Raw genomic sequence first — 72,089 nt, 5'->3', positions numbered from 1 at the left:
TACTACCACTATGCTTATGTTGTTGCATCTTTGCAACTGCACAGGATCAGCGTTGCACGGAACGCATGAAACATGAGGGAGGAGGCATGTTGGAAAGATTGTGAGGTGACTGGCTCTCCCAGGCATTATGGACCATCTTGGCAGCATGGAAATTTCAGAGAAGCATGACTATTAATGACTCCACAGATTTCCAAAAAGCATCAAAATAATACAAATCACGTCTGCCATTTTTCTGGCTCCCTAACATTTTTCAAGAAACCGCAAGTTGTCAACTACTCCAAAAACAGCAGCGACAGCAAGAGCTACAATACCAGTAGCAGTAAGAATCAGTGCTGGCTGTGGATTGGCCTGTGCAAGAGTGCTGAAATACATAGCAAGCATTGGCCTAAAACCAAATCTACAGACTTTGATACAGCTTCTTGTTTCTGACAATCATTAATGTCGACAATGTCCCACGATGTTGGGATGTTGTTTCCTGCATCAACCCAAAGCTGGATGAGCATGTGTGCTCTGACAGGGATCAGCACTGGGGCCACAATTGTTTACAATAAAAATTAATGACTCGGATGAGGTAAGTGAATGTAGTACAGCCAAGTTTGTGGATGCCACAAAAATAATTGGAAAGAGAAGTGATGAGGTTGAAACAACAAGTCTGCCGAGGGATTTAGACAAGTTGAGCGAATGGGGAGAATCTTGGCAGATGAAATAAATGTGTGAAAATGTGAGGCTATGCATATTAGCATGCAGAATAGAGGATCTGAATAGTATTGAAATGGAGAAAGACTTCAGGAAACCACAGCGCAGGGGGATTTGGAGGTCCTCATTCGTAATCCTAGCTAGTATCCAAGGTCATTAAGTAATAGATAAGGCAAATCAAATGCAGCCTTTATTTCAAGTGGAATGGAGTATAGAAATAAGGAGGTTTTGCTCAAACTGTGCAGAGCACTATCAGACCACAGCTGGAATATAATGAACTTTTTACAGCCCATTATCTAAGAAAAGATATATTGTGATTGGAGACAGTCCTGAGAAGATTCAATAGGTTGATACAGCCATGGACAGTCTGTCTTATGAACAGACGTTAGATAGGTTGGGCCTGTACTCATTGGAGTTAACAATGAGAGGTGACCTTATAACATACCAGATTCTTAAATGCGGAAAGGTTGTTTTCCCGTGAGATAGTGTTATGAAGGCCTATGGGGTATTGTACCTCTAAGAGAGTTGAAAAGCTAGTAAGGACTTAGAGAAGCACACAGAAGACTGGAAAATTTAAAATGTAACATTTGGTTGAAAATCTAGCAGTACCTATGTTGCTATGAGACAAAACAAATCTAAATTCGGCCAATCAGTTTCAATTTTGCTCCTTTTTACCAAACTCCAATCAAGTTTGAATTCAGCATTTTGACATTATTAAAACTAATGAAAAAAATCTGATGTTTTGGGGGATAAAACTGGAAAAAATTGGACAGTTGAGAGTGAACTGCCAAAAGACCAACACATGCAGGCTGCTAGTAAGAACTCTCTGAGAGGTACCCGTCTAGAAAAGGAATTTGCACAGAAAAAAAAACCATCGACACTGACCTGGAGAGAAAATCTACAGGGGAAGATACAAAGAGAAGATTCGACAGCTGGCTGATTTTGGAATTTGAATTTTTTTTGGTAAATCTTAATCAGGGGTTTTATTGGACCAGTACTGTAGAGCAGAAGGTAACAGATAGATTTGGATAAATAAGTTGTAAATTGTTGTTAGTTAATATTCTGTTAGACTTAAAATAAAACAAAAAGTTGTTAATTTTTACTTTAAGTAGTGACTTTTGGGATAATGATTTGCCTTTGAATTTTCACAGATTACCACACGGGGGTAAATCTTTTCTGTGTTGCTGGGGGCGGTGGGTTACCCTGTGTGGTAACAATAGTCTAGGACATGAGAACACAATCTCAGAGTAAGGGGTCACATATTTAAAACAGAAATAAGGAGGGATTTCTTCTCTCAGCAGACAGTGGATCTGTGGTATTCTTTGTCACAGAGGGCTGCTGAAGATGGGTCATTTAATATATTCCAGCCTGTGATAGACCGATTTTTAAATCAGTGAAGGAATTGAAGAGTATAGGGAAAAAGGTACGAAACTGAAGTTGAGGATTATTAGATTGGCCATGATCTTGTTGAATGGTGGAAAACAATTGACGGGCTGAAGAGCCAACTTGTGCTCCTTACATCTTATGGAACACTCACAGGTCCTACCTCTTTAAGGACCATTCAGGCTATACACCAATGTTTGGTAGCAAAAATGGCTACCCCTAAAACCTTGGCTTATGAAGCTTGGCAGGCAATCTCTTTTGAGGAAAAAGAAGATATTTGGGAAACTGTGATGTACCAGAAAGGTCCTCACAGACATTAAATGACAGGGCTATTATCCAAAGAACCACAGAGGCAAGAGATAACCTCATAACCATCCAATTCCAAGTAGACTGAGCTACGTGAACATGTTTCTTCTATTGCTCAATTTGTTGTGGACCATTTGGCTGGGAGGCTGCTCTTCCCACTACTCTGAATACTTCATTGACTTTTTAATATTGCATTATTCCTAGGAAATTATGCAAAATTCTTCTTTTTGCATGCAATGTGATAACTGAGCTCTACATTAACTGAGTGCACCTGAAGCTGTAATATAGTAGGTACTCCCATGAACAGAGTCTTGTGGGCTAACCCTCCATTAAACAGAAAGCTGATCAGGGCGCACTCAACCTGTGGAAGTCTCTCAACCTCTGTGACATCCCACTTGATGCCATTCTTTTCACTCTCTTTCTACAGAATCTTATGATCCTACTACTACTCCAGTATCACAAGGTACATCAATACAATTATGCTAATAGAGGTCAGAGGGGCACAGGTTAAATGTGTCTCCAGTGGACATGGGATTCTTTCAAAAAAGACAGCATCAACCTGCTAATTAAGGGAGATTAGAGATTGTGAAATTTCTTACTAACACCATAACAAGTCTCAATAATATTTAGATTCCTATCTTTATTGAATGTGCCAAAACAAACCAGGCATTTTTCACCTTAGAAGTCAAAGCTGAAACCTGGTGACTTAATGTCTCTGCTTGCTGTAAAGAACCATCACGTTAAACAGCAGGCACAAACATCTCAGGGCACAGTCCATGGGCACCAACCACATACACCTCTTGCCAGGGACAAGACAGTTCTGAATCTGAACCCAAGCCTACCCCACCATTCAATGGCAGATTCATGGCTGATCTGCACTATGCCTCAACTCCTTTATCATGCTGGTTCATCGTAGACGTCAACTGCTCAATGTTTTAAGACTGTATATATCTCCTCTTTAAATATTTTCAGTAACCTAGGCTACAAAAGTCTCTGGGGTAGACAATTCCAGCCATTCACTACCCTCTGAATGAAGAAATTTCTTTGCATCTCATTTTACGTTTGTTCCTTTACTCTGTAATTGTGTCCATAGTTCAAGATTTCACCACGAGTGAAAGCATCATTTTTCTCATTTTTCGAAACTTTCACTGTTCTTGCTAAGTCAAACCCCTCCGCCCAGGAAACAGCTCAGTGAATCTCTTTCTAAATGAAAATGCTATGCGAGCCAATATAGACATTGTTATCATTTGATCATGGCTGTCACATGAATTTTCAAAGGTGTTGGCCATTTTGGAAAGACAGGAAGAAAGGAAAAGAAGGTGGGGTAGCACTGCTAATAAAGGATGAGATCAGTGTAATATTAAATAAATGGTCTTGTTTTGGAAAAGAAGGTAACGAATCAGTTTAGGTAAAGTTAAGAAATAGCTCTTCACTTCATTACAGTCTTTGTTGAATATGGACAAAAGCACTGAACTGAAGAGTTGAACTGAAAGTAACTGCCCTTGGCATCAGACAGTACTCAATGGACTACATCAAGGAACCCAGCACAGACAGTGTTTCTAGGAATTGGGATTAACTCTGCCAAGTTTGAGTCATAGGTAGCACAATGGAAGGTGGTTGTAATTGTTGAAGATCAGTCATCTATCTCAGGTCTTCACTGTAAAATTCTTCAGGTAGTGTCTTTGGCACAACCATTCAGAACTGCTTCTTCAATCATAAGCTCTGTATTGAAGATGCTTGCTGAGGATTATGCAACTCTTCATATACTGAAGTAGTCTGAGTCTATTTGCAGCAAGATAAACATAACATTAAGACTTTGGTTTCAAAAGCATATCCAAGGCCAGGAGTTCTGTATTGAGTACTTTGCCTTTTGACTACCCAAACCCTAAGAACCATCTGGAAAGCATAAGTCAGGCATGTGATAGAACACACTTTACTTATCTGGATGGGTGCAACTCCAACTAAAACAATTAAAAATCTGACATTCAGGGTAAATCAATTCACTTGATTGGTACCATATCCAGGGTCAAAAATTGTGCTGCTGGAAAAGACCGCATTCAAGGAGCAGGAGAATCAATATCATGGGCACATTCCTGTTGAAAGGGGGGCTTATGTCCGAAATGTCGATTCTCCTGTTCCTCGGACGCTGCCTGACATGCTATGTTTTTCCAGCACCACACTCCCGATTTTGATCTCCAGCATTTGCAGTCCTCACTTTCTCCATGGCACCATACCCACACAATACTCACTCTGTCCATCATCAGTACTCAGTAACATCAGTGTTTATCAGCAAGATATGCCACAGAAATTAATCAGAGCATCTTAAATAGCACATAGAAGGTATCAGCTGGAAAGACAATGGCAGCAGATACATGGGAACACCACCACCTACAAGTTTCGCTCCAAGCTATTCACCATCCTGACTTGAACAGAAATCATCATTCCTACAGAGGCACTAGATCAAAATCCTGGAACTCCCTCCCTCACAGTATTGATGGTTTACCTACACGAAATAAAATGTAGTGGTTCAACAATGGCCAATGAATGCTGGTCCAGTTAATTATGCCTACATTTCCATTAATGAATAAAAGACGTCCAAGGCAAATTCCACCTGATTTAATGGCAATCCATCCAAAACCTTAAATCTTCATTTCCTTTACCACTGATGCACAGTGGCAGCAGTGTGTCCCATTTACAAGATGCATCACAGCCTCTTTTCACAGTAGCTACTGTGTTCCGGACATCCGTTATTAAAGGCCAAGGCCAACAGAGGCATTGGAACACTGCCACCTACAAATGCCCTCCCAGCCATACATCCCATCCTGAGTTGGAATCATATTGCCATTTCTTCAGTGTTGCTCAGTTCAAATCCTGTAACTCTTTCCTTTATAGTATTGTGGGTATTTCTACACCGTACAGACTGCAATAGTTCAAAAGTTAGCACACGCCGTCTTCTTAGAACCAGCTAAGATAGATAGATAGATATACACACATATACACACATATTCTGGATCTCATTTTGATAATAAAATGTCACTTATAGCAAGAAGTTGGTTAGCTTAGTTGGCTGGAAAATTGGTTTGTGGTGCACAGTAATGTCAGCATAGGTTGAATTCCCACACTAAGCTGAGGTTGTCATGAAGGACACTCCTCAATTTCTCCCCTTACCTGAGGAGTGATAACCCTCAGTTTAAGCTACAAGCATTGTCTCAATTTCTGTCTCTAATGACAGGGCAGTCTGAAGGTCCAGTAGAACTATGCATACATTACTTAATTACAAGGAAAGTGTCGGCATGCCTAGGATTCTGTGCCATACTTCTTCTAAACTTTTCCTTCCTCAAAACAAAATCCATAGCTTGAAGCTGAGACTTGAGTTGCTGAACAGCTATTGATCATTTTTATGTATTCATTTTGTAACTTACTGTAACATTAAAAGCCTCTTTATAATGATAATTTATGAGATGCCTTTTCTCATTTTCTTATGAAAATCAATGAAGTGTTTTATCAATAACTAAATGTTAAACTTTGATCAGTTTGCTGCAAACAAAACCAAAATCACTGTTCAAGTAGTTTCACTCCATTTTGCAATTAAACTGAGATAGTAGACCAGTACCCAGATTATCTCCTGGGATATTGTACTGACTCTGTAAAGCAGAGCACTCACAATGTGTCATTTATGAGAACCACAATGATTTGTAAGCAATGGAATCAGAACTGTCAATCAAATTTGAAGCACTTATTTGTAATAACAAATATATCTAATTAGAGAGAGAGAACTTCACAGCCTTGGGTTGATTTTGGCCAGAAGCTGATGGAGGATTGTAACAAAGCTGGTTTCTTATAATGAAGTTTGACTGTAGCTCTTATTTGCACATCTAAAGATAATTCATCACTGCAAGTTATATGGAAATCTTACAGGACTATTACCAAAGGGGAACTACAGATTGTCAGTTCTTCAAGTTCAATATTTGATTTATTAATATGATATGCACGATGAAAGAAGCAATGAAATATTTTTCCATTGGTAACAAGTTGCAATGAATTGAAATTAAAACAATGGGAACGAGGAGAGTACATGCATGCAAGTGGAATCAAGAACTTAATTTTTCAAAAATCTGTTGAGACTAGGTTAATTGAATTTATTAAAAGTGAGATTTTTGTAGTTAGACTGTGTTTGGAACCAAAATGGATACATGAAGTTAAGATGCAGGTCAGTCATGATTTGTTTGAATGGCAGAGCAAAATCATGAAGCTGAATGGCCTACTGTATTTCCTATGTTTCACGTATGTGCACAATCTATGACATTTGTTAATAATTTAATCTTTTCCACTGCAAGTACTGTAACATGATAATATTATTATTTATAAAGTGGAATATTCAGCATAAAGAAATTGAATCTGGAATAAATTAATTGAATTGAATATTGCCTACCAGATGACAAACTGGCTGCAGTGGGACAGCTGCCCATTTTACAACCAATTTTTGTCTAAATTTATTCAAAGTTCTGTCTTAGACTTGGAGTGTTGTGTGGAGTTTAAATGCTGTTCAACCTAATTTACCTAGCCTCTTGGTGAAAGAACATGTTTTCAAAGCCAATGGAGTACGTATAGTCTTGTGTTTCATATTGTATTTATTCCATACCATTTTAGTGTTAATGTGAATGTATTTTCTAGTAACACATTCTATTGTGCTCTGTAATACTTTATAAAGAATGGCTAAAACATTCTCAATCTAAATAACAAGCAACTTCAATACAATACTATGGATAGGAAAATGTTAGGAATACAGTTTGATGGTCTTTGAAGGGTCTAAAGCAAATGGAGTTTTTGGATGTGTGGCCAGGACATTTAAATACAAAATAAGGTATCACAATAACCATTTATAAGGGAATTGTATGGAAATGTTAAGCTTATAATTTTATTATGATACAGTATAGTAGTAGGCCATTTAACCCATTTTGTTTGTGTTTGCTGTTTGAAAGAGTTAAACATTTGATCCTAATCCCCTGTCATGTTTCGCTACAGCAATGCAATAATTCTCCTTTCAAAATTTATCCCACTTTTTTTTTAAAGTTAGTGCTGAATCTTCATCTGTCACCTTTAAAGGCAGTGCATTCAAGATTTAAAAATTCCAGCGTTCAAGCAAAATTTCTAATCTGGGAATTTCAAATAGGATACAATTTGTTTTAGAAATGCATGAAACTATTTAACAGAACAGATCCTGCTAATATTTATGGCAATATCCCCAATGATGAAATGTCCTGAGGCTCTCATTGTTTTTAAAAAAAGTAGAAAGCAAATGGAGTTCAAAATAAACAATCAGCCCCCAGGAAAGAGTCATACATATACCATAATGTTTACAAATCTCATTCCATACTGGAAAATCCCATCTTGAAACCATGAAACCATGATTATCAGCAAACATTATAAAAAAGTAAAGGTGCAAGTTTCGTACAAATCACTCTAGTGTCAGAAGTACTTAGTCAATATGATGCTTAAGATACATTATAAGCTTCAGTGAGAAAAAGTGATGAGTTGCCATTAAAATTTGGAAATCTTTGATTATATTGTGCTTAAAATTGTCTGTATGACTTTGCAACCCATTCAAAATGGGGATAAATTCATGAAATGTTTATATAGGTGTAGACCTGTGTTCATGGTTTGTACAGGGTTTGCGGGATGTTTCAAAGAGATTCAAGGTGCATGGTAAAGGTTGGTGATGTAACACGCCCAGAGCAAAATAAAATTTTAAAACAATAGAAGAGTTAACTGGAACAGGGGTGAAGTGTTGAGATACTGTTACAAAAAGAAGATTGTGCACTGGAACATTAACAGAGTAAATAGCATGCTTTCACAGCATGCAAATAATCTGAAGACAACTTATCATTGGATTAATCTACAGAATTTATTCAAAATGTTTTTAATGTTAATAATGGTACATTTAAGAATTCCTGATGATCGATTAATATACTTTGAGCCATGTAATTTGTAAAAATTGAAAGTAAAAAAAGAAGCTGACACTCATTTCTATTTTTAATTGTATCAGAAAAATAGAGCAAGTTTTAAAAGATGCAAAGAATTGGAAATTGAAAGTAATGTTTTCTTGATGTCTGATTGCATAAGTTTATTTTTTTTTAATTATATGGCATGACTTAATGTTGATGGTGTTTGATAATGTTATTCCATTAATAACTTTAGTTTGTTTTTAATATGTCCATGAACATCACTGGCTGGATCAGCATTTATTGCCTGTTCCTACTTGCCCTAGAAAACGTGGTAATGAGCTGACTGCTTGAACCACTGTCAGCAATGTATTGTGGGTAGTCCCATGATGCCTTTAAGGAGAAAATTCTAGGATTTCAACCGAGGAATCCTGATATGGGCAAGAAGTGGCAGATTAGGACACTCCAACTGGATCTTGTCAAATCTGCCTGTCCCTCTTTTTCTTAGTGTATTTTTTTCTTCTTCTCAAGGCCTCCAATAATTGCCACTCACCGGTGATGATTCCTGACCTCTGGTGATGATTCTCGGTCTGGTGCAGTGGTGTCCTGATGTGACACAGCAACCTCCATGCCTGATACAGTTGTCTCCTCCCGTAGTGGCCTCCCAGCTGGGTGCAGCGACCTCCTCCCAACAGGGCACGGCAACCTCGTGGCCTAACAGAGCACCCTCCCACCTCTTGTCGCAGCCTCCCAAGATGGGGTCTTCAGTCCTGCATGGCAGTCTGAAGCAATCTCCTTGTCTCATGGTCCTCAAAGTGAAGCCTGGTATGGTCTGGAGTCGGGGCCTGGTGCGAATTGGAAGCTAGGTGCCAACGTTGTCTGTTGTTCAGTCTTTCTTCTTCTACAATGTTGACGTTTTATTTTTCTATTGTCTAAGATATTTTAACTAAAGAAGCTGTACCTAAGTGCTTTTCTATCTAAGTCATCAGTATAAGTGGCAACATCTAAACTCTTTGCTGTACTTATTGAGTAAATGTGACGATAAAGGCTAATTCCATTTTGAATTCTAACAGTGAAGAAATAGCAATATAATTCCAAGTCAGGATAGTGAATGTTTTAAACTGGGACTTGTAGGTAGTGGTGTTTCCATGCATCTAATGATTTTGTCAGGAGTTAGGCATAGGTATAAAAGGTGCTGTCGAAGGATCATTGCAAATTTCTGCAGTGCATCTTATCGATAGTGCACACTGCTGCTACTGATGTCACCAGTGGAGAGAGTGGATGTTTGTGGATATTGTACCAATCAAGCAGATTGCTTTTTTTGATGGTATCAAGCTTCTTGAATGTAGTTGGAGCCGCACTCATCCAGACAAAAGGGAAATATTCTATCACACTCCTGCCTTGTGCATTATAAGTGGAGGACTTTAGACATGTCCTCCTAAACTCTCGACTGATACAAGGTTGATCCCCTAACTTGATGGTAATGGCAGAGTAGAGATATGCTGTTCCATAAGGTTGAAGATTGCATTGGAGTATAATTCCAGTGATGCTGATGGCACACAGTGCCTCATTGGTGTACAGTTTTTAGTTGATAGATCTGTTGGAAGTTTGTCCCACTTTGTATGGTGATAGTACCACACAACCCAATGTCAGGTCTTGTTAATTTGAAGGTGGGACTTGGTTTCCAGACGGATTGTGCAGTGGGCATTCTTAACAATACTGTCATGGACATATGCATCAATAGCAAGCAGATTGGTGAAAATTAGGTCAAGTACATTTTCCCCTCTTGTTGGTTCCATCACCACCTGCCGCAGACCCAGTCTAGCAGAGATGTCCTTGGGACCCAACCAGCCTGATCAGTGCTGCTACATTGAAATCCTCCACCCAGAGTACCTACTGCACCCTCACCACCATCAGTGCTTTTTTCCAAGTGTTGTTCAATATGGGGGAGCACAGAGACATCAGCCAAAAGAGGATAGTACATAATGATCATTAGGACGTATCCCTGTCAGTTTTTGACCTGATGTCACGAGACTTCATGGTGTTCAGACTCTCAAGGCACCTCTCTCTCGACTGTATGTTACTGTGCAACCATCTCTGCTGGGTCTGTCCTTATGCTGGGACAGGTCATGTGCAGGGATGGTGATGATGGTGCCTGAGACATTATCTGGAAGGTAGAGTTTCATGAGTATGACAATGTCAGGCTGTTGTTTGACTAGTCATGGGACAGCTCTCCCACCTTTGGCTCTAGTCTCCAGATGTTAGTAAGGAGAAGGAATTTGCTGGGTTGACAGTCTTGTTTTTCCCATTTCCAGTTCTGGATTGATCCAGCTTGTACATCTAATTTCATTTCTTTGTTGAGACTTCATAGCAACAGATACAACTGAATGGTTTTCTAGGCTATTACAGAAGGCAGTTCAGAATCAACCTCACTCCTCTGGGTCTGCAGTGATATATATGCCAGACGAATAAAGGATGGAAGATTTCCTTCCCTGAAGGACAGTAGTGAACAAAATGGCTTTTTCCAACAATCAAGAGTGGTTTCAAAGTCAACATTAGACTCTTAATTCCAGAAACCTACTGAATTCAAATTCCACCCTGTGTGGGATTTGAACGCAAGACTCCCCCCTGCTTTCTAGCTTACTCCTAGCAAATGTACAATCTCTGGAGAACAAGATGGATGAACTCAGATCACGGCTCAGCTTCCAGCATGAACAGCAGGACTGGTGTGCACTCTGCTTCACAGAAACCTGGCTCAACTCATTCGTTCCTGACTGTGCATTTCAGGCTCATGGTTTTTCTATCCATTGTATGGACCATACAGGGTCCTCGGTTAAGCCAAAGGGTGAAGGGATTTGCTTTTTAATCAACGACTTGTGGTATATGGACATTGCTACCTTGGGCAGCCGTTGTTCCCCAAACCTTGAATTCCTCACCATCAAATACCGCCTCTTCTATCTACTACAGGAATTTACCGCTGCTTTATGAACTGCTGTGTACATATCACCACAAGCAAAGGTTGAGGAAGATCTGGATGTGCTGTACTCCACCACTAACACCCTAGTGACGGAACACCCTGAAGCTTTGTTTGTTGTGACTGGCGATTTCAACAAACCAATCTAAGGAAGGTGTTGCCCAAGTACCACCAGGGGCCCGAACATTTTAGACCACTGTTTCATCTCTGTGAAAGATGCCTACCGCTTCATCCTCCGCCCTTATTTCGGGAACGCCGACCACAATGCCATGTTTCTTCTCCTGGCAGACAGGGAAAAGCTCAAGCAGGAGACCCGCTCACGGATACAAGTCCAGTGCTGGCTGGAGGAGGCAGAGGATCGATTCTCGTGCTGTCTGGAATCAGCTGATTGGCCATGTTCAAACAGTCTGCAGGTACCTTGTACGTGTACGTCTCTACATCACAGAATATATCAGCCAGTCAGAGGACTGCATACCGAGGAATCAATCCGGGTGTTCCCCAAAAGGAGAACCTACTAAAAACCAGGCATGAGGCCTTCAGATCAGGAGACCCACTCAAATATAAGGAATCCAATTTTGACTTTCACAGAACCATAAAGACAGCCAAGGACCAATACCGATCCAAACTAGGAACCCAGGCAAACACCCGGCAACTGTGACAAGGACTGATTGACATCACAGTTTCTAAAAAGAAACAGTGCAAGGTAGCATTCAATGACACATCCCTCCCAGATCATCTCAACACCTTCTATGCTCACTTTGAGCAAACTTTTGGCGGAGAGGTAACACCTATTCTGACAAGCCCTGACGAACCTATCCCAACAGTCACTGCATCAGAGGTCAGATCAGTTTTCCTTCATGTGACTCCAAGGAAAGCAATGCGACCAGACGGAGTACCAGGTCATGCACTCAGAGCATGTGCAGATCAACTGGCAGAGGTCTTCTTGGACATCCTCAATCACTCCCTGCAGCAGGCCACTGTCCCTGCCAGTTTCAAGATGGCCAATATCATCCCTGTGCCTAAGAAGGCTCATGCAGCATGTTTCAGTGACTAACACCCACTAGCCCTAACATTGGTGGTCATGAAGTGCTTTGAAAAGCTGGTCATGGCATTAATCAACTCCAGCCTCCCCACTACTCTTAATCCACTCCAATTTGCCTATCGGACCAACAGATCCACGACAGATGCCATATCACTTGCTCTTCACTCCTCCCTAGAACATCTTGACACCAAGAACACGTACATAAGAATCCTACTCATTGACTACAGTTCAGTTTTAAACCCTATTACCCCCTTGAGACTGAATACTAAACTTAGTGATCTCAGACTAAGCCCCACTCTCTGCAACTGGATCCTCAGTTTCCTGACCCACAGGCCACAATCAGTGAAAATTGGGGGCAATATTTCATCCTCACTAACACTCAATACTGGAGCCCCCCCACGGGTGCCCCCTACTGTACTCACTATATACCCACGACTGCGTCACCAAATACCAGACTAATGCTATTTACAAGTTCGCTGATGACACCACCATAGTTAGTCGAATGTCAGATGGTGACAAAACAGACTACAAACAGGAGGTGGAAGACTTGGAACACACACCAGCTGGTTTCAAAACAGTTTCAAAACTGTTGTTAGAATACTGAATGGACTCACAAACTCTGAACATTCGTCTGTACTGTGTTTTTTTTTTGTTGCTGTTTACCTATTATTTACTTATCTATGCTACTTAACTCTGTGATCTGCCTGTATTGACCACAAGACAGAGCTTTTCGCTGTGCCTTGGTACACATGCAATAAATTCAATTCAATTCAATCTCCAAAACATTATCTGAGTTTCTGGATTAATAGTCTAGTGATAACACCATGAGGCCATTGCATCCCATAAATCAGCAAGCAACATTTTACTGTGTTTGTATATTGGACATTATCAAATTTAACTTTTTATTAGATGTGGCTATTTCCCATGATGCCATAAATTCATAAACTAATCCTTTGGTTTCATAAGCAAAATTTAAAGATCCCTTCTTGTTTTCGAAAGGCAAGCATGGCCTTTTTGGATTGTATGATGTTGATGGTCCAACACAAAGTATTAATGTTTTAAGGATTTAATAATTTATTGACATACATCAATCACCACAACATAGTGATGATTTGCACTAATGTTTATATTTTCCAAAAATTTGAACTTAACTCATTCAGGCTCAATTGTTATCTTCTGTACTGAGGACTCAAGATGGAGAATGTACCACCAAAATAATTTCATATCAGAAACAGAAGTGCATGTAATTATCATGTAAGGATAGCATTTGTTTCTGAAATTGTAATTTGTAAAATAAATTGATTTCGATCTTTTCTAAGCACTTAAGAAGGGAAAATGCCCCCAATGTTTTAATAGCTTTAAAAATATAAAGCAGAACTGCAGTCCAGACAATTTCCAAATATTAAAGAGGCACTCTATGGAGAAAGTCAGAGGGAAACAATAATTGAGCATTGGTAGGATAGGTCAGCCCAATAACACTATTGCTCATATTAGGGATAAATTTGAAATGACAAAATAGACACAAGCACAATATATATTAGGGTAGTTTTGGAAAATAAAAGACTGTCTAACTTTTTATTATTACTCATTCATGGAATAGGAACATCACTGGCTTGGCCAGCATTTATTACCCACCCCTAGACGCCCTTCAGAAAGTGGGGTTGAGCTGCCTTCTTAAGCAGCAGTAGCACATTTAGTGTAGGGACACCCTCAATGCTGTTAGAAAGGGAACTCAATGATTGTGACCCACTGACACTGAAGTGATGATGATACATTTTCAAGTCAGCATGATACATAGATTGGGTGGGTGGGGGGAGGGGGGAGCTTGTAAAGTTTTTCTATGTGTTTCTATGTATCTGTTGCCCTTACCCTTCCAAATGGTTATGATTATGTATTTAGAATGTACTGTCAGAGGAGCCTTAGTGATTCCTGCACTGCATCTTGTAAATGGTAAATACTGTTGTTACTGAGCATTGTTGATTGAGATAGTGTATGTTTTTGGGGATGGTGCCAATCAGGGGCGCTGCATTGACCTGTATGGTGGCAAGCTTCTTGAATATTCTTGGAGTTGCACTCATCCATGCAAGTGGAGAATATTGCATCCATCACACTCCTGCTTTGTGACTTGTACATGTTGGACAAGTATCAGGAGGCAGGTGCTGAATTGGTTTGGTGCAGAATTCCAAGTCTGTAATGTGCTTTGGTAGCTGCAGTATTGACATGATGAGTCCAGTATCTGGTCGATGATAACTACCGTCAGGATGTTGGTAGTGGGGAATCCATTGATAGTCATGCCATTGAAATTCAAGGGGTGATGGTGAAATTCTTCCTTATTGATGGCCATTGCCTGGTGTTTGTGTGGCTTGTATGTTGCTTGCCACATGTCAACAAAAATCTGAATGCTGTGAAGGTCTTGTTTAATTTGGACATGGACCATTTTTAGTGTCTGAGGAGTTACAAATGGCACTGAACATTGTGCGACCATCAGTGAACATTTCCATTTCTGACCTCATAATGGAGAGAAGTTCATTGATGAAATAGCTGAAGATGGTTGGGCAAGGGACAGTACTCTGAGGAGCTTCTGCAGTGGCATCCCATTTCTGAGGAAAAGGAGGGCTTCCAAAAATATAAAATAAAGAATTCATAATCAAAATCGACTGATCACAAACTTGATGTAAGGGAAACATTTGAGCAACATTTTAAGAATCATGAGAATATCATATTGGATAACTGAACTGAAAAGAATTTTTTTTGTTATGATGTGGAGGTGCTGGTGTTGGACTGCAGTGGACGATGTCAGAAGTCACACAACACCAGGTTATAGTCCAACAGGTTTATTTGAAGTCACAAGCTTTTGGAGTGCTGCTTCTTAGCAGGTGAAGTAATTGTTCAGGCTGAAGTAGGTGGCAGTTTTCAGTGGTGTCTCATCAGTGAATTGATGATATCCAACGTATTGTTTCTTGCTGAGGTTCATCACCAGGCAGAAGTGAATGTTGTTGAGAGCTCATCTCCATCACCTCCTTCCCCCTTGAGCTGTTCATTTCAGTGTTAAGCAGCAGGCTAAGGGAGATACAAATCGCAACAGCCATGTCATCCACTCTTGAAGTCAGAATCAAACAAATCTTAACTAACAAAAGCAAATGTTGCCAGAAAAGCTCTGGCAGTATTTGTGAAGAAAACTTAGAGTTAACATTTCAGTTCCAGTGACCCTTCCTCAGAATCTGATTTACAGCATCTGCAGCTCTTTGGTTTTATCAAGCTCTTGACTACATGCCCACTGGTCCTCGCCAGTCTTGTACCATTTTAAACTGCAGCACACACATTATAACACAGTTCTGCAAACTCAACAGGAATAAACAGAAATCAATCAGAAACAAACGTGAAAGTAGCAAATTATCCCTCTAAATAATGTCAGTGTAGAGTTGAGCTGTGTGAGGTTAAGAAAAGGAATTAGCTAGAGTATTCAGGTCAAAAAATAACCAGAGTTACACACGGTTTAATGTCACAATTTTCCTACTTCACATGAGTTCAATGTGCCCTGTATGCATTAAAATGGTGCCCAACTGATGTGTGCACCACAAATGCAATTTTGGAATCAAAATAGCAACTGCTCATCAAAAATACAACAGGAGTTACCAAATTTTGTTACCATGGTCTCTCAAAAGCAAGTGACACATTCAAAATTGTACAATCATAAGATTAAAAGAACTGTGCACGAATTAAGAAAGTATGAGTTGTGGAAAGTCATTTATAATACAGGAGAAACTCTCATATTTTTCGATTGTCATACAATTTTTCTTCAACCTTTTCTTGACTAATGGTCTGAATATTATGCTTTGCTTTTTACTTGATTGATGGAGAAGAAAAAAACCCATTAACAGTAAATTGAAATGATACAATTGCTGAAAAATTATAAATAAAGCGACAAGTTGTCCTGACACCATTTTATATAAAATACATGTAAATAATTGATACCACAAAAATGAGGAAATGCTTAGAGTTATTTTAGTCAAAATGTTCAGATGTGCTATAGCTCATCTCTAGAACAGGTGGGATTTGAACCTAGATCTTCTAGGCTGGAGTTCGGGATACTACAATTACACCACATGACCTTGGAGAATCTATCTATCCTGCAAAGTTAGTGATGAGGCCTTAATGCAATTGTTACATTCGGTGGTTAGTTAAGAGCTCCAATTGACTTAGACTGAGCAGTCCTCCTGCCACCTGAGCCTTCCGTGATGAAAAGTCAGCAGTGACAGAAATGCAGTTGATGCAGCAATCCCTACTGTACCACGTATATTACATAACACTCTCCTTCACCTGTTTGCTCCCTAGGACCCTGTAGCATAAGGCCCATATTATTGTTCATGGATGGTTCAACTTTAAATGTAAAGGCATGAATATAAGAAGTTATATTTCAAACACCAGCCTCATTTCCAACATGCTGAACTTCTTTTCCATTGGCACTTATCATCATCAACAAGTGAATGCAATAGTTAGGGACTAGAGTTGGAGCTAAACCTCAAAAAGATACATACCTGACAAAGAGTGTGTGGTTTATTAGAAGAGCAGAGAGTACAGCCACATTGAAAGCTGTGGAAATGGTCTTAGTGTAACTGACACGCAGGAGAAATTCAAAGGAATGGTGTGAGCAGCTCAGAAAAAAATAGAGACTAAAATTGTGGAAGATCTAATTTGCAGGGCGATTTGGGGACCGTTGTGAAATGGGAGTATATTGGGTTGCTCTTTGAAAAGTCTGGCAGAGGTTTGATGAGCTGAAAACCTTCTTCTAAGGTGCAATATTCTACAAATCTACAATAAGAAAGAGTTTATTTTATATTGCACTGAAATTTCTTTTCCATAGAGAAGCAAATCAGGAGTGATGGAAAGCAAGCAAGAGATTCTCAAATAACTAATTTTGAGCTAATACCAAATACTAATTTTGTCCCAGTGGAGACAACAGAGCAATCTCTTCGACTTGGAGATACAAAGAATACGTGAAAGCAGGATTCTGGAAATGCATCATTTATCTGGAAGAGACTGGAAAAAAAATGCCATTTGATAAAAGAAGCCATCAGTCATGAGGCAGATGAAAATGAATGAAAAAAAACCAGGAACAAAAGATAGAAATAATGACTACTGCTTCACTGTTGCAAAATTGATTAAAAATTCATACCTCCACAGTGGAAGTCTCTCTGAAAAAAGTAATAAGATTTCCTACATTTGTGTATCAGAGAATTGGCTTCTTTTGTAGGGAGGGACGGAGAAGTTTTGTGTATGAAAGCTTAAGAATGGAGAGAGGATTGGGATGTAGAGGGAAATATTGGGTAATGGCTATCTGTTCCTTTTAAGTTTGGTTTGGATTCAGTGATTATTTTCAAAGTTGCGTATGATTACAATTATATTACTGAACTTCAAAGCTGTTCTTGAAGTTTTACCATGGAATAGTTTTCAGTCAATTTCATGGATTTGTGTTCCAAACTATGTTATCTCCAGGGACATTTTAAAAGAACACCAGTGATCATTGTAGGGACAGAAGTTATAAATCTCTATTATAATATGATACCTTATCTATTTATGCAAAAGTAATTGAATGTGACAATACAACTTCTGGCTGTCAGTTTAAAGTCTTTTATCTCCTCTTTTTACTGTTATTTATTCATCCTCAATGCAATAGGAATCAATGGTAATTTTTTGATTTGGGAATGTATCCATAGCTTTGCAATGGCCAGTCATCCACTTGGGAGACTTATGGTCAGTAAAACTGTCCCAGTACAGTCGACAGGGCATTCGATGGTTATCGAAACCGGTCAGAAATCTAGGATGAATACACACCCGGAGGTCTGTTTGTCAATTCAACAGGCAGATCACTGGGGAAACCTGTAGGAGGAATAAGATATCACTGCCAGAAGTGGAAGGAGGAAAAGAAGTCAAGGCCTAAAGTGTTGCAAAGCAGAAGTATTTATATATATTTATAAAGGTGTGAGTAAAAAGGATGATGGGTGTGAAAATTCAAGGTGAATAGGGCAAAGGGCCTTGTAGTTTTCATAGGGGTGTTAATGGCAGTGACCACTACTATGGTCTCCACAGCTGGAATGCAGAGGAGCAGAGTGGGCATCATTGACGTACACTGCCAAGATTTAGAGACAGGAAAGACAATTGGAGGCAATGTTCAATATAGTGGACCTCAAATGAGTTACAATGGGCTGTTGGCATTGTGCAAGGTGAAAGGAACATGGAGGTTTTGGAGGAAGGGTACATAGGTAGGGCAGAAGCTGAAAATGTCCACTGTGAGCGGTGTTCTTTGTTATCACTTTCCTTCCTTCAGATGCAAGGTGCTCCGAAGTACAGTGCCCAGTGTGGTTGAAATAAGTTTCAGTTTGATGGGAGAAAGTGCAGGATCTGTGTTTACAGATACTACAACATTGTAGTAGCAAATATATGAAGCAACAGTTTGCAAAGTGCAGCTATGTTTAATCTGCAATCATTTCATTGTCTGTTTGCTATGCGTGCGGAGTGTGGATATGTAGGGATCAGATGATGGTCAACATGATTTGCACCATGTTACTGGTGCTTGCAGCTTGAACTTGGGCAACACAGCAATGTGAAAATCATCAGCAGTGTTGCTATAAAAGGTCAATATTGACTGATGGGGAACAATTATTTGTCCAACTTCGAAGGGTCATGTGTGAGTCACACAGCTTCACTTTGCCATTTATTATGTAAGTGTTACAGCGGTCAGTGCTGAATATGGTGAGAATTTGAGGGTTTGATGTTGGTCTGGGGTAAGAATGATATTGGAGTGCTGCAGGCACTCTCTTTGTGATGACATTGGTTGTCACTCAGTCAGCGCAGCACCTTCACCAAGTTAGTGCAGAGGCTGAGTCTGGAGGTGGATAAATAATGGAGATATGTCCCTAGTTATCAGGGTACAGCCTCTTTCACCATGTGGTGCAGTTTGTTCAGCCCCCATCAGTAGAGTATACCACCAATAACAGTTCTGAGGTCTAAAAAGGTTTTTCACTCTGACTGTTCCCTGCTGAAGTCCTTTCTACTGAGTGTAAAGGGCTCTGTCACTATAGGGATGTTGGTCTCTGTTGCTGCCTACCAAAGAAGGTGAAATCAGGAGGACCAGGGTCAACAGCAAGCCCAGGAGCAGTAATGGGCCAGAGCGCAGGACGAGAGGCACCAGCTCAGGGAGAGATCACTGTTACAACCAGGGTTCTCAGGATGCATTGGATGTGCAGGACACACAAAGCTAACCCTTCCCGACTTTATTTCCTGCACGTAAGTGTGTCATGGTTCTGACACAGGCTCCATATATCCGAGGACATTATGGTGGACTTGTACTGGATGCTGCAGTTAAACCTGAAACATGCAGGAATAGGAGGTCATTCTTTCCCACTACCTGTGAAGGTCACTGTAACACTGAACTTTTATGTCACTGGCACCTTCCAGGGAGTGTTGGGAGATCTGTGTAGGATATTTCAGTCACACACTCACAGATGCATGAAGACAATGACCAATGCGCTTGTTTAATGTACTCTCCAATAGCAAGGTCAGTGCTGCAGTCTGGGCAATGGGATTCGGGAACTTTAGCTGGGTTTCCCCAGGCACAACATGCCATTGACTGTACACACATGGCACTGAGAGGGCATATCACAATGCTGCATCAACAGGAAGGGCTTCCATTTGATGAATATTTAGGTTATCTGTGATCACTGTTGCCACTTTCTGGAGCTGTGTGCCTACTATCCTGGCAGCAGCCATGACACTTAGACACTCCACTCAAAGCTATAGGTGTTTCCCTTTAACTTAAATGCCCAGATGCTGGGTACTAAGAAACAAGAATTACCCACTACAGCTATTGGGTAGATACATGCTGCGTGGCAAGTTGTTGCCGAATCAGAGCATGGCAAGATGGGTAGAAATTGGATGTCAAGGATGCCAAATAGCTGGGGCAGATAATTACCATAGTATGTTTGGTAAGATGCAAGAAATATTGCTCAGTCTTGCAATAAAAACCCTCCAAAAAACTCAAAACAATTCAGACTTAGCCAAAGAAGTAAAATCCAGTCTTTGGGCCTTTAAGTTGAAGGGGAACACCTATAGCTTTGAGTGAGAGATTTAGTTTTGTTTTACTTTGAGTATCGGGCAGTCCTGGGAGGTCCTTTGATGAAAATGGCTGTGTAGACCAGGGTTTATGAGATGGGAAGCATGCAGTGAAATTAGATTACCTTGAAGTAACAAGATATTTAATCCCATACCAGAAGTGTTGGTGTAATACCCTGAAAGATTAATGTAAAACAAAGTTTGTCTAAGTCCAGGTGTGTAATAACTCCAGGAAGAAGCTATCTGCAATTCCGAGTCAATGAATTAAAGTCACAAGTGACTTAAATCTATTGAAGTTTTAGAGACAGGTTCACTGAGTGTGATGTTTTGAGTACTATACAAAAGCTATTCTTTTCTTTTTTAGTTTGCAAAAGAGTATTCTGGGATAAATGGGATTATACTTTTACTGTATAGTAAGAATTTGTGTTGTGCATTGGTAATTTAGTTTATTTTGCTTCATCTTGATTTATTTTATGAATAAACTCAGAACGGAACCAAACTAAACCTCATAAGACCTCCTATTGGGAATGAGCCCAGCCAGGTAACTGAACTTTCAATGGGGGAGCATTTCGGGAACAGTGACCATAATTCTGTAAATTTTGATTAGATTAGATTCCCTAGAGTGTGGAAACAGGCCTTTCGGCCCAACAAGTCCACAAAGAAACTCCGAAAAGTAACTCACTTCCCTCTGACTAATGCACCTAACACTATGGGTAATTTAGCATGGCCCATCCACCTGACCTGCACTGTAGGAGGAAACCCACACAGACACAGGGAGAATGTGCAAACTCCACACAGAAAGTCACCCAAGACTGGAATCAAACCCGGGTCCCTGGAACTGTGAGCCACCATACCACCCACAAAGTTATTTATGGATAAGGTAAGAATAGAGTTCGGGTTAAAGCACTAAACTGAGGGAAGGTTAACTATGAAAATATTAGACAGGAATTGGAGAATGTAGACTGGAGTGGCTATTTTGGAGTAAATCCACAGCTGGCATGTGGAAATCTTTTAAAGGTCAGTTGTTTAGAGTTCAGGACCAGTATGTTCCCATGTAAATGAAGGATAAGAATGGCAAGATTCAGGAACCTTGGAGGGGCCGTGAGATGTCTTTAACAAACAGGATTAAGGAAAATCTCTGGACATTTTATACATATAAAAGAAGCAAAATGATAGTAAAATGGGAAAGGGTATGTCCACTCAAGGATAAAGGGCAGAATTTATGTGTGAAGCCAGAGAAAGTGGGTGAGATACTAAACAAATACATTGCATTGGTATGCACAAAGGAGAGGAACATGTTGGATGGTGAGTCTCAGAAGGGGTATGTTGATATTCTGGGCATGCCAATACAAAAGAAGAGATATTGGATGCTTTGAAATGCATTAAATTAAACATGTCCCCAGGATCTGATGGGATCTATCCCTAACGCTGATGGAGATAGACAAAGAAATTGCTGGAATCCTGTATGAAATCTTTATGTCCTGTTTAGTCACAGGAGAGATCTCAGAGGACCGGAGAATAGCCAAAATTGTTCCTTTGTCTAAGAAGGGCAACAGGGATAATCTGGGAAATTACAGGCCGGTGACCCTTACATCAGTGGTGAGGAAATTGTTGTAGAAGATTCTTAGGGATAGAATGTATTCACATTTAGAAAAAAAATGTAACTTATTAGCAATAGGCAGCATGACTTTATGTTGAGAAAGTCGTATCTCATAAACTTAATCAAGTTTTTTGAGGAAGTAACAAAGATGATTGTTGAGGGCAGGGTAGTAGATGTTGTTGACATGGATTTTACTAAGACCTTTTAAAAGGTCCCTCATGCTAAGCTGATACAAAAGGTGAAGTCACTTAGGATCCTTGGTTAGCTGGTAAGTTGGATGCAGAACTGGCTTAGTTATAGAGAGTAACAGTGGAAGGGTGTATTTCTGACTGGAGACCTGTAACTAGAAGTGTTCCACTGGGATCATTGATGGCACTCCTGTTGTTGTTATATGAGAAAGTAGGTTGCCTGACTCGTACGTTTGCAGATGGCACAAAGATTAATGGAGATGCAGATAATGAGGAGAATTGTCAAAGAATACAGCAGGATATAGATAGACTAGAGACTTGGACAGAGAAGTGAAAGATGGAGCTTAATCTGGACAAATGCGAGATTTTGCATTTTGGAATATCTAATACATGAGAGAAGTAACGAGCAAATGACAGATCCCTTAGTGCCATCAATATACAGCAGGATCTTTGTGAGCGGCATGGTGGCACAGTGGTTAGCACTGCTGCCTCACAGCGCCCGGAGACCCGGGTTCAATTCCCGACTCAGGCGACTGACTGTGTGGAGTTTGCACGTTCTCCCCGTGTCTACGTGGGTTTCCTCCGGGTGCTCCGGTTTCCTCCCACAGTCCAAAGATGTGCGGGTCAGGTGAATTGGCCATTCTAAATTGCCCATAGTGTTAGGTAAGGGGTAAATGTATGGGTGGGTTGCGCTTTGGTGGGTCGGTGTGGACTTGTTGGGCCGAAGGGCCTGTTTCCACACTGTAAGTAATCTAATCTAGGTGTATAGGTCCACAGTTCCCTGAAAGTGGCAACATAAATGGATAAGGCAGTCAAGGCATAGATCGAGGCATAGAATATAAAAGTTTAAGGCTGTATAGAATTTTGGTGAGGCTGCATTTGGAATATTGGGTACAGTTCTAGTTGAAAATGTATTGCTGGTTAAAGCGCAGCAGGTCAGGCAGCATCCAAGGAACAGGAGATTCGACGTTTCGGGCATAAGCACTTCAAAGTTGCCATGTTACCAGAAGGATCTAGAGGCTTCGTAGAGGGTCAAGATATGATTTTTTTGAGGATATTGCTCAGTTTTGAGGGTACTAGCTATGAGGAGAGATTTCACTTGAATGTCGAAGGATGAGGAGAGACTTGATAGAGGTTGACAAAGTGATGAGAGACTTAGATGCAATGGATGGTTGGAGTCTTTTTGCCAGAGTAACTATGTCAATTACTAGGGGAAATAGGTTCATGGTAAAAGTTTTGTAAGTTTAAAGAAGATGTGAAAGGTATGCTTTATACCCAGAAACTGGTAAGTGCTTGGAGTGGGCTGCCAAAGAAAGTGGTGAAAAGGGAAACCATAGCAATGTCTAAGTGTATAAAATACATCAATAGGCAGGGAATAGAGAGACACAGACTGCCTAGAGGCAGAGGCTTTTAATTTAGAAAGGCATCATGTGTTATTGAAGTCTTGGTGGGCTGAAGAGCCTGTCCTTATGTTGCACTGTTCATTATTCTTCATCCTTTTTTTATCATATTTTATTTAAACATACCAACCAAAACCAAAACTAAACTGATTTCAGTCTGAGACCAGCTGCAATCATAACAATAACTACTACATATTTGCAACATATATGGTACACATTCCGCTGCACCACCATCAAATTTTTTAACGGAGCCATAAGCTTGTGTTTGGTTCCTCATTTCCAAAGGTTAAAGGCTCAAGGATAGGTTCAGGTTGGTAGGCACACTGAACCACTCTAAGACACCCTAATGTAATTGATCAGATATAAACTGAATACACGTGTTGTGTGACATATTGGACCAAAAGGGAGAAAAAGAAAATATTTTGTCATTACATAATGAATATATGAATTATGAACAGTTAGCTCCTTTCAAGTGGCTGCAAGATTAAAAGTCTTTAAAAGCACTGAAAAAGCTGCTGTCCATTTTTCAATGGGCATTGTCAGGCTGTGATTAGGGCTGTATGAATCAGAGCTTGGATGAGGTGATTGAGTGTAATGCATCCATGGTTTCTGACATTATAAAGCTAAGTGGGAAGTAAGCTATGTGGAGGTTGTGAAGAGATTGTAAAGTGATGGAGATAGGATAAATTAGTAGGGAAAAAATGGGAGATGGGATATAATGTAAAGAAATGGTGTGCAATTCATTTTGATAGAAAAGACAGAACAACAGGAGATAATTTAAAAGGTGAGAAATATTGTTGTGTGTTAGAATGATCTGCAGGTTGATCCGCTCAGGTTTGTAACCTGAATTGATATCCAATCTGATTAGCCATGTAGTGAACATATCTTCCTTGGTCCTCACATCATGTGGTAATACTTGAACTTGGAGTTTCTAGCTCATAGACAAAGAATAGCACCCACACTTTCATGGGACATCCTTATAACTGTTTATATTAGAGAGATTTTTAGGTGAACTTGTACAAAAACCAGAGAAGACAACATGTAGGTATAACAATCAATTAAGAAAGCAAGTAGTATATTAACCCTTACCTGGGAGACAAACTGCAGAAGCCAGTATGGGCTATTGACAGTCATACTTGTGCATTATGAATGAGCTTCAGAGAAGGTCTCAAAAACATGTGCCAGTACATCCAACTTCTTGCGAGCAAATAGCCAATCAACACATACACTGCACAAAAGAATAAACTATCAGTGCAATATTCATCCATTTTCCATCATAACTCAAAAGAAAAGGTCCTCCAGATGAGATAATTTGCCACTAACAGCAACAATGTCAATCAACTCCTAGGTAGGAAAGAATTTGCAAACTAAAGGATGCTCCAGAGCCAAAATAAAAGAATGATCAGAATTAAGGTCAAGAGTCCTCAAGCCCCTAACCTACCAATTTTCTAAGATCTGTTAGACAACCAATTCACTTAAATTTGTGAAGTCAGCGTATATATATATATATATATATAGATAGTAGAAAGTATAATAAACTTTTTTAATACCACTGTACAATTGATTAATTAAAGGGAAAAAAGCTTGGATTGTATAAGGTAATGGATATTAAAGGCTTCATCCAGGCCAAGCTGAACTTTATGCATTCTGATATGTGATATAGTAATGCACAGTGAGTGTAGCATCAGGTAATTCAGACGAGCCTGAGCGTGTCTTTGTCGGTGAGTTCAGGGCACTTGCAGCTAGAACAAATCATGTCTACTACACTTATTGGTTATATCTTTCTAATATCCCCTTTAACATAAACAAAATCTGCAGCCTTGCCTGCTTAAGTTTCGATGAGAAGTGATTTTATTTAAACATACCAAACAAAACCAATACTAAACAGTTTTCAGACTAGGACCTGACTTGTTTTGGGGTAACACCAGCCGCAATATAACAATAACTACTACATGACCCTCACATCACAAACTCCAGTTATTCATCCAGGCAATGCTATGCTTTAGGTCTGGGAAATTAACTGCAACATAAATCTCTCTTTATGTATTTAACTAAGTTATCTTTAACCTTATAAAGTCATACAATACAGATGAGGTTCTTCAGCCCATCAAGTCTGTGCCAATCTATCTACACAAATCTCACTTTCTAGTCCTTAAATGTTATGACATTTCAAATGCTCATCCACGTACTTTTTAAAGATTATGAGGTTTCCTGCTGCTACTGCTCTCCCAAATAGGTTGTTTTGGCTTCCCACCACTCTCTGGCTGAAACCATTTTTCCTCAAATCCCCTTGAAACTTCCTGTGCTTGACATTAAAATTATGCGCTCCTGTTATTGATCATTCAACTGAGGGGAATGGCTGCTTCCTATCAGTTCTGTCCATGCCCCTCATAATCTTATAAACCTCAAACAGGTGTCGCCTCAGCCTTCTGTGCTTTAAAGAAAACAACCCAAGACAATCTGGTGTCTTTTCGTAGCCAAGATGCTCCAACATAGGTAACATCCCAGTGAATCTCTTCTGCACCTCCTCCAGTGCAATCACATCCTTCCTATAGTGTGGCAACCGGAACTGCACAGAGTTATCCATATTATTTAAGACCTTTTCTGCTGAGACTTATTTATGTGATACAGTAAGACACAGTGGGTGAAGTATTAGGAAATTCAGGCAAGCCTGAGCATGTCATTATTGGTGAGTTTGGGGCAGATGCAGTTGGAACTGCATCCTTCACTACAAATTATGGAAAGCTTTTAGACCAGAATAGGAAGAAAGAATCATGGCAGTATGTTATCTAAGGTAACTATGTCTTATCAATATTATTATATGTAAAAAAAACATTTTCAGGACAAGAAGGCAACTGAATGGAGACTTCTCGGGATGGAGGGCCCCTTTGAGTCAACTATCTCAGCTGTTCTCATGGGAGTTCTCTGGCATCATCCAGCATCAATCCTATTGGCAGAGACATGGGAAGGTGAGCAACATGATGTAGCCACACAAGAAAATCTGTTGTTGACTCACTAACACAGATGGGAATTTACTTCCTCCTTCCCAATTGAAATTGAGTTGAAAGATACCCCACATTGCTCGGAAACTAACCCTTAGCTATTTTACCATTGTTGGTTTATAGGAAGATTCTCAGGCACTCACTTGACTCAGACAGAAGCCTGAAAAATACAAATAAATTGCCATCTTGTGATCGACAAAGATCTCAAAACCGTTTTAGTGTTTGGAGCATCCATTGAAGAACTGAATGAGGTGTGGTAGGTAAGAAGCACTGGTCTTGACAGATCAGTGAAAATATTACTTTTTTGGGTCCAAAAGAAACAGGAATGATCCTGCAGATTTCAAAAGAAACACCTAGGGTGCTGTTTCCCCTGGCTCCTTGCCTTCTGCTTTTAATAAAGCCTTCTGAAAACTCTCCCTATCCTTCTATGTACATGTGTGCTTGTCACAAAATAAAACACACATTCTTCTGAAATGTTCTTAAGTTCAAGAAAGTTAACCTACTTTTACCTTTCGTATGCTATCGATAGGTAGATAATATGTTTCAGATACTTGCAAATCTCACATCCATGTAAATTATACTGTGTGGGTTTTTTTCCTCTAGTATCAGGAGCTTTAGGAGGAATTGAACAGCTCAAAATGAAGATGACTTTCCACTTAAAAGTGGCACCGTATTTCAGATTCATTATCATGGCACATACTTGCATAAAGAATTGGTACTCATGAAAATGTAACATTCTAATATGATTGATAGCATTATTTATTCTCACTAGAGTAATTTCAGGGTAATTCAATCTGAAATGCAGCATTGTAATTGGACTTGATGGAGTGTCTCCTGCTGGCAATGACGTGACTTTTTCAAGTTCTCCTGCCAGTCAGCTATTGGATCGTCATCAGTGCCATAATTATTGAAAATATCCATTATTTTCAAATGTTATTCAATGACAAAGTCTAGGTTATGTTTATTCATCACAGTAGGAAACCATTGTCATATTTTTAGCCTTGGTGTTTTATTATGACTCAGTACAAAGCTCTAATAGAGGCAAAATAGAGAAGTTACGCAAATATATTGTAGCATTGGTTGAAATTCAGATCAGTATCATGCATCTCTCGTTGTGAAATTCAGATCAGTAACCTCTGTAGCATAAGAATGTAAAAAAGCTTTCAGAAAGTATTGTACTGATGTTTAACATTGACCAAAGAAATTTCAGACAATATAAAAACTCTAAGAGGATTAATAATGTGCCATTTTGCAAAAAATAAAACTATTTATTTTGTCAGTAGTTGTATAATAAACAATCTAAAATGCTAACTTGCATTAATATAACACTTTGACATAATCAAATGACCCAAGATATTTCACTGCAGTATTATAAAGCAAATCTGACATTGAAACATGTAGAGAAATATTAGGCCAGATAGTAAAAAATGCTCAGTAAATGAGATAGGTTTTACTAAACATCCAGAAACATTGAGAATAGAAACAGGAATAGGCCATTTTCATTCCTGTTCTGCCATTTAATATGATCATGGCTGATCATCCAATTCAGTACCCTGCTCCTGCTTTCTCACCATATCCTTTGATCTCTTTATCACGAAGAACTATATATGACTTCATTATTGAAAACATTCAGTTCTTTGATCTTAACTGCTCTCTGCAGCAGGGGATTCAACAGACTCGTCAATCGTTGCCTTAAAAAATTTCTCATCTCAATCATAAATGGCCTACTCTGAATCCTTAGACAGTGAATTCTGGATGCGTGCTCCCTGGTCATCAGGAGCATCCTTCCTGCATTTAAACTATCCATCCCTGTTCAAATTTTATTGGTTTTTATTTAGAACTCCCCTCATTCTGCTAAACTCCAGTGAATATTGTCCAAACTGATCCAATCTCTTTTTGTACATCAGTCCTACCATCCCAGGAATGAGACAGATAAAGCTTTGTTGCACTCTCTACATAGCCATTGCATCACTCTTTGGATATGGAGACCAAAAGCTGCAAATGTATTTGCTGGTGTGATCACACCAAGACCCTGTGTAATTCCAGCATTTGCATACCTGCTCCTCTACTTGAATCCTCTTGTGATGAAGACCAACACTATTGCCTGCTGCACTTGCATGCTTACTTTCAGTGACTTTGTACAATGATATCCAGATCTTGCTGCACGTCTCCCTTTCCTAAACTATCACCATTTAGATAATAATCTGCTTTCCTGCTTTTTTTGTTATCAAAGTGGATAGCCTCGCATTTGTTCACAACACACTTCATCTGCCATGCATTTACCAACTCATATAATTTGTGCAAGTTCTACTTCGGCATTTCTGCATCCTCCCCACAATTCACCCTCTCACCCAGCTTTGTGGCATCTGTAAACTTGGAGATATTGCATTGAGTTCCCTCATCTAAATCATTAGTGTATATTGTGATTAAATGAGTTTCACTTACTGATGCCTATGATGCCCCAATACTTACAGGCTGCCACACAGAAACGTGGAAACATAAAAAATAGATGCAGGAGTAGGCTATTTGGCCCCTTGAGTCTGCACTATCATGCAATGTGATTGTGGCTGATCACGCGATCTCAGAATCCCATTCCCATTTTCTCTCCATACTCCTTGATCTCTTTAGCCACGGGGTCCAAATCCAGTTCCCTCTTGAATAAATCTAATGAACTGGCCCTAACAACTTCCTGTGGGAGAAAAATCCACAGGTTCATAACTCTCTGAGTGAAGAAATCCTTCCTTATCTCAGTCCTAAATGGCTTCTCTTATTCTTAGACTGTGACCCCCTTGTTCTGAACATTCCCAACATTGGGAACATCCTTCCTGCATCTAGCCTGTCCAGTCCCATTTTGTATGTTTCTATGAGATTGCACCTCATTCTTCTAAGTTCTAGCAAGCACAAGCCCAGTCTTTCCTCATATGTCAGTCCTGCCATCCCTGGACTCAGTCTGGTGAATCTACTACAATTGGACTGAAGTAATCAATATTCATGCATAGCTGTAACTTTTTAATTGAATGATTATTGATCCAAACAATTTACTCCAGGGAAGTATAAGATTGTAGAACATTTTAAAAGGGACCTACATATTAAAACTACCATGAGAACTTCATAGAACAGTGAAACAACAGTAGTTATGTGAACTTTGATTAATATTCATTAATGACATTCCTTTCAAAGAAAGTGGACTGAGAGGAGAAATCATGCTCAATGTCCTTTATGTAGCTCATAGAAATAACTGTGTACTCACTCCCTGCCTTTCAGAAGTTGAAAATCACACAATACCAAGTTATAGTCCAAAAGATTTATTTGGAAATACAAGCTCTCCGACCACTGCTCCTTCACCGGGTAGCTAGTGGTGCAGGATCATAGCACACCGAATTTATAGTAAAAGATTGAAGTGTCATACAACTGATGCAATGTATTGAGCTAAACCTAGATTGCTGTTAATTGCTTAATCACTTAGAATCAGGTTTTGATTCATTAACATGTAATTCCAGAACTTCTTTCAAGTTACATTTCCAAGATAACTTAAGATTTTATGAAATAAAGGTGACATCTCAGCTCAGACAATGTATTAAAGGTGTGAGGTTAGAGTCTATTTGTATTCCATCTTTGAGTCAGACTGGTTATAAAATGCCACATGGATTTGCTGCCAACAGATTATGTGATTTTTGAACAAAATAGAATGCATCTCCAAGTACAAATCTGGCAAGTGCAAATACAAATTCATCCCATAGGCTTATATATGTGTGTGCATGCGTGTGCAGGAGAGAGAGAGAAAGAGGGGGAGACGGAGAGAGAGAGAGAGAGAGAGAGAGAGAGACACAGTGTGTGTGTGTGTGTGAGGGAGAGAAAGAGAGAGAGAGTGTGTGTGTATGTGAGCATGCTTGATAGAATGTGTGCATGAGTGTGACAGAGTATATGCCTGTAAGAGGGTGTGCGCGTGAGTCTCAGTGTGGGTATATACCTGAAAGAGAGGGTCTGCATGAGTATGTGTGTGAGAGTGTATAGTGTGGTGTAGTGTATACTTGTGATCGCCATTCCTGCTCTGAGAAAATGTCACTGGCTATCCATTCTATCCATGCCTCTCATCATCCTGTACGCCTCTATCAAGTCACCTCTTATCCTTCTTTGCTCCAATGAGAAATGCCTAGCTCCCTCAACTTTACTTCTTAGGACATGCCCTCCAGTCCAGGCAGCATCCTGGTAAATCTGCTCTGCACCCTCTCTAAAGCTTCCACATCCTTCCAAAATAAGTCAACCAGAACTATACACAATATTCCCAGTGTAGTCTAACCAGGGCTCTAATAGAGTCGCAATATAATTTTGTGGCTCTTAAACTCAATCACCCTGCTGATGGGACTCAAAACACCATTTGCCTTCTTGACAACCCTATCAACTTGGGTCGCAACTTTGAGGGATCTATGGACATGGATCCCAAGATCTCTTTGTTCTTCCATACTGCCAAGAACCCTGCCTTTAACCCTGTATTCTGCATTCAAATTCAACCTTCCAAACTAAATCACATCACAATTTGCCACTTATCAGCCCAGCTCTGCATCCTGTTGATGCCCTGTTCTAAACTACAACAACCCTCTACACTATCCACAACTCCACCAACCCTTGTGTCATCGGCAAACTTACTAACTCATCCTTAAACTTCCTCATCCAAGTCATTTGTAAAAATCACAAAGAGCTGAGGTCCCAAAATAGATCCCTTTGGAACATCACTGGTCACCGAACTCCAGGCTGAATACTTTCCATTGGACCAGGTTAACTGTCCCAATCAGGGAACTCATATTTTGATGGATTTGGCTGATTTTGTTATGATCACAGCATCCCTCCCCTTCTAATTCCTGGAATATTGGCCTGTTCTTTATCTTGAAGATTGTCCTGGGGTGTTTTCATATCGGGTCAGGTTCCTCCGAATCGGCCTTAGATACAGATGGTGTGTGCCAGACCTTTGCCTGTCTCTTGTGCCCAGAACATCTAAGAAGAAATTCATCCTCCTCTTCAGGTGGCAAAGATGTTGAGGCTGTGGCATCTGCCATGTTTTCCTCTGAGGTTTTTTCAAAGCTAGACAGAGAGAAAAAACCCACAAGCTCCAACAGCCTGTCCAGCTGTTCTGAGGGACGGGTATGTTTTGCTCCTTTCCTGCTTGAGTTTGCATTTTTCATGTGGCCCACATGCTTATTCAAGACTACCTCAACTACCCTAACTTCCTACGTCATGGGACCTGACCTTGCATTGACCATGCCTCTGACTCCAGCAGGGCTATTTCCTGGTTTTGGTACCAAACTTCATCCCTTCAAGTAAACTGTCTCTCTTGCTTAGAGCATGCAGTCGCGATTTCACCTTCCCCACCCAGGCCTGTGAAGATCAGATTTAACCCAGTGCAGAGTTTTCTCCCCGTTAGCAACTCTGCTGCATCTGCTCCTGTAGTTGGATGAGTGGTGATCCAAAAATTAAATAGGAACCAGGTTAGTTTAGTATTGAGTAAAGCTGCAGGTTGTTCTTTTAAGCCTCCCTTCAAAGTTTGGGCTGCTCTTTCCACCAGACCTTTGGACAATGGATGGTCTGGAGCTGTCCTTACATGCTGATAGCCAGTCAACTTTAGGAAATACTCAAATTTCCTGCTGGTAAACATTGTGACCAATAATTCCTGGAACTCTTATATTGCAAAGAGTGTTCATAGTTTTTCTACTGTCTTCCCTGTGTTTGATGAATGAATGTTATCCAACCATTCTGAGTGGGCATCCACAATGAATAAGGGCTACCATGGTTGACGTGTCACCAAGTCCAATGTTTACTTGGCCGATTGCCTGAAGATGGGGATGCTGCTCTCCCTGCTGGTCGTAACTGTTGTCCTTGGTGGTTCTCTGGGCACTGCCCCATGAATATGGCTATGTCTGCATCAAATCTTGGACACCGGACATAATTCTCTTCAACATCTTCGTTTGGATGACCCTGATAGAGTTTAGCCAGTATGTGATGATGCCTCTTGCATCCTTCCCCCCTCCCGGCCCAATAAAAAGCTGTCCTTTTGAGTGATCTGGTCTTGAAGGGTCCAGAAAGTTTTCCATTCTGGTTGTGATGGCCCTTCTGTTTCTCCCCATCACCACCAGCTGTTTTAGTTTTGCCAGGACTGTGTCTTTTTGTGTCCACAGTCTAATGTTGTCAACAATGACTGAAGTGTGTCCAGAGACTTTAAGACCAGAATGGAGTGTCTTCCAGTGGCAGCACCACCGCTGCCAGCATAAGGTGCCAGCTCAAGCCATTCGCATTTGTTATTTGGCCTCCTGGATGGTTTTCCAACTTGTAATTATACGCACTTAGAATGAGAGCTCACTGCTGGATTTGAGCTGAAGCAGTGGCACAGCCTTGTTCACATTGAGTAGCCCTAGCAGGGGTTTGTGGTCCACTTCTATTACAGATTTACATCCATCAAGGTATTGGTGGAACTTCCTTACACCAAAGATGATGTCAAAACTTTCCTTCTCTATCTGGGTGTATTTGCAGTCTGCATCAGCCAAAGTCTGGGAAGCGCATGCTATTGGGTGTTCCTCTCCATTGGGCCATCTGTGAGCCAACAGTACCCTGATACCATATGAAAAGACACCGTATGTCAGCGCCACATCTCTCTTGAGATCATCGTGGGCCAACACATGATGATGGTAGCTGTTTCTTCATTTCGCTGAAGGCTATGTCTTGGCTATGACATCAATACCAAAGCAGATGTAACAGTGCCAGGAAGGAGGCCTGATTATATATTATATTTTCGTAATGATTCACCAGCCTAAGGAAGACTAAGCTCTGGTACAGATGTGTGTGCTGGGTCACCGTTGATCAGCCTCACTATATCTTCAAATAGGTGTGAGCCGGTCTTGTCGATACTGTAACCCAAATAGGTCACATTGGACTTCACTATCATAACTGGCAAAAGTGAGAATTGCAGATGCTGGAAATCAGAGTCTAGCTTAGAATGACGCTGGAAAAGCACGGCAGATCAGACAGCATCCGAGGAGCAGGAAAATCGATGCTTCAGGCAAAAGCCCTTCATCGATCATTCCTGATGAAGGGCTTTTGCCCGAAACGTTGATTTTCTTGCTCCTTGGATGCTGCCTGACCTGCTGTGCTTTTCCAGCACAACTCTAACCTTCACAATCAGTATTACCTGTGCTGCCCTTTCCACAAACTGGACTGGTTAGATGATTCCTTCACTTTCCAGCCTCCTGATTTCTGCCTCGACTTTTGTCTGTATGGCAAATGGCACTGGGTGTGCCTTGCAGCATTGTGAAATTGCACCCTGTTCAAAAAGCAAGGTGGCTTTTTCTGCTTTGATGGTCCCAAGACTATCCTGAACAACTTTCGGGTATTTAATTAGAACTTCACTCAGGCAATTATTTTCTAATCAAATGACATTGAGCTAATCAGGGATGGGCAGGACTGGCAGCTTAATGTTCCAGGATACAAATGCTATAGGAATAATAGAAAGGGAGGCAAGAGAGGAGGGGCTGTGGCATTTTTGACATTACAGCTGTGCTGAGGGAGGTTATTCCCAGTAATACATCCAGGGACGTTAATTGGGTGGAACTGAGAAATAAGAAAGGGATGGTCACCTTATTGGGATTGTATCATAGACCTTTTAATAGTGAGAGGGAAATTGAGATAAAACTTGTATGGAGATCTCAGCTGTCTGTAAGAATAATAAGGTAGTTATGGTAGGGGATTTAACTTTCCAAACATAGACTGGGACTGCCATAGTGTTAAAGGTTTAGATGGAGAGGAATTTCTTAAGAGCGTACAAGACAATTTTCTGATTCAGTATGTGGATGTACCTACCAGAGAAGGTGCAAAACTTGACCTAGTCTTGGGAAATAAGGCAGGGCAGGTGACTGAGGTGTCAGTGGGGGAGCACTTTGGGGCCAGTGACCATAATTCTATTAGATTTAAGATATTGATGGAAAAGGATAGAGCAGATCTAAAAATTGAAGTTCTAAATTGGAGCAAGGCCAATTTTGACAGTATTAAGCCAGAACTTTCAAAAGCAGATTGGGGGCAGATGTTTGCAGGTAAAGGGACAGCTAGAAAATGGGAAGCCTTCAGAAATGAGATAACAAGAATCCAGAGAAAGTATATTCCTGTCAGGATGAAAGGGAAGGCTGGTAGGTATAGGGAATGCTGGATAACGAAATAAATTGAGGGTTTGGTTAAGAAAAAGAAGGAAGCATATGTCAGGTATAGACAGGATAAATCGAGTGAATCCTTAGAAGTGTACAAAGGAAGCAGGAGTATACTTAAGAGGGAAATCAGGAGAGCAAAAAGGGACATGAGATAACTTTGGCAAATAGAATTAAGGAGAATCCAAACGGTTTTTACAAATATATTAAGGACAAAAGAGTAACTAGGGAGAGAATAGGGCCCCTCAAAGATCAGCAAGGCGGCCTTTGTGTGGAGCCACAGAAAATGGGGGAGATACTAAATGAATATTTTGCATCAGTATTTACTGTGGAAAAGGATATGGAAGATATAGACTGTAGGGAAATAGATGGCGACATCTTGCAAAATGTCCAGATGACAGAGGAGGAAGTGTTGGATGTCTTGAAACGGTTAAAGGTGGACAAATCCCCAGGACCTGATCATGTGCACCTGAGAACTCTGTGGGAAGCTAGAGAAGTGATTGCTGGGCCTCTTGCTGAGGTATTTGTATCATCGATAGTCACAGGTGAGGTGCCGGAAGACTGGAGGTTGACAAACGTGGTGCCATTGTTTAAGAAGGGCGGTAAAGACAAGTCAGGGAATTATAGACTGGTGAGCCTGACCTCAGTGTTGGAGTGCAAGTTGTTGGAGGGAAATCTGAGGTACAGGATGTACATGTATTTGGAAAGGCAAGGACTGATTGGGGATAGTCAACGTGGCTTTGTGCGTGGGAAATCATGTCTCACAATCTTGATTGAGTTTTTTGAAGAAGTAACAAAGAAGATTGATGAGGGCAGAGCAGTAGATGTGATCTATATGAACTTTAGTAAGGCGTTCGACAAGGTTCCCCATGGGAGACTGATTAGCAAGGTTAGATCGCATGGAATACAGGGAGAACTAGCCTTTTGGATACAGAACTGACTCAAAGGTAGAAAACAGAGGGTAGTGGTGGAAGGTTGTTTTTCAGACTGGAGGCCTGTGACCAGTGGAGTGCAACAAGGATCGGTACTGGGTCGTCTACTTTTTGTCATTTACATAAATGATTCGGATGCGAGCATAAGAGGTGCAGTTAGTAAGTTTGCAGATGACACCAAAATTGGAGGTGTAGTGGACAGCGAAGAGGATTACCTCAGATTACAACAGAATCTGGACCAGATGGGCCAATGGGCTGAGAAGTGGAAGATGGAGTTTAATTCAGATAAATGCGAGGTGCTGCATTTTGGGAAAACAAATCTTAGCAAGACTTATACACTTAATGGTAAGATCCTAGGGAGTGTTGCTGAACAAAGAGACCTTGGAGTGCAGGTTCATAGTTCCTTGAAAGTGGAGTCACAGGTAGATAGGATAGTGAAGAAGGCGTTTGGTATGCTTTCCTTTATTGGTCAGAGTATTGAGTACAGGAGTTGGGAGGTCATGTTGCGACTGTACAGGACATTGGTTAGGCCACTGTTGGAATATTGCATGCAATTTTGGTCTCCTTCCTATCGGAAAGAAGTTGCAAAACTTGAACGAGTTCAGAAAAGATTTACAAGGATGTTGCCGGGGTTGGAGGATTTGAGCTGTAGGGAGAGGCTAAACAGGCTGGGGCTGTTTTCCCTGGAGCATTGGAGGCTGAGGGATGACCTTCTAGAGGTTTACAAAATTATGAGGGGCATAGATAGGATAAATAGGCAAAGTCTTTTCCCTAGGGTTGGGGAGTCCAGAACTAGAGGGCATAGGCTTAGGGTGAGAGGGGAAAGATATAAAAGAGACCTCAGGGGCAACTTTTTCACTCAGAGGGTGGTATGTGTATGGAATGAGCTGCCAGAGGAAGTGGTGGAGGCTTCATTTGCAACATTTAAGAGGCATTTGGATGGGCATATAAATAGGAAGACTTTGGAGGGATATGTGCCGTGTGCTGGCAGGTGGGACTAGATTGGGTTGGGATATCTGGTTGGCATGGACAGGTTGGACCGAAGGGTCTGTTTTGGTGCTGTACACCTCAATGACTCTATGTCTCTAATCAACGAGAATCTTTCTCAACCAGTTTCACATCAGGTTTGGTCCCAAGCCTTTCACTACAGTCAACGGTAACTGAACAATCTGCTTCTCATTTGAGACCAGAGCCAAAGTTGTACCCTTAATCGGTAAAGGTTCTCCTGTATTGGCTGTCCATATAGCCAAGGTCTTTACCAAACTTAAGAGTTGGAATCCATTATGAATGTTGGTGAAGACTAGTCCTACAATCATTGATACAGCAGCACCAGTATCAACTTCCATTAGACTCGAGTGACCATTTCACCCGACATTTATTTTGATTGGCTCTGATTTGGATGTTGCTAAGCAACCAAATTGTTAAAAACCACATGTAAGGGTCTTGACAGGGTGTGCACTCTCCTGGATACCGACCTATGATTGTTCTTACTCACTTTAAGCCTTTCGGACCTGTTTTGCTGTCTCATGTCTGAATACCAGTAATAACGACAATGGTTTGCTAAACCAATCCTAAAGAAACTGTTAACTGTTTAGCTGAGGCTTGGCTCTGTTTTGGGGTTTTGCTTTGGCCTGACCTAGTGTCCCTCTGTTCAGAATATGCCCTGAGTGAGACTATGTTATGACCTTCATGCATGTGATATCCCCAAGCTCAATTGGTCTAGGAAGGTGTCCACTTGCATTGGCATACTCTGTAACTCATATGCTTCACTTGTCACATTTTCTAATGACAAAGCCTGTTGTTGTGCCTGTTTGAAGTCCACTTGGGCTTCAGCTTATTGGCACTTTTGCATGGTTACATCATTAATTCACATACTAAATGGTCTCTCAGCACCACATTCAGGGTCAAACCTCAGTCGTCTTAACCTCATCAGAAGTCCCAACATGGAATCCTCTGGTTCTTCAACTGCTGAGTAAAACTAATAAGAGAGCCAGAGGGTCTGTTCACTTTGAATGCTGTCTCTGAGGGATCTGGACCAGTGTAAGGTACTAGGTACATATAAATAAACATGATGTGGAGGTGCCAGTGTTGGACTGGGGTGGACAAAATTAAAAATCACACAACACTAGGCTATAGTCCAACAGATTTATTTGGAAGTACAATTTTATGAGTGCTGCTCCTTCACCAGGTAGCTGTGGAGCAGGATCATGCGATACAGAATTTATCGCGAAAGGTCACAGTATCATGCAACTGAAATGATATATCGATCAAACCTCAGTTGCTGTTCAGTCTTTCATCTTTTAGAATGGACTGCAGGTTTTGGTTCATTAATATGTAAATCCCAGAATTTCTTTCAAGTCACATTCTCGAGATAACAAAGTTTTATAAAAAAGGTGACATCTCAGAGTGTGTGTGAGAGTATGTGTTTGCGTGACTGTGACAGTATAAGCTTGTGAGAGGTTGTGTGCATGGGTTTGAGTGTGGGGGATGTAAACCTGAGTGTGTGTATCTGAGCATGTGTATGAGAGAGGGTCTGTGTCTGTATGTGTTTAAGCGTGAGACTGTTTAGTGTAGTGGGGTCAACTATTTGACATAAACCCAAAGTCCTAACTTTGGGAATAGAACCAGTCTGGCTCAAGATTGGGATACAGACAGATTCTAACCTCACACCTTAAATGTATTGTCTGAACTGAGATGTCATCTTTTTTTCTAAAACTTTAAGTTATCTTGAGAATGTGACTTAAAAGAGGTTCTGGGATTTGCATATTAATGAACCAAAACCTGCAAGCTATTCGAAAAGATGAAAGACTTAACAACAATCTAGGTTTGTTTAATATATCATTTCAATTGTATGACACTGTGATCTTTTGCTATTAAATTATTTGTCTCATGATCCTGCTCCACAGCCACCTGGTGAAGAAGCAGTTCTCCAAAAGCCAGTACTTCCAAATAAATCTATTGGACTATAACCAGGTGTTGTGTGGTTTTTAACCATTTAAACAAAGGGTGACTTGGCGATGAGATATCAGATTCTGTGGAGTTATTTCAGTGGCAATGAGAGAAAAAAATGCTCCTGAAGAAATTCCCTTGCAACAGTCATGTTTGGGTTGGGGTCAGTATTTCTGGCGTCATGTCATTATTTGAGAAACTTGATTCATTCGATCCTGCCATTGAAGACTGAACCGAGTATGTCAAATAACATTGGACAGATGAAAAGCAACGAGTAATTCTCTGGACAGCTTGTGAACTTGTAGCTTTTTCTGTTAGTAGATACTAAAAATCTTACAAGAGTTAACAGATTTAGTTAAGGAATATTTGGAATTCTTTTCTGCAAATGTTGAGGCTGGGTTGTTAAGTGTATTGAAGGCAAGATAAAATGATTTCTAATCATTCAAGGATTAAATCGATAAGGAAGGAAAGACAAAACTGGTTGGGACTCTACTCATTGAACTTGAGAATAATGAGAGGTGATTTCATTGAAGTGCGTAGGATTCTTAAAAAGCTTAACAGGGTTAATGCTAAGAGGATACTTTCCCTTCATGAAAGAGTCTAGGACCAGATGATGTAGTCTCTGAATAAAAGGGTGCCAATTTAAGATTGCGATGCGAGGGAATTTCTTCTCTCGGAGGATTGAATGTTTTTGGAGTTCCTTGGCGCAGAGAGCTGTGGGGTTAGCGTTCTTGTGTATATTTAAGGTAGACATAGATTCTATGAGGTCCATCTGGTTGACCACATTACAAACATTACATTAGGAAGACATATATACTTTACAACTTTTCTTTAAAGTGTCATATGAGGGAACACTAACTGATTAGTTCAAAGTAACCAGAGTTACTGATCTAAATTGTGGCCACAGAGAAAATAACCAGCAAACTATGACTTACAAATTTGCAAAGTCACAAATGCAAAAGATTTCATCTGTTCAGAAGAACTAAATCTAGTTTGGTTTCCTTTCAGCTTCTGATTATTTCAACAAGAAAACCAAATACATGCAATACTAATTATTCATGCAAGGAATAGAATAATTGTGTGATCGTCCAGCATATCTGCAACAAAATATCTTATAAATTAATGTAATTGCTTTTGTAAGATAGACCATAAGAGAAAGTAACAGAAGTAGGCTGTTCGGCCCCTTGAGTATGTTCTGCCATTCATAAAGATTACGGCTGATTTGACATTCCTCACATCCATTTTCCTGTCCTTTTATCACAATCCTTGATTCTCTGAATGATCAAGCATCTATGTCAACCTTAAATATACACAAGAACTCTACCTCCACAGCTCTCTGTGTCAAGGAGCTCCATTCCACCCTCAGAGAACAAATTCTCTTTGTATTCTATTTGTGGTCCAACCAATGCCTTGTATTATTTTAGCAAGACTTTCATGTTCTGCATTGGCAAATGTATCTTTGGAAAAGCAACACATCTGTGGCACCCTGAAAAATAAGTATGCATTTCAAATAGATTGGGCCTGAAGTAGTGCAGTGGCAGGGCAAGATTGGCAAGGCTTAGAAATGTGAAGGTCCTACTTAACAAAATAGTGGAACCTTTTTACACTTAACCTTGGAAAGCAAAATGTTTGGAAATATACCTCTAATCAATGTCAAAAGGCAGGTTTGAATTGACTACGCCTGTGGGAAGTGCACCCAGCTGCAGCCCCTGGAAGACCATGTTAGGGGACTGGAGCTGGATGCACCCAGGATCATCCGAGATACTGAGTGCTACATTGTTAAGAATTTTAGTGAGGTGGTCACACCTAAGGTGCAGGCAGAGAGTAGCTGGGTGGCCACCATGTAAGACAAAAGGAGTAGGCATAGAGTGCAGGAACACCTGTGGCCATTCCCCTCAAAACCAAATATATCGTTTTGCATGCTGTGGGGGTGATAACCGTTCAGGAGAAAGCAGTAGTAGCCCAGTTGGTAACACACTATGACTGGCACTGCGGCACAGTGGGAAAGGGTAACGGTAAAAAGGACCTTCGTGATAGGAGACTCGAGAGTTAGGGGGGCAGAAAGGGAGTTCTGTGGCCGCAAACAGGAATCCAAGATGGTGTGTTGTCCCCCAGATGCCAGGCTCCAGGATGTCTCAGAATGGCTGCAGAACATTCTCCAGGCGGACGGGGAGCAACCAGAAGTCATTGTGCATGTTGTCAGAGGGTGACCTATTGAAGAGGGACTGATTGTACCTGAACTGGAGGGGGACTAATATCTTAGTGGGCAGTGCTACGAGGTAGGGTTTAGATTAGATTACCTACAGTGTGGAAACAGGCCTTTCAGCCCAACTAGTCCACACTGACCCTCCGAAGAGTAACCCACCCAGACCCATTTCCCTCTGACCAGTGCACCTAACACTATGGGCAATTTAGCATGGCCAATTCACCTGACCTGCACATCTTTGGACTGTGGGAGGAAACCCACGCAGACACGAGGAGAAAGTGCAAACTCCACACAGACAGTTGTCCGAGGCTGAAATCAAACTTGGGACCCTGGTGCTACAAGGCTGCAGTGCTAACCACTGAGCCACCGCCAAACTAGTTTGGCAGGGGGATGGGATCCTCATCAGCAGGGAGGCGTGCGAGGCTGGAAGGAGATTAAGTTATTAGAAATCATAAAGTGAAGAGACACATCAGGCTGGAACATGACAGGGAGCAAGGAATGCCTGTTGGATTAAATTGCATCTATTTCAATATAAGAGGGCTGATAGGTAAGGCCGATGATCTCAGTGTGTAGTTAGGTATGTAGGACTGGGATAATAAAACCATTAAAAAAATATGGCTAAGGGAGAGACAGGACTAGCAGCTTCATGTGCCCGGGTACAGGTGCTTTAGACGTGACAGACCTGGTGGAAAGAGGGGAGAGGGAGTTGAATTTTTGATTAGGGCATCTATCACAACAGTAGTCAGAGATGAAATATCTGAAGGATCATCCAGTGAAGCTTTGTGGGTGGAGCTAAGAAATAAGAAGGGGATGGTGACGTTATTGTGTTTATGCTATAGGTCTCCAAATAGTCGATAAGAATTAGAGCAACAAATATGCAGGGAGACTGGAGAGACTTGCAGGAGCAATAGGGTTGTCATAGTGGCAGATTTTAATTTTCCTAACATAGATTGGGACTGCCAAAGCATTAAGGGCTGATTTGGGATGGAATTTGTTAAGTACTTTCAGGAAGGTTTCCTCAAGCAGTATACAGACGGTCTTTCTTGGGAAGGGGCAAAACCCGACTCTTGAGAAATAAGGCAGGACAAGTGACAGAGGTGACAGTGGGGGAGCAATTTGGGACCAGTGACCATAGTTCTATTAATTTTAAAACAATTAGAGAGAGGGAAAAAAAACTGGTCCACAGCTTCAAGTTTGAAATTGGAGCAATGCAAATTTTGATGGAATTTGATAGGAGCTTCCAGGGGTTAACTGGAGTAGTTTGTTTGCAGACAAAGGGACCTCTGACAAGTGGGAGGTCTTTAAATGTGAAATAGCTAGAATTCAAGGTCTACGTGTTCCCTTGAAGGTGAAGGACAAGGTTGGCAGCAGCAGGGAACCCTGGATGACAAGAGATATTGTGGCTTTGATCAGCAAAAGGAAGGAGGCATGGCTCAGGTACAGACAGCTGGGATCAAGGGATTTCCTGGAGACATACAGGGAATACAGGAATTTACTGAAGAAGGAAATCAGAAGGGTGAAAGGGGGCATTAGATAGCCTTGGCTGAGATGATAAGGGTGAATCCAAAGAGGTCCTTTAGTTATTCTCTTTCCTTTAATATACTTAGAGAGAGAATAGGGCCCGTCAAGGAACAAAGTGGACATGCATGTGTAGAATCACAGGAGATGGGCGAGGATTTCGATGAATATTTCTCTTCAGTGTTTACCATGGAGAAAGACATGAAGACTTGGGAACTTGGAAGTTATGGTAATATCGTGAGGACAATCCATTTCACAGTAGAAGAGGTTTTGGATCTACTAGAATGTATGAAGAAAGGTAAATCTTCTGATTCTGATCAGGTTCATCTAAGAATACTGCAAGACATTAGAGAAGAAATTGCAGGGGTCCTGATATTTTTGCAACACCATTATCCATAGGTGAGGTGTCAGAAGACTGGAGGGCAGTGAATGTTGTGCCATTGTTCAAGAAGGATGACACAGAAAAGCTTGGAAACTATAGGCTTAACCTCTGCAGTGGGTAAGTTACTTGAGAAGCTTCTAAAGGACAGAGTTTGATAAGGAATGGCCAGCATGGCTTTGTCAGTGGGAGATCATGCCTCACAAATTTGTTAAAGTTCTTTGAAGAAGTGACCAGGAAGGGCAGTAGACTTAGTCCAAATGGATTTCAGTGAGGCCTTTGATAAGGTTCCACATGGTAGACTGCTCTGGAAGTTAGATTGCATGGAATCTAGAGTGAGCTGGTAAATTGGAGACAAAATTGGCTTGATGATAGGAAGCAAAGGGTAATCGTGGAAGGATGCTAGTTGGACTGGAGGCCTGTGACTAGTGGAGTGCTCAGGGGTCAGTGCTGCGTCCATTACTGTTTGTTATTTACAATCAATGATTTGGGACAAGAATATACAAGGTATGATTAGTATGTTTGCTGATGACACTGTTATGGACTAGGCAAGACCACTCAAAACATTCCTAGGGCAGCCCTAGACCTAACTTTGCAATTTGTTTCGGTAAGTATACAGTGAAAATTACTCAGAGTAAGATAGCTAGGTTGACTACTAGATTATAAAACAGACAAAAATGTATTCACAAAATTACACAATGAAACACAAAGAATAGAATAAAGAATCCCTACAGAACTCGTGACTTGCTACATGCACGATTGTCAAATTGAATGGCTGCAACAACAAACTCCATCTAAACGGTCTGGCATTTTTGTCCTTATATTTTTACACAAATATCAATGGGTTGTGATCAGTGTACATGACTGTCTCAGATGCATTGCTGGTAATATAAACACTGAAATGTTGTAATGCCAACACTAAGCTTAAAGTCTCTTTCTCTACTGTTAAATATCCAACTAGACTTAATTCTGCTGTTCCGAATATCCACAACAGTCCCAAAAAGCAAACTCCCTTTAAAACCCAGTATAAATGGAACACATGCTTACAGGTAGAGGTTGAACGGCAGAAAAGAGAGAGAGAGAGTTTTCACATAGCTCCCTGTTGAACTTCCCAGTTCAGACTTGACTAAAACTGATCAGCTCAGCTCTTTATACAGGTCACTTCTAAAACATGACCACTTTAGCCTGAAGTCTCATCTGTTTTCACATAAACAAAGACCTCTCAAAATCATTTTCATCTATGTATGAAACCAGACTGATTGGAGTCTAGCTTGGTTTATTACCCCTCTGAAAAGAAAAATATAGAGTCTCGTTGAAGAAAGGAACAGCTTTCAGAAAAAAAGGGACTAGCTTTGTCACACCTCCCCCTTTAAAAAAACACATCAATACCAAAAGGTGGCTTCATTTTTAACCCTTCAAAACTGATTAGTAGTCTAAACACACATGTACACGGTACTAACTATAAACATGCAAGTATGCACAACCACATACAAATTCAGGCCACGGTACATCCAGTATTGAACATCTCAGTATCTCATTCAAGTTTCGATAATGCATCAGGAATCAGGTTTTCGTGACCTGCTACATGCACGATTGTCAAATTGAATGGAACAACAAACTCCATCTAAACAGTCTGGCATTTTTGTCCTTATATTTTTACACAAATGTCAATGGGTTGTGATCAGTGTACATGACTGTCTCAGATGCATTGCTAGTAATATGAACACTGAAATGTTGTAATGCCAACACTAAGCTTAAAGTCTCTTTCTCTACTGTTAAATATTTCTGTTGATGAACGTTCAACTTCCTGGAAAAATAGCTGATGGTTCATTCTATTCCCTCATCATCCTCCTACAGGAACACCGCACCGACACCCACATCACTGACATTGATAGCCACCTTGAAAGGCTTTGTGTAATCCAGTGTGGCTAATACTGGGGCAGTGGTTAACATTGTTTTTAGGCTGTCAAATGTCTTTTGACAGTCTGCTGTCCACTGAAACTTCTTGCCCTTTTTTAACAATTTAGTGAGTGGAGCAGCCACACTGCTAAAGTTCAGCACAAATTTTCGGTAAAATCTATTCAACCAGGGGAACCATAGTACTGTATTTTTCATCGATAGTGTGGGGAATTCTCCAATTACTTTCATTTTTGCATCCATTGGGGACATTTGTCCATGTCCAATAACATGGCCCAGAAAGGTGACTTGGGCTTTGGCAAATTCTCGTTTAGCCAGGTTTACCACCAAGCCTACCTTCTGAAGTTGATCGAAGAAGTCTGAAAAATGCTGTAAACATTACTTCCATGAGTGACTAAAAATCACCAGATCATCAATTTAAACAACACAACTGGATAATCTGGCAATGAACTTATTAGCAAGTCTCTAAAATGTTGCTGAAGTATTTTTCATACCAAATGGCATGAATATGAACTGATAAAATTCATTTGGTTTTATGAAAGCTGAAATGCTTTTGCTGTCTCTGACAGAGGTACTTGCCAGTAGCCTGTAAGCAAATCCAACTTAGAAATATAAGTTGCTTGTCCCACATTTTTGATACAGTCCTGCAACTGTGGAATTGAATATGCATTGTCTTTGTAATGGCGTTGTCTTTGTGATAGTCCACACATAATCGTTGGGTACCATCTGGCTTTGGCACCATGACTATGAGTGAGCTGCAATCACTGTAACTCACTTCGATTCTGCCTCTTGAAGCAGGTGCTCAATCTCCTTCTAAACCTATGCCAAATTTAGAGGGTTATGCCGATAAGGATGTTGCTTAATCAGAACAGCATCTCCCACCTCTACATTATGCACAATTAGATTAGTACTTCCCAGTTTATTTCCACATATCCCCTTATGTTAAAGTAATAACTCTTTCAGGTCATTTTGATTTTCTTGTTGAAAGTAACTCAATGATTGATCCCAATTTTTGACAACTTCCTCATTGTGCAATTTGATTTGAGGAATGTCCAATTCAGAATCCTCTGAACATGGTTCTTCCTTCTGTGCTGAATCATTAACACCTTCTCCTCTTGCTTTCCTTCCCTATCAAAATACCTTCTGTTCATATTCACATGACACACTCTGTGAGATGCCTTCCTGCCTGGAGTCCTTATCAAGGAGTTCACCGCACTTCATTTCTTCTCGATTGGATAAGGTCTACTAAATTTTGCTTTTAAAGGCTCACCTGTTAATGGAAGTAACACCAATACCTTATCCCCAATTGCAAAATTGTGAATTTGTGATTTCTTATCTGCTTCTTGTTTCATTGTATGCCGTGATACTTTTAAATGTTGTCCCCAACTCGATTTAATCATTCTCTAAAATTTGACACATAGTCCAAATGGGTAGTCTCTGAATTCTGATTTATTAATTTCTCCTTTATCAATTTTAGAACATAGAACATAGAAAAGTACAGCACAGAACAGGCCATTTGGGCCACGATGTTGTGCCGAAGTTAAAGCCTAACATAAAATATAACTTAACACGCGCATCTCTCAACTCACTGCTATCCATGGGCATGCCCAACAGTTGCTCAAATATCCTTAATGACTCTGCTTCCACCACCACTGCTGGCAACACATTCCATGTATTCACAACTCTCTGTGTAAAGAATCTACCTCTGACGTCTCCTCTATACCTTCCTCCTAATATCTTAAAATTATGACCCCTTGTACCTGTCAGTCCTACCCTGGAGAAAAGTCTCTGGTCATTGACTCTATCTGTTCCTCTCATTATTTTGTACACCTCAATCAGGTCTCCTCTCTTCCTCCTTCTCTCCAGAGAGAAAAGTCTGAGCTTTTTCAACCTTTCTTCATAAGGCAAGCCCTCCAGTCCAGGCAGGATCCTTCTTTGCACCCTCTCCAAAGCCTCTGTATCTTTCCTATAGTAGAGCGAGCAGAACTGGACACAATATTCCCAATGTAGTCTCACCAGCGACTTGTAGATCTGTGGAAAATCCTCACAGCTCTTAAACTTGATCCTCCTGTTAATGAAAGCCAAAACAATATATGCTTTCTTAAAAACCCTTTCTACTTGGGGTGGCAACTTTGAGGGATCTATGTACTTGCACACCCAGATTCCTCTGTTCCTCCACACTTTCAAGAATCCTGTCTTTAATCCTATATTCAGCATTCGAGTTCGACCTTCCAAAATGCATCACTTCACATTTATCCAGGTTGAACTCCATCTCCCATTTCTCAGCCCAGCTCTGCATCCTGTCTATGTCATGCTGCAGCCTGCAGTAGGCCTTGATACTATCGATGGCACCTCCAACATCTGTGTCATTTGCAAATTTACTAACCCACCCCTCAACCTCCTCATCCAAGTCATTTATAAAAACTACAAAGAGCAGAGGCCCAAAAACACAGCCCTGCAGGACCCCACTCAATACTGACCTCCAGGCAAAATACTTTCCATCTACAATCACTCTCTACCTTCTTTTAGCCAGCCATTTCTGAATCCAGATAGCCAAATCTCCCTGTATCCCATACTTCCTGACTTTATGAATGATTCTACCTTATTAAATGCCTTGCTGAAGTCCATATACACCACATCCACTCCTTGACCTTCATCGACCTGTCTTGTCACCTCCTCAAAGAACTCAACAAGATTTGTGAGGCATGACATGCTCCTCACAAAGCCATGCTGACTGCCTTTAGTCACACTATGCTTTGCCAAATAGTTATAGATCCTATCCCTCACAAATCTTTCTAAAACTTTGCTGACCACAGATGTAAGACTGACTGGTCTGTAATTGCCAGGGATTTTCCTATTACCCTTCTTGGAAAGAGGAATAATATTCGTTTCCTTCCAATCCTCTGGTATGACTCCCATGGAGAGTGAGGAGGCAAAGATCTTCGCCAGTGGCTTAGCAACCTTCTTTCTCTCTTCCCGGAGCAGACTAGGATAAATCTAGTTTGGCCTGGGAACTTCTCAATCTTAATGTTTTCCAAAATTTCCAGCACATCAACTTCATCAATCGTGATCTGGTCAAGCCTATATCCCAGTTTCTCAAAGTTCTTATTCACAACAAGGTCCCTTTCTTTAAAGAAAACTGAAGCAAAGTATTCATTTAGGACTTCCCCTATCTGCTCACAAATTTGGGCAGCATGGTGGCTCAGTAATTAGCACTGCTGCCTCACAGCGCCAGGGACCCGGGTTCAATTCCTACCTCATCTGTGTGGAGTTTGCACATTCTTACTGTGTCTGCGTGGGTTTCCTCCAGGTGCTCCGGTTTCCTCTCACAATCCAAAGATGTGCAGGTTAGGTGAATTGGCCATGCTAGATTGCCCGTAGTGTCGTGTGCATTAGTCAGGGATAAATATAGGATAGGGGAATGGAACTGAGGAGATTATTCTTTGAAGGGTTGGTGTGAACTTCTTGGGCTGAAGGCCATGTTTCCATACTGTGGGAATCTAATCTAATTTTAATGGCCCTCTTACTTCATGCCCAAAGTTAATTAAAATGGACTGAATTTGGTCAATTCATTCGGTGCATCTCTGATTGCAAGAAGTACAAACAGAATTCCCATATCCCAATCATCTGGATAATTTTTACCATAAGCCCTCAACATGGTCTTTAATGTATGATGCCATCTCGCTCGCAGTCCCTGTGATTCCGGATGGTACGCAGTAGATTTGAATGGCTTTATTCCCAAGTTGTCCATAAGTTCCTTGAATAGTTTGGATGTGAAGTTTGATCCTGGATCTGACTGGATCCCTATTGGTAGTCCATATCTAGTAAAAAAAAACTTAAGCGATTGTTCTACAACGCTTTTAGCTATGATGTTGTGTAATGGGATTGCCTCTGGAAATCTAGTCTGTATATCCATTATTGTTAATAAGTACCTATTCCCATTTTTTTCTTTGAGGTAGGGGACCTACACAATCAATCAAGACTCTTGTGAAAGGTTCCTCAAATGCTGGAACAAGTATTAAAGGTACAAGTTTTATTATTACCTGTGGTTTTCCAATTTGCTGACATATATGATACATCTGGCAAAATTCAACTACATCTCTGTGTAGTCCAGGCCAGTAAAAATGTCTTTGTGTTTTAGCTTGAGTTTTCCTCACCCTTAAATGACCTCCAAGTGGAAACTCAAGAGCCACTGGCAGCTCCTCTTTTCTATGCCCTATTGACAAACAATTTGATGAATCTCTGCCGATTTCTCATCTTCTTGAATGTACTATGGTCTCCCTTTCCTCATTAAAGACATAATTTGTTAAGTAATAACACACAGTGATGCATTCCCTTTAATGCCTGAAGTTTGAAAGGATCAAACAGAGTAATTTGATAAATGGATAAGTGCTTTAAAAATCGAGCAAACCTATGATGCCCTTAGAGAGGTAATTATTTTGGAGGAAGTCAAAAATTTACTCCCTGAAGTAATGCAAACTCATGTGGAAGAGCAGAGAGTTAAAACAGCAAGGTTAGCAGCTGAAGTGGCTGAAGATTATGCGCTGGTCCATAAAACATGGTTTGGCTTCCAGAATCAGTAAATGCCTTTTGATATAGCTGTTTAACATCGCATTTTTTTGCTTTAATTCAATCAGCTTAGCAGAGCTAAAATATTTGCATATTCACCTATTTGCTCCTTCTCTGTTCCATTTATCTGATCAAAGAAAGTTTCTGTTAAAACTATGTCAGCTTCCTTATCTGTGCCTTTTGATCTCTCCTGCTTCAGCCTGTGCCTCTGTGATTTTATGATCACACAATCAGGGAAAATTCCTGGATAAACATTCTCCAGGTCTTCAGTTGCCTGTGTCTCCACTGGCTTTTCAACTAGAGTAGGCAGCACACCTACTGCTGAATCAGGTATATCATTTGCAAGGACAAATTGTATTCCTGGAGCTGCGAGTTTGTCTAGTACACCTACCACAAATTCTCCACTCTTCTCTGGAATCTCTAGCCTCACTTTATGTGACTGAGCACTTTTTGTCTCACCATGAAATCCTTCTCTGGCAATTGTCCCTCAGGAGTACATATCTCCTCATCTTCAGCATCACAGACTGAGAGAATCCTGTGTCCCTTAATATTGTCACCTCCTTACCTACTACTCCTGGCCTATGTGAATAAACTTTACCCTTGCATGTATATTTTTTAAGCAGATCTGGCACTTCCTCCTTAATCAACCTCTGAACATCTTGTACAATCTGAAGCAGTTGTCTAAACTTCCCCTGTCCTTTTCATTACTAATCCAACAGAACTCTCAGGCTTGTCTGGATTTCTGACATCTGGCTTTCTCCTAGCCAACCAACACTGTGATTTTGTGTGGTCCATTTTATTACAATTGAAAATACTGGGGCTTCTTTCTCCCCCTCAAGGGTTTCTTTTTTACCCTCTGGTAGTTATCCTTATGCTCTTCACTGATATCTACCTTTTCCTTTCTACATGAGGATTTCTCTATGCTCCAATGTCTATCCCTCATGGACTGAAATTGATTCTGGAACTCCAAACTGAGTTTTATGGACCAGCTCATAATCATCAGCCACTTCAGCTGCTAACCTTGCTGTTTTAACTCTCTGCTCTTCCACACGAGTTTGCTTTACTTCAGGGAGTAAATTTTTGAATTCCTCCAAAACAATTATCTTTCTAAGAGCATCATAGGTTTGCTGGATTTTTAAAGCTCTTGTCCATTTATCAAAATTACTGTTTGATGCTTTCAAAGTAATATAGATTTGAGTAGTGTCCCTCCTTCAATTTTAATGGCTTCTGGTACAAGCTTATATGCACTAAAAATGGCTTTTTTCACCTCCTCATACTGTCCAGATACCTCCTCTAATAGGGATGCGAATACCTCAGAAGCCCTACCTATGAGTTTCATTTGGATCAACAAAACCCACATTGCCACTGGCCACTGCATTTGTTTATCACCTTTAAAATATTAGATGGAAAAGGCTTCCATATCCTTCTTATCTAATTTAAGCAATGCTTGAACATACTTAAACAGTTTCTGACCAGGCCTCTGACTACCAGGGGCTTGCTCCTGCTCCCTCTCTTCCTCACTAAGCCTACCCTCAGACTTCATCTCCAGCTTTTTATGCTGACTTTCCTTTTTAAGTGTCAGTTTTTGAAGTTCAAAAGCACTGTCCTTTTTCCCTTTCTTCTGCTTCTAATCATAACTCAAACTGTTTCATTTCTGCTGCCCTTCTCTTAACTCTGGCCTCTAACTCAAGCTGCTTCATTTGCAATTGAATTCTTGCCATCTCTATAGATTCTGATGGTTTCCCCAGCAAGTTTAAATGCTGAGCTACTGCTGTAATTATTTCTCCTTTCCTCACAGGAGCAGGCAGTTCCAATTCCAGCCTCTCTGCTAATGCCTGCAAATTGGTTTTCATTCACTTTTTGCAAAACTTCCAAAGTCACTGTATCCACATCCAGAAAACATTTGGTGACTGAAAGAGCCATTCTTGTCCCAAGCTTTGTCTACCCAATAGCAGTTACCGCTCGCTATTTAAAATTCTGCAAAGAGCCCCCAATCTATCATGGACTAAGCCAGACCAATCAAAACATTCTTAAACAGGCAGCCTTAGACCTAACTTTGCAATTTGTTTCAGTAAGTATACAGTGAAAATTACCCTGAGTAAGATAGCTAGGTTGACTACTAGATTGTAAAACAGACAAAAACTTTATTCACAAAATTACACAATGAAACACAAAGAACCGAATAAAGAGTCTCAACAGAACTCAGCCTATCCAACTAGACTTCATTCTGCTGTTCTGAATACACACAACAGTCCCATGATGCAAAGTCCCTTTAAAACCGAGTGTAAATGGAACACATGCTTACATGTTGAATTGAAGGACAGAAAAGAGAGTTTCCACATAGCTCCTTGTTGAACTTCCCATTTCAGACTTGACTAAAACTGTTCAGTTCAGCCCTTTATACAGGTCACTTCTAAAGCATGACTGCCTGAAGTCTCATCTGTTTACATATGAACAAAAGGTCTCTCAAAATCCTTTTCATCTCTGAACCAAACCAGTCTGATCGAAATCCAGCCTGGTTTATCTCCCTCTGGAAAAAGAAAATCAAGGACAGGGTCTCCTTGAGCCAAGGAACAGCATTTAGACAAAAAGAGACTAGCTTTGTGACAACACTAAAATAGGCAGCATCGTGGACAGTGAGGAAGGTTATCAGAAATTGCAGCAGGACCTTGATCTTTTGGGGAAGTAGGCTGAGAAATGGCAAATGGAGTTTAATATAGATTAGTGTGAGATCATGCATTTTGAAAAGTCAAATCAAGATACAAGTTTCATGGTGAATGGTAGAGCCTTAAGGACTGTAATGGAACTGAGGGATCTTGGAGTTCACATGTATGGTTCGCTGAAAATGGAGTCACAGGTAGACAAGTCAATGAAGAAGGCTTTTGGTACACTGACCTTCATCAGTCAGGGCATTGAGTATACAAGTTGGCAAGTTATGTTGCAGTTTTACACAATGTTGGTGAGGCTGCATTTAGAGTATTGTGTTCAGTTTTGGTCACCTTTTTGTAGGAATGATGTTATTAAACTGGAAAGACTGCAGAAGAAATTTAGAAGTGTGTTGCCAGGAGTCAAACATCTGAGTTGTAAGGAGAGATAGGACTTTTCCTTTAGAGTGTAGGAGACTGAGGTGGGATCTTATGGAAGTGTATAAGATCATGGGAGGCATGGATAGGGTGAATGCACTCAGTCTTTATTCCCAGGGTTGGGGAATCGAGGACTAGAGGGCAACAGTTTAGAGTTTGAGGGATAAGAATAAACGGGAACCTCACAGGTAACTTTTTCTACACAGAGGGTGATATGCATATGGAATGAGCTGCAAGTGGAAGTGGTTGAGGCTGGTACATTGACAACATTTAAAAGGCATTTGGATAAATACATGGACAAGAAAGGATTAGAAGGATATGGTCCAAGTACAGGTAAATGGGGTTAGTGTGGACAAATATTTTGTTCAGCTTGGACCAGTTTGGGCCAAGGGGCCTGTCTCCATGCTGTAAGATTCTATGACTCTACCAAACCCCTGCTTCGCTGTCAAGCCCTCCCACCCAAACTTAACATCAAGGTTGTTAAGAAAATATTAGTTTTGCTGTTCCTGTACATTACCATGTTTCCAACTGCACATTTTATGCATCTGCAAAGTCAATCAGATCTACATTTGGAAAATGCAGCCAACAGTTTCATTAATGTTTTAGTCTAATGGCAGCTGGTGTACTCAAAAAAAAAAGATTTTTGTCCTTCACAGATGGTGTTCTGGCAGCTTTCCTGGTCTTTCGTTATTTATCTCATACCATTCCTGTACATGTCTGATGATCTCAGCAAATTACTTCTCCTTTTTTCTCATTATAATGCCATGTTTTTTCATTCATACATATGCAACATGCTGCATACACTGATGGGCCAATGTATTCTGGATTTGGTTTCTGATGAAATTGCCATCTAACATTTCAGTCACATTATTAAACTTAACTACACATCTTCTTTCTTTCAGGTTGAACAAATATTTTCAGAGAGATATGCTTTTTCTTCAAAATGGCATTTTTAAAAACTACTTACATGCCAACATACTTCACTCATTAAAATTGTCAAAAACCAAACTGGCCTCACCTCATAAAAACAACGGCTACAAGAGAAAATCAGGAGCTTGGAATCCAGCAGCATGCAACTCACCTCCTGCCTCCACAAGCCTGTCCACCATTTACAAGGCACAAGTCAGGAGCACAATGGAATATTTCCACTTCCCTGGATGCGTGCAACTCCACAACACACAGGAATATTGCTACCATTAAGGGCAAAACAACCCACTTGATTGATACTTCTTCTACAGAATGATACTACTTCTACAACCATTCACTCATTCCACATCAACAGAGTAGCAGCAAAGCATAGTGACTACAAGATGCACTGAGGAGACTCACCAAGAGACAGTTCCTTCCAAAATCACAACCACATCTAGAAAGACAAGGGCAGCAGATATATTTGAACAACACAACCTGCAAGTTACCCTCTAAACCATTCACCATGCTGGAAATACAGGGAACTTCTCTGGTTCATATGCACCAACCAACCCCAACTTCCTGCAGCCATCCATAATAACTCCCCCTCCTGCAGCCCCCATGACATGTCCATTCTTTGGCTTCTTCACCGCCTAAACGAGGCCACCTACAAACTGGAGGAAGAATGATTATCTTCTGTCTCAAGGGCCGACAACCACAAAGCCTTGACATTGAATTCATCAGTTTCCAAATCTCCCCTCTCCCCATCCCATCTCAGATCCAACTCTCCAACTTGGCTCCACTCTCTCGACCTGATCTACCTGTCAATTTTCCTTCCCACCAGCCTATCACAATCACCTCCTACCTTTGCCCACTTATATCCATCCCAACTACCTATCCCCCAGCCCCACCCCACATTTATTTATCAGCCCCTTCCCCAGTCCTGATGAAGGGTTAAGCTTGAAACATTGCCTCTATTGCTCTTCAGATGCTGTCTTACCTGCTGTGCTTTTTCCAGCACCACACTTTATCAACTCTATATACTACATGGTCCATATTTCTACAATGAAATTGCATATAACTTGTCTCTTTGTGTCATTAACCAGTTTATTTAGGACTAATATTATAGTTTCCCCTCACCTTAACATGCGCACACAATTCTGGGATAGTTCAGTTTAGTTAAACTAATGGCTCGTTCTTCACTGGTTTTATTCCACGTTCCAGCCTGACTCACTTACTTGTGTGTTGCCTCCAAGCCCACAGGTCAAACCTATTTAAACTCCTTCATTCAGCACCAACACTGGTAAAGATTTCTTTGGATGGTCAGAGAACCCTCTGACCCTATTCATATAAGTGCTTTTTACTGGTATTTTGATCAATACTTATTTCAATCACAACCATGAACATAAATTAATTAATCATTTATCTCATTTCTAAGTTTGAAAGCCTATTGTGCACAGATTAGCCACAGAGTTTGCACTGACTATGTTTCTGATGAGAACCAATTAACATGAAACAATGATGACATGAAAGCTACTATACAAAACAATGTATTTCCTTTCTTTTCCCACATTCCATGCAAGCATTTATATTTGATGTTAATGATTCTGTTTGTTCCTGCATCTTGCTCTAACATGAGGCACTCAAACATTTGTTATAATTTATGAATTTCTACCAAAGTTTCAACGTGATAATTTTTCTTCTTTGAATAGATTGGTTCATGTCCATTGCATCTGTTCATCCATGTCACCTTCACCCTTACAAATAAACAGTTGAATGTTCTCAATGGCTACCTGCTGGGCTTTAACCTGCGATGGACGTTTCTTCACACTCCATATTACTGCCTCTGCTTCAAGCTGTGTTAACAGATAAAAGCAATTGATGCCATAATTTTATTTGGGTCAGAGTTCTGCAAATTTTATATCTAGAGAAATGTTGGTTAACTTGTAAAGACTTGACTTCCAGCTCCAAGTACACCATTATTTTAATTGTGCAATTATAGTAAATTAATTATCGTTTCAGAGGGTCCTTCTGATGGAGGAATAGAATGAAGATCTTTAAGTGAAATTCCACAATTAGGAGATATATTAAAAAGCAAGGTTTTAATGGCAGCAATCTTCAATTATTCCTGGTGTCATGCAATTGGAATAACTAATAGTGCATTAAAGGAAATAAATAAATGTCTAGAGACATAGAATTATATTTTCATATCTTCTCCATGTCAGATCAGAAGTGGGAGAAAGTTAAAATGGCAGGCTGAGTCTGATTCTGAGATATTTGCTCACATTCCCAGAATGAGAACTTTTGTATATGTCCCTCGGATAAGGGTGCAGATACGAAGCCAAAACTCAATAATTTTGCCCTTACTTAATCCATTGCATGGGAAGGCATTTTAGTGGCATGTAGCCACTCCCACAACCTGTTCTATTTTCATATTGCCATTCTAGTCAGTCAAATTTCATTGAATCTCAGAGAACTTGCAAAACAAGAGGAAAGCTTACTACGGACTACTTTCGGTAAATTTAAAATGTCTTATAATTGTTTTGATTAGATGCTGTTTATTAAATGTATTTTTAGTGAAGTGATTTATCATAGGTTTCTGTCCTTAAAAGGTAATTGACCATTAAATTGCTCAGCATTGTTTAAATGTTTACAGGCTTTAGTGTTTTTAATGCAGTGGATACAGGACTCCGAAAAGTGTTCCTCTGCAATCAACGTTATTGAAAATCTGAATTTAATGTGTCATCTAGACACTAAATCAATCTGAATGTGGAAGTAATGTCTAGTGATCTTTTGATCCTATGAAGCGTTCATCCAGAATCCACTATAAACAACCTTATGAACTATGAGTAAATGTTAATAATCTTATTGAAATGTGTGAAATGTCAGTAAAACTAGATAGCGGTGATCAGTAAAATTAATCAATCAATCAAGTTAGGAAATCTGGCACAGGTGATTGGTCCATTATGACAATTTCTAAAGCAAGACCATGCCAGGCATTGGGATGAAAACCAGTAATTTGAATAAATGATTACCTCCAGACAAATGCTGGCACTGTGCAACCCAAATCATCCCACCAACATTGCAGTAGATGCATTGAATATCAGCCTACATGCTATTTCAGACTCGGAGAGACATGTCTTCATAACTGTTTATTATGCATCCAGAGACAGAGAAATGTTACATGATCATAGAAAAGGAGTACCTTGCAGTCATGTGAGCCTGCGAGAAATTTTCAAAGTGGGGGTTACCACCTAAACAGACAGCTTGCAGACCGGCGTACCCTATATGCAAGAGCTAGGACCTGAGTGAGTAGTCACCTGTCCAGCATAAGTTCTGTTGGGTCAGATGCGACTTTTTCAAATTTATTGTTGGTCTGGGAGAAAGTGAGGACTGCAGATGCTGGAGATCAGAGCTGAAAATGTATTGCTGGAAAAGTGCAGCAGGTCAGGCAGCATCCAAGGAGCAGGAGAGTCAACGTTTCGGGCATGAGCCCTTCTTCAGTAATGAGGGGAAATCACCTCATTTCCCCTCCCCCCACCTTGTCTCAGTCAAATCCCTCAAACTCAGCACCGCCTTCCTAACCTGCGATCTTCTTCCTGACCTCTCCGCCCCCACCCCCACTCCGGCCTATCACCCTCACCTTGACCTCCTTCCACCTATCGCATTTCCAACGCCCCTCCCCCAAGTCCCTCTTCCCTATCTTTTATCTTAGCCTGCTGGACACACTTTCCTCATTCCTGAAGAAGGGCTCATGCCCGAAACGTCGACTCTCCTGCTCCTTGGATGCTGCCTGACCTGCTGGGCTTAATGTTGGTCTGCCCTAGTTGTTAGGAATGATAAGTTAACAGGACTATGAAAATATCATTATTATACAAAAAAACCCCAAAGAACTGCAGATGATGGAAATCAGAAACAAAACCAGAAATTGCTGGAAAAACTCAGCAAGTCTGGCAGTATCTGTGGAGAGAAAGCAGAGCTAATATTTCTGGGCCAGCGATCCTTCTTCAGAACCTCCCCTCACGGTTTTGAACCCATTGCTGCAGAGCTATATTGTCTTGTTTGTTATGTGAATGTGTTTGTCTGGGATTAACGGGAAACAATTTAATTCTGGAATTAGTTGCTAAGTTTTATTTTGAGTCAAAGCAGTAACTGGAAAATAGCATAGCAGCTTGAATTAGGAATTAAAATTAAAACTGCATTTAGGGGAAAAGGACTTGAACTTAAGGAAAGAGAAAGCATTTCAGAGTGGGGAAAAGGAAACAAAAAAGGACACAAGAAGCTAGAATAAGAAGTGAAAGGGGGGGGACAAAGAAGGGCGGGAGATAGGAATCACCATCTCGAAAGCTCTGAATACGAAAGGAAGGCTAGGATGAAGAAGGAGGGTCTGATAATGAGTATTCTCATCAAACCCAATGTCCAAAAGGTAATGTTTATGTTTGTACATGCCCTTCCAAATTTGAGAATTTGGATGTGACAGCATTTTCTATGTCTTTTGAGAAAGTTGTAAAAATGATGGGGCTGAAGGAAAATTTGATACTGTCCATGTAGAGCAGGTCAGCAGGTAGAATTCATGAGATTTTCTGCATTACTGTCAGAGGAGGTTTCTATGCTGTCAAAAGAAAGACAATTCTTAATGCATTCAAGTTAGTTCCTCAGGAAACAGAGAAGCAAACATTTTGAAATGAAGATAACAACTGTGGCAGACCTGTATTGAATTTTAAAAGGTAAAGGAGAGTATTTTTGATCAATGTGTGTGGGAGTTGGGTTAAAGTCAATGTATGAAGCTCTGAGAGAAATTAGTTTCTTAAATAAATTTCAAAATTCACTCTTTCCAGTATTCAGAACCCATGCTGAAGACTAGGGATACTGCAGCTGGACATGCAGCAGAAATCGCTAACGATTTTGATCTCCCCTAAAAAAACTAAACCATTTTATTGTTACCACATCATTTCAAGAGGGATAAAAGGTCGGAGAGTGAAAGGAAGATAAGCAGCTCTGATAAAGAAGAGACAGCAGGGAACACCCCTGGAAGACGGGTGCAGAAGGCAGAAGTGAGACAAAATGGGTATAAAAGAGACAAAGGACTTTAATGTTGCAATGAGAATAATTGTTTATTCCTTGAACAATAGAGCTAAACCCATTACCGTATTAAGTCATGTAGAAGAAACTCAAACTCTTGTTGGTGAAAGACGTGATTTTACTTCCATAAAGTGTATTGAAAGCCAAAGTTTTAATAAATGGAAATAGTGGAGAATATATACCTGTTTCTTAGTCTGTCACCTAATGTCTGAAACGGTAAAAATCAGGATGTTTAGAAATTACTGGTGATGGAGTCGACTTATACTAAGCAATGATTTCTCTGGAGTGCAATTTTAATTTTGGCTATAATCACTTTAAGTCCAAGTGAAGTTAGAGAGATGAAGCAATGACAAAAAACAAATTCCTGATGTAAAGACTAAACATTTTTTTTTGCAAGATAAACTGGAGAAAAATTTAATTTGGATGCTGCTGTGTTGCATAGAATGTACCAACTGTGTAGATTTTTCTTTTCAAATCAAAAGCCAAATGCAGAACTGTGTGAAATTCTCTTATTGGTTACACAGCCACATTACTTTTGAAGTAGCTTGATTTGATACTTTTGAGAGACAAGTTGACACCCGTTGGGTTGAATAGCTGTCTAACAACAGCCTTTTGATGTTTAAGTTGCAATTCATCACAGATCTGAGAAGTGGATGTTAAGCTTAGATTTCAGAAAACCTGCAAGTAAAGACAGATCTCTCTCTTTGTCACCCTCAGACAACTCAGCACACAAAAAAGAAAGGCTGACAGTTGTATAAACCTTTATTAAAGGAACCTGTGAAAATCTCTCATTCTGGATTTCATAAAGAAAGGTAAATAATTGAGCCATTTTGATGATTAGTGTAAAATATTTCCGTGAATGTGGAATAGTGGAGCTTGATTGAATGCATTCCTCCTGCCAGTCTAGCAATTAGTGTAATACAGGGAAGAGAAAAACAAAAACAACATAACAAAATGAAAAGACTGAAAGAAAACAAAAGGGGAAATTAATGATAAATTAAAGTAAATGTTACAAAGACAGAAAGAGCAGAAGTTGTAGAAAGCAAATAAGAAGAAAAGGAAAAATCTAAAAGATTAAGATTTAAAAACAAGCAAAGATAGTTTGCTTTTTTAAAAAAAACACCAATATACAGATAATGCTAGAACCTTATCTAAATCCTTGAATGCAAGCAATGTAACTTGTGTAGAGATTTACCTCAAAAATCATTGTGCTACTTATTGCTGAGTTTGGTCTTGATAGAGGTAATTTGGGACAATCCTAAACAATCTGTGTTTGCTCCCAACTCTCATAATTCAAGGCAAATCTCTACATAGCAACATTCCGAAAAAAAGGCATAACAAAGTGTGATTAATCATTCTATGCCTTAGACTGGTAGATTTCAAAGTGCAGAAATAGACAAAGAGTGCTGGAGCATATATTAGGCAATGAAAAATCTGTGGCTTTCGCTTTAGCACATCAATGTAATGTTTTTATGCTCTTAGCAATCATCAGGTCCAAACCTATAAAATACCTCATCTCATTATGATTTCCTCAGGCTACACTTTGTTCAGTGTAATGCACAATAGAAAAAGCAAATAATGTTGTGATAGCTATTATTTCCAATGGTTTTGTGGAGGATAGACAGTTTTTTTCTCCGTAGAAGACTTTGAGCACAAAATCTATCTGGTATTTATTGATTTCAATGCAAGGGTGTTATATGACCAAACTCATTTTTTATTCCAGCACAACAAGCTTGGCATCATGAGGTAAATTTTGAACTCATCATTCAGATGTAGAATTTTAGGTTCAGTGGTTAGATTACTTAACACCTGGTACAAGTCAATGAGGCATGCACACCACCCGCTTGCAGTTGAATACTACTTGTTTTATTCCATTTACATATATAAGAAGCTTAGTATCTTCATGTTCTTGATATGTGAATATCACCAGACTTTTATAGAATTATCAGTTAGTGAGGAGCAGGAACACTAATTTAACACTTAAAGAAAGAGACATGTGTGAGTCAAATTTCTCTCTCTTGGTTGCAATGTCCAATATTTCAATGGTTACTAATGTTGTACATTGTTTTTACGTGAGATAGTTGACTCATGTTGATCAAACATTATTTGAGCCATCTTTTAAAAAAGAAATTTTCAAATAACTGCAAGTATTTTATTTGAATGTCATAACTGGGCACAATGGAATGTTTGATTACTATTGTTAATGTGGCACAATAATATTAGACATATTGTTATACATCTTTTTTATACACTTCTATGTTAATGTTTTTGCTATGTGACTATTGTTTTGTTTGTTGGAGTCAACATTTGTATTACCTGTCACAAAATTTTAAATTTGTAACTCATGAGGAGATTTACAAATAATTAGTTTCCATCTTGTTCTCTCTTATCTTTTCAAGGAGAGTGATAAAACTTGCTAATACATTAGATGTTGAACCATTGTTAGAGTATTTGCTTTTTTCATAGATATGTTTCATATTTTGCTGTCTGAGTAATACTTTATAATGGCATTAGAGGTTCCTGAGGGATTGGTTAGGGACTTTTTCCTGTTTCCTGATATACATTACTTAGACTGCAGGACACAATATCAAAATTTATGGATAATACAAAACTTGAAAAGTACATGAATTAATTGATGGAAAGGGTAGACAAATGAGGTTTAACATGGAGACGGTAAGAGTTTTGCCTGGAGGAACATAGCGATAATGCGAAATAAAGGAAACGACTCTAAACTTTGTGCAGAGAAGCTGGACAAGGGTGCATATTTGCATAATCTACTGAATTTAGAATCATAGAATCCCCACAGTACAGAAAAAGGCCATTTGGTCCATCAAGTCTGCACCAATCCTCCTAAGCACATCTCGCCCAGCCCCAACCCCAACCCCACCCTATTCCCACAACACTGCTATTACCTTGACTAATCCACCAAGCCTGCACATCCCTAGACCCAATTTTAGTATGGCCAATCCACTGAACTTGCTCAGCTTTGGACTGTAGGAGGAAGCTAGAGCACCCAGAATTAACAGATTTCAAATCATATCATGTAGAGAGCGATCCAGGAGTCTACAGATCAGTTTAGTCATTCTTGATGCAATCAAGTTAGTGAGTAATCCCAAAAAAAGTATACTGAAATGGATTTAGTATGATCAGAAATGTTAAGGGTGCATCTTAAGGATAAATCCTAAAATTTATTGACACTCCAAATAAATGCACAGTCCAGGAGAAACTTCAAGTGCAACTGAATGAGTTCAGGTAAAAGAATATTATTGGACGGTTGACCACCACTCAGATTAGTGTAGATCCAGCATGTGATTTAAGTGTATGCCTCAATCCAAGGTCCCGCAAACCTGCACTTAATAGGTGTCCACATAAAATACCAACATTGAAAGAATTAAATTCTAAATTTTTGAGAGCAAGAATCTTTTCCAAGTCAGATAAGAAGCTGATATGTCTATTAAAAAGAAGAATTCCAAATGCACGTGCAATTTAAAATATAATTTGGATGATACTATTTTCCACCATTCATATTTTGGCTATCACTGACCAAGACATCTTTCAGCAGCACATGGACAGGAACATTGAGAATGTACCTGGTTGTATTTACATAGTTGACAATATCACAGTTGTAGGTAAGACAAATGCAAAAAATGATCAAAATACAAATCCTGCATCTCCCAATAATGGCATTGAGTTACAGCGGATGTTATTTACCAGCATAAAGTGTTAGATCAATGTCAGGCAGATAATTTTTTTGGGGTTAATTTACTTGTGTATGGAATCTGTCCCTGTCCAAGTAAGATGAATACAAAAGCAAAAAGTTGCTGGAAAAGCTCATCAAGTCTGGTAGCATCTGTAGAGCAATATCAGAGTTAATGGTTCAGATTGAGTGGTCCTTCCTCAGAACTGTAAGATTGATATTGTTAAACAAACATCAACTGAGATCTCAGGTGTTCCCCACACCACATATTCCCAACATCTCCAGTGACAGATTGGCTCAAAAAGAATGTCTCTTGTGTGTGGCAAGATGACAACCAAAGATCTTTGATTCTTTGAAGCAGGTTTGTTCAGTAAATGCTTGCTTTTTAAAGTATTACCATTTCTGGAAAGATATGATTCAAAGTAGTTGTATTTGCACAGCTGAAGATATTCTGGTCATGGGTAAGACAAAGCTGAAAATGTGTTGCTGGTTAAAGCGCAGCAGGTCAGGCAGCATCCAAGGAACAGGAAATTCGACGTTTCGGGCACAAGCCCTTCATCAGGAATGAACTGCTTGATGAAGGGCTTATGCCCGAAACGTCGAATTTCCTGTTCCTTGGATGCTGCCTGACCTGCTGCGCTTTAACCAGCAACACATTTTCAGCTCTGATCTCCAGCATCTGCAGACCTCACTTTTTACTCATGGGTAAGACACAGCCAGGCCATGATGACAATCCTTACCTACTGATGATGGTGTAATGATAAGGATTAGTATTTAACAGAATAAAGTCAATATCAGTTACATAAATCTTTCAGGTCCAACTATTCCACCCATGACATTTGTCCTGATCAAGGCAAGAATTTGGATGATATGCACATGTTGACACCATAGGATTAAGAGGATCCATGAAGTTACTTTGCATTTTTTAAAATCCCCTTACCCTTTCTGTGAAGTTGTGAATATATGGCATGTCTGTTGAGAGATTTGCTCAAAGTGGACATCCTCTGTTTGACAGGGTGACTACCAATACACTCTTGATTCTTTCAAGCAGGTTCTGACAACAACATTTTACCCTCTATGCTAATAAGATTGCAGGAAAGACTCAATTCTCAAAGTGAATGAATCATTACAAGTCCTAGGCATGTGTCTTTTGCCAGATAATAACATATTGCATTTCATTCAAAAAGTGGATCATCACCATCACCCAACAGTTTCAATTAGAGCGTGAGAAATAAGCTCTGGTATTTGACATTACACAGGATCATACAGACATATCAGGCATGAAATACAAAATTGAAACAGATCATAAGCCATGAGAAATCTGTTGCAAACTGTGAATGAATGCATCACCACATTCTCAGGATCTACTAGCCAAGGTGCATGGATAAAACTTTGAAGAGAAATACAAGCCAGGTACCAGGAAATACATCCCAGATATCAATATATATTGAGTATTTTATCCAATCCACTCAAAAACCAAAATATTCCTATTGGCATAGCTTATGAAGTGGTTCTCAAGGTTGATCTGTTACATTTTGACTAGAGCTGCTGAACATTTGTAATTTGTGATTGCTGAAAATGAGCAACTACAAGAATTTCAGGTAAGATCATTATCTAAGAATGGACTGATAGTGGGAAAGGAGAATCTTAGAAGATGCATTCACTTTGACCATATAGAGACAAACTTGACATGTCACAACAAGTCACTTTCAAGGGGGAGGAAAGTCCAACCCCAAAAGCAATGCAACAAATGTTTTTGGCCATGTTACACTTGGAACACAGTGTGAACTCACCTTTTGAAAGGGTGGTTGAATCAGAAACTCAAAATATTCAAGCAGCATTTACTTGTGTTGTGATAGCCTACAAGACAATTGACCAAGGACTGTAAAATGAAATTAGTAAAGTCAGCTGTTTGTTGACCAGCATAAATACAACGGCCAAACATCCTCTTTCTGTGCTGTAAATATCTATGAGTTCTGAATTTACAAATTGCCAATAATATCATGGTTTCTATTTTTGTGATATGGTAGTTGGTTGAGCTCAGTTGGCTGGATAGCTGGTCTGTGATGCAGAGTGATTCTCACAGTGTGAGTTACCACACAGGACTCTCCTTCTTAACCTTTCCCTTCACCTAAGGCATGGTGACCCTGAGGTTAAAGGACCACTAGTCATCTCTCTCTAACAGAGAGCAGTCCAATGGTCTGGTAATGTTTTGGCAGCTTTATCTCTACCTTATTTTTGATGGAGCCTAGTGAGAGTTTTTTTTACCAGAAGTTCTCTTCAACTCTAGGGCCACAATGTCAAATATCCACTGCCCTAATGACGTCCTCCAAATATCTCAAACTTGTAAGTACATCCCCATTATCCAGAATAACATTATCAAAAGGTGAAGCAGGCTTAAGGACCTGAATCCCATACAGGATAATACACGCTTGCTCTGAATTTATAAGTCAAGTGAGTCAAGTCCACCAAGCAAGCTCCAATTGATAACAATATGATCACAACAGAATCTAATTTTTTTTTAGTGATTTGATACAGTAATACATATTAGCCAGGACACCAGCAATACCCCAGCTCTACTTAAAATAAAAGTGCCATGGGATCTTTTCCATTCACCTTCTAGAGCAGTCAATGGCTTTGGTTAGTGTCTCTCTGAATTAGGAGCACCTCTGATAGTATCGTGCTGAAGTGGCAAGCTTAATTTTGTGCTCAAGTCTCTGGAATGCTTCATTCTTTTTGAACTAAAACACATTAAAGAAATTGCTTGTCTCCTTCTCATTTAATTTACTTTATCCAAACCTCTTTTAATTAATACATGTCATTGCTTGGTTGTACAGAACATATTTGCTAAAAAGAGACAAAACATTGGAGCTTCTCATCTTGCACCATCAAAACTAGGAAGCAAGGATCAGATCTCATTAAATGGACATCATCTTATTCAGCAGAAGAGGGTCCTGACTGGTTGGGCCACCATTGGCATGGAGATATAGCAAGAACAATTACTTGTCTATCTTATCTATCAGGAGAAAGTGAGGACTGCAGATGCTGGAGATCAGAGCTGAAAATGTGTTGCTGGAAAAGCGCAGTAGGTCAGATGGCATCCAAGGAGCAGGAGAAGGGCTCATGCCCGAAACGTCGATTCTCCTGTGTCTTATCTATCAGATCAATCAGGTAGACTCTGATTGGTCAGAATGTTGTCATAGGGCTGTCTCCATGACCCTTCCTTTGAAAAAAAGGCCCAATGTATGGTCAACTTTTGTTTTGCTTGAGAAAAACGTCATTAATTTATCCATATGGCTTCAAGCACACACAAACGCTTTTCACTACTTCCATGACTGATGATCTCAAATTGGTTTCCAGTGTAACTATTCACACAGTTTGGAGTATTTAATAAATGATTTGGAAAAGTAGAATATTTGAATTAGAATCATCACAGAAGAAAGGAGAATGGAAAAAGATACTCGTTATAGTGAATATACCCCAAAGCAATAAAAGAGGAAAGTTAGAACCAAAAAATGAAAAATAAATTAACATGCTTCCATTGTAGTAAGACTAGACATACCAAAGCCAATTGTTGAAAGTTAAATAGGAGACTGATTGCATCGATAGAAATGTTTAAGGAAATATCTCAAAGAGGCCATTAGGCAAATCTGTAACAATAGTACAAAGTGAACATATTTTCTTGGAAAGTACTAAGAAGGGCTGACATGCAAATTCTTTTTTGAATATTGGAAAGGAGAATTAGACAATTGGATATTCTGAGAATTTCATCTTAAAAGTGGAGGCACATTCTTATGCTTTGAATCATACTGAATAATGATATTAAGAGAGGCTAAGATTCAATGGTGTTGGGAAATAGTTGTATTTGTCTTCCAGAGTATATTATGAAAGAGAGAATATTAATTAGAGATATTAATGGAGGTTCCAATCAGTGTCATTATACAGAGTTTATTTAAAGAGTGAATTGGTAAATGGAAAAATCGTAGTGCGATCAGTGAAATAAATTCCTACACAAGAAACTGATGTCAGTGTGGGTAATGACCTGGTAATTTCAAACACCAAGCATGGTGCTGCAATCAATCAGTGGAGGTAGAAGAATCTGAGATGTTACAAATCTTTATACTGACCATATTGTGACTAGATCTCAGGCATACAGAATTTGACAGGAAGGAAATAAGTCTCTGAAATAGGGAAGTGATGTAAGAATACAATATTTTCAATGATGAAAATTGTGAATGTAAGGAGAATGAGGCCGACATGTTTAGGCCACTTTCTTCAATGGGAACATTACAAATGAATCCTAAACTGAGTTATGTAAAATTACCTACTCAGGCATGGAATCAGGAATAGTAAAAGAGTTATTATTTGAAAAATAAAGTTAATAGAAAATGGAGACCAACTGAAATGCCAATGAATGGGAATTAAAAACTAAAATAATTGTGGATGCTGTAAATCTGAAACAAAAACAGGAAATGCTGGAAGTGCTCAGCAGGTTTAGCAACTTCTATGCAGAGAAATCAGATATTAGTAGCCAGTCTATCACCAGAAGTAGACATTAAGGAAGGGAGGAGTTAGAGTAATAACAGCTGTGTTCATAATTAACCAGCCATAAGCTAACATAACCTGTTAGTAATATGTAAGATACTGCTTCTTGTTATTCAAGTACGTGCTGTTTCAGTTGTTGTGGTAGATTATTTTAAAAATAATCTTAGGTGTCTTGAGGTACAAGTTAACAATTGTTTATTGAGTCTAGAAAGATTCCAAACTAGCACTTTAACACAATGAGGACTTATCAGATATTTGTATACAGGTCATTGTGCTATAACACGCGTTTCATGAATGGAAATTCACTGTAACATGATTGCTGAATTGGTGACACGATTTCTGATGCACTAACTTTTACAATGTGTGTTGGCTGTAATGCGATTACATCGTTTACACTTTAAGCACTGTTTATAAAGTGCGATTTTTCTATGGGGTTGCGCAAGAACACAGCCATCACATTATAGAAGAACTACCTGTATTGTAAGTTATGTAGACAATACATTACCCAAATTTCTACCTTGAATGTTTCAGATAAGCACCTTGTTTTTTATATACACGTTTGAAAAGTGATAAGTTTCCTATTACCTATGGTCCCACTCTTTCTAGGTACAAACCTGTCATATCTCTGAAACCTATGCTTCATTCTCACCTTTGACTAAACCCTATTGCTTTGTTTTTCTTGGCATAGCATAGGGTCATTCTCTCAGTCTATGTCAAAATAAGGCCACCGCCTTAATGCTGGTTCAACATGTTGCATTTCCACAGTCTGCTGCATTAGCAATTGAGCATGTTTTTGTGCTTTTCCTAACTTTCCTCTTAACCTGATTACTTTCTTAAGATCAGAATAAATGAAAAAGAATCTTAAAATAATTATGATTATTGCTTATGAATTTAACTAAAACTCTATCTCATTCTAATCTCAGTTGGAACTTCATGTGAACTAACTAATGCATCCTAAATAGAAAAGCAAAAACTCCGTTTCTTAACAATAGATTAAACTTTTGTGACTGAGTTCTCAGACATTCAGATGGGTCTGCTTTCCTGGGAACCTCTTTTGCATCCAATGCCATGTCATGAATACAGACACACACACACACACACACACACACACACACACACACACACACACACACACACACACACACACACACATCCTCCTGCCCCCATCCACCCACCCCTATTAGGCAGGAGTAAATTCAACCTTGTTTGTATGATCCAAAGTGCACTCATCTATCAGAGATCTATACAGCCTGCTCAATGCTGAATCGCTTCCAAAAACCAACCATCCAACCATCCAACCCATGTTCTCGCTTTCTGTAGGTTACATCCCTCTCAGAGGACAGCACTGATTGAGAGCCTCAGAACTCTTCTCACTGCTACACATTCAAGCATTTTGGGTAATCATTAGCGTTCAAGATTGTCTTCAACAAAAACTTCAGTAAAGATCTTAGCAGATTTAAGAAGAACACTAAAATATTATACAAGGTTCTTTATTTGCTTCAAATGTAGTGCTGTACAGGAAGATAACACCTATCTAGCCAAAGTGACTTCAGTATTGTTATCTATCTCTTTCTACCAGTAAATGTTGGTGCTTAACTTATTAGCTACCGCTGACCTCGTGAATGTCTGATGAAAGCCATCAGATCTTTGGTGGCTGTCCCTTGTTTCAGCTCTGTTCAAATGGCCCGTGCCACCTGGAGATCTTCTCCATAGCTTGCTTCTCAGTCTGACCTGATGGAGGCATTTGAGCCCCTGGCACAGGTGAAGAATTGCAGCAGGCTACCTCCAGTGCACTGAGACGATAACTCATACATGCCTGTCAGTCACTCCTCCTCACTGTCAGTTACAAAGAGCAGCTCCCTCACCCCTTGAGTACTTGGCACATGTGGAGGGAAGTCAACATCCTTTGGCACTCTCTTGCCCTGCCAGTGAAAGGAAGCATCCATGGCTTGCGCAATAATGTTAAGATTTAAGTCATGTTGAACAAATACTGACTGTTGCACTTGCTCCAGCCTCTTCTGATTGGTCAAATCCTCTAACCATGGCAACATCCTCGTGAATCTTTTCTGAGGTTTTTCAAATTTCACAAGATCCTTCCAGGGAGACCAGAACTGAATGCATTATTCCAAAAGTAGCCTAACTAATGTCCTGTACAACCACACATGACCTTTCAACTCCTATACTCAGTGCATTAACCAATAAAGGAAAGCATACCAAATGTCTTCTTTACTATCCGGTCTATCTGGGACTCCACTTGCAAGGAACCATGAAGCCGCACTCTAAGGCCTCTTTGTTCACCAACACTCCCCAGGACCTTATCATTGAATGTATAAGTCCTGCCCTAATTTGTCTTTCCAAAATGCAGCATCTTGCATAAATCTAAATTAAACTCCATCTCCCAATCCTCAGTCCATTGGCCCATCTGATCAAGATTCTGTTGAACTCTGAGGTAACCTTCTTCGCTGTCCACTACACATCCAATTTTGGTATCATAAGCAAACTTACTAACTATATCTCCTATGTTCACATCCAAATCATTTATATAAATGACAAAAAGCAGTGGACGCAGCATCGATCCTTGTGTCGCACCATTACTATTGAGCCTCCAGTCTGAAAAGCAATCCTCCACCACTACCCTCAGTGTTCTACCTTTGAGCTAGTTCTGTATCCAAATCTTTATCTTTCCTATGCGATCTAACTTTGTAAACCAGTCTACCATGAGGAAACTTGTTGAACACCTTACTGAAGTCCATATAGATCATGTCGGCCGCTCTGCCCTTATCAATCTTCTTTGTTACTTCTTCAAAAAAAACCCAATCAAGTTTGTGAGTGTAAAGGAATATTTCTCACATGCCTGAAAGATGTTTGACATCAAGAAAAAGAACCCAATACATTTAATTCACACGCATTCATCATTTTAAGCATTCATTCCTTCCATGACTAACAGATTGTATTAGGGTAGCATCTGCAAGATGGACAGTAGCAACTCCTTTAAGCTTCTCTTACAGTATCTCCTACGGACTTGCAACAAGAATAAACAGGACAGCAGGGAACTCATGGGAATGCCATAACCTGCATGTTCCCTTCCAGACAACAAACAATCCTAACTTAAAACTTTATCATCACCCTTGAACTAAACTCCTACTCAACTGCACTTAAGCTATATTTACATCACAGGGAATGCAGAGATTTGGAATAGTTTCCCACCAAAATCTGTTCAAGGACAATTAGTGAGAGACATAATTGTCTGCATTGACAATGATGTCCAACACCCTTGAATGGATGGAGAAAATAGCCTTTAAAAATATTAAGAAAGAAAAAAGGAGATTAAAACAAAAAACAGAAAATGGGTTCTCACATCCACCTTCTGGAGATTTATTTTTAATTGAAAAACAAAACAGGCCTCAACCACATATATCAACTTTTGTTTTTCTTGTCTGAATGTTAATTCCATTTTCTTTCCTTTAAAAACCAATAAATGTTATTAAAATGTCAGAAGAAGAGTTTGGCCTATTACCTGGACATGTTGAGGATTTATACAAAGCCCTTCATTGTTATATAAATCTACAACCTGCTCTGCACATTCCTCCTGATATCAAAATCCTGTTTAGTTATTTGTAACACATTTATTTTCAAACCATCTGACATGCATGCCTCAACAACCTGAAGAATTGCCTTACAAAGAGCAAGTAGCCAAAATGTCAACTTCATCTTCCGCTCCACAGACGTGTATAAAGCTGAATTCTGTTTCTGCTTCAATTACCAAAATTTGTGGCATTTTATTTTTGTTTATATTTTTGACAAATGTGAACATTTTCACTCTTCAAGAAGAGTTACTGTGCAGAGTTTCTGCGTGTACAAAATTCAGCACATGCACAGGATACCCAATCTCCGAGCTGACGATGAGTGCAATCTAGAAAGCTCAGACACAGGCTTATGAAGGTAAAGCTTCAGTTTCATGAATGAACAGTAAAACATTACGGTGCAAAGTGGAAACTTCAGGCAATAAAATATATAGTGCCTTCTTATACCATACAGCGTGACAAACAAATCTCTTGAATATTTCGTCATACATATTACACTTTAATCCTGTGGATCCTGGTGCTAAATATTCATACAGAATGTGCTCAGTTTCTTCTCATTGGATTATTTACCTTGTAGTTGACTCTGCAAGCAAGATCCATTTTCAGCCTACCAGAGAAGTTACTGATGGAATTAGATTAAGAGAAAAGCTTAACTTGTCAAAAGAGTTGTAGCAAGACTGAGGATCGGAAGGTTATAGAAATCAACAAATAGCAGCTAACTAGTTGATAAGGAGAGGAGGAAAATACAACATGGAAGTAAACATACCCAGAAATGTAAGAATTGACTGAGTATTTAAAAATAAATACATGTCCCTTAGAGGCAGAGACATGATCAATTTTCTTTCAGAATACCAAATTGCTAATAAAGTTGACCAAATATTTTCTCTCTTCTGTCATAGCAGAAGATACAAACTACATAGCAGAGAAAGGAGTAAAAGAGGAGCTGATAATAGTGAAAAACTTAACATAAGTAGTGCAAGGTGCAGGAAAAATTTAAGGCATTAAAATCACTTGGAGCTGATAACCTATACACTTGAGTTTGAAAAGATCGAGCTGCAGATGTAATGGATGAGCTGGCTGTGCTTTCCAAAATTCCCGAGATTTTGGAATGGTCCACAAACATAACTCTGCAATTCAAATCAGGTTGCATTGAGAAACCACAGAAGTACAGTTCAGTTAGCCTGACATCACTAATTGGGAAAGTTCTGGAATCTGTTATTATGAAAGTCTTGAAAATGTACTTTAAAAATCAAGCATTTGATGTATAAAGTATTAGACTCTGAATGGGTTAATGCTGAGATGTGCATTAGGCATCGCAAAATATGATAGTATCACACCTATGTATTGGAAGACAGCTCTGGATTTCGAAAGACATAAACTTATCATCTTAGACACCCTCATAATTTTAGTAATCATAAGACCATAAGACATGGGAGTGGAAGTAAGGCCATTCAGCCCATCGAGTCCACTCCGCCATTCAATCATGGCTGATGGGCATTTCAACTCCACTTACCCGCATTCTCCCCGTAGCCCTTAATTCCTCGAGACATCAAGAATCTATCAATCTCTGCCTTGAAGACATTTAGTGTCCCGGCCTCCACTGCACTCTGCGGCAATGAATTCCACAGGCCCACCACTCTCTGGCTGAAGAAATGTCTCCACATTTCTGTTCTGAATTGACCCCCTCTAATTTTAAGGCTGTGTCCTAGTCTCCTCACCAAACGGAAAAAAATTCCTAGCTTCTACCCTTTCCAAGCCATGTATTATCTTGTAAGTTTCTATTAAGTCTCCCCTTAATCTTCTAAACTCCAATGAATACAATCCCAGGATCCTCAGCTGTTCCTCGTATGTTAGACCAACCATTCCAGGGATCATCCATATGAATCTCCACTGG

Source organism: Hemiscyllium ocellatum, chromosome 13 (genome assembly GCF_020745735.1).
Source record: "Hemiscyllium ocellatum isolate sHemOce1 chromosome 13, sHemOce1.pat.X.cur, whole genome shotgun sequence".
Taxonomy (NCBI): Eukaryota; Metazoa; Chordata; class Chondrichthyes; order Orectolobiformes; family Hemiscylliidae; genus Hemiscyllium; species Hemiscyllium ocellatum.
This window is presented reverse-complemented; position numbering follows the sequence as displayed.